At 52.0% G+C, this 66,937-nt stretch overlaps 5 protein-coding genes across 7 annotated transcripts in view; 2 read left to right on the top strand and 3 right to left on the bottom strand.

Annotated features, from left to right (window-relative positions):
- Positions 1-1,574: 1,574 nt before the first annotated feature.
- Positions 1,575-5,399, bottom strand: Grb7 (growth factor receptor bound protein 7). The gene is made up of 14 exons (XM_076871362.2): positions 5,248-5,399; positions 5,017-5,167; positions 4,709-4,865; positions 4,464-4,585; positions 4,294-4,371; positions 3,940-4,077; positions 3,480-3,590; positions 3,166-3,264; positions 2,823-2,903; positions 2,607-2,723; positions 2,376-2,436; positions 2,147-2,234; positions 1,938-2,031; positions 1,575-1,721 (listed from the first exon to the last, which is right to left on the bottom strand). Exons 1-14 carry the CDS (start codon positions 5,397-5,399, stop codon positions 1,575-1,577), a joined length of 1,596 nt encoding a protein of 531 aa, XP_076727477.1.
- A 9,608-nt stretch (positions 5,400-15,007) lies between these two features.
- On the top strand, positions 15,008-16,405 carry Mien1 (migration and invasion enhancer 1). The gene is made up of 4 exons (XM_076870555.1): positions 15,008-15,139; positions 15,252-15,349; positions 15,799-15,875; positions 15,958-16,405. Exons 1-4 carry the CDS (start codon positions 15,051-15,053, stop codon positions 16,039-16,041), a joined length of 348 nt encoding a protein of 115 aa, XP_076726670.1. The 5' UTR covers positions 15,008-15,050; the 3' UTR covers positions 16,042-16,405.
- A 452-nt stretch (positions 16,406-16,857) lies between these two features.
- Positions 16,858-39,212, bottom strand: Erbb2 (erb-b2 receptor tyrosine kinase 2). 2 transcript variants are annotated; one of them, XM_076871554.2, is made up of 27 exons: positions 38,885-39,212; positions 32,541-32,692; positions 31,513-31,726; positions 30,477-30,611; positions 30,122-30,190; positions 29,828-29,943; positions 29,547-29,688; positions 28,609-28,728; positions 28,197-28,323; positions 26,252-26,325; positions 26,070-26,160; positions 25,668-25,867; positions 25,318-25,450; positions 25,146-25,236; positions 24,328-24,488; positions 22,610-22,657; positions 21,281-21,419; positions 21,079-21,201; positions 20,796-20,894; positions 20,347-20,532; positions 20,066-20,221; positions 19,873-19,948; positions 19,438-19,584; positions 18,932-19,029; positions 18,589-18,777; positions 18,086-18,338; positions 16,858-17,944 (listed from the first exon to the last, which is right to left on the bottom strand). In XM_076871554.2, exons 1-27 carry the CDS (start codon positions 38,955-38,957, stop codon positions 17,589-17,591), a joined length of 3,768 nt encoding a protein of 1,255 aa, XP_076727669.2. In that variant the 5' UTR covers positions 38,958-39,212; the 3' UTR covers positions 16,858-17,588. The 2 variants fall into 2 exon arrangements, with proteins under 2 accessions (XP_076727669.2, XP_076727670.2); XM_076871555.2 differs by lacking the exons at positions 32,541-32,692; positions 38,885-39,212 and adding an exon at positions 31,889-31,908.
- Positions 39,213-49,177: 9,965 nt separating this feature from the next.
- On the top strand, positions 49,178-66,314 carry Pgap3 (post-GPI attachment to proteins phospholipase 3). 2 transcript variants are annotated; one of them, XM_076870580.2, is made up of 8 exons: positions 49,178-49,366; positions 50,560-50,657; positions 51,675-51,827; positions 60,749-60,811; positions 61,338-61,399; positions 61,738-61,874; positions 62,117-62,321; positions 62,500-66,313. In XM_076870580.2, the coding sequence occupies exons 1-8, from the start codon at positions 49,186-49,188 to the stop codon at positions 62,561-62,563; spliced, it is 963 nt and encodes a 320-aa protein (XP_076726695.2). In that variant the 5' UTR covers positions 49,178-49,185; the 3' UTR covers positions 62,564-66,313. The 2 variants fall into 2 exon arrangements, with proteins under 2 accessions (XP_076726695.2, XP_076726696.1); XM_076870581.2 differs by lacking the exon at positions 51,675-51,827 and having other exon boundaries at positions 62,500-66,314.
- Positions 64,730-66,937, bottom strand: part of Pnmt (phenylethanolamine N-methyltransferase) — a 3,233-nt gene continuing 1,025 nt past the window's right edge. Inside the window, exons 2-4 of the mRNA XM_076870582.2 lie at positions 66,505-66,704; positions 65,348-65,555; positions 64,730-65,244 (exon numbers count right to left, since the gene is read on the bottom strand). Coding sequence (XP_076726697.2) covers positions 64,797-65,244; positions 65,348-65,555; positions 66,505-66,700 — 852 coding nt within the window. The 5' untranslated portion in view covers positions 66,701-66,704 and the 3' untranslated portion in view covers positions 64,730-64,796. The remainder of the gene's footprint in view (positions 65,245-65,347; positions 65,556-66,504; positions 66,705-66,937) is intronic.

Here is a 66,937-nt window from a genome sequence, read left to right on the forward strand (position 1 = left end):
TTGGAATCTAGAGATTCCCCATCTTTGCTTTTTCTTGTAATCTTCTTGTTATTGTTGAAGAAAAACTTAGGTTATCTGCTTTGTGGAGTGTCCCAATCCAGATTTTGGTAATTGTATCCCCATGTGTCATTTCACATGTTCCTCTGGTCCTTGTATTTCTTGTAAACTAGTAATGGATCCAAGAAATCAGATTCAGATTTGATTTTGTGGCAGAAAGAATGCCTGCTTGGATGCCTGTAATCCCAGTGGCTTGGGAGGCTGAGGCAGGAGGATCTCGAGTTCAAAGCCAGCCTCAGCAAAAGTGAGGTGCTAAACAACTCAGTGAGACCCTGTCTCTAAATAAAAGACAAAATAGGGCTGGGGATGTGGCTCAGGGGTCGAGTGCCCCTGAGTTCAATCCCTAGCACCCCCCCAAAAAAAATGCCTGTATGGGGCTCCCTTGCCCTGAAGGAGGGTGTGGCTGAGATTTGAGCAGCAGTTTCAGGTGTTGCCAGTCGGATGTGCTTATTATGAAGTTCCCATCAGTTGAGAGCTCCAGCCATAAAACCCTTGCACAAACACATAGACTGGCTGCACAGCTGGCAGGGTTACATTTTGAAACATCACTCTGGGTGTTGAAGGATGGGTTGGAGAAGGGAGCCAGACTCCCTTCTGAGGGCTGAGGGCCATAGGACTGCTTTCTGGAGGGGGTGGAACTGTAGGGACAGAAAGCAGATCTGGGGTAGGTTGGGGGTGGGGGAGTCATTGGCAGCAGAGAGGAGGGAAGTCATGGAGCTGTTGTCCAGGCCCAGGTGCTGCACGTTCAGCTGTCAGGACTCGCTGTCCTCCCAGCCCAAGACAAGGGTGCTGTGGACCCATTTCCAGCTCCCAGGCCCTGTGAGGGTCACCTCTAGTTCTACACTCTGTCAAGGTATCTAGCCTGCATGATAGTCCTCCCTTGTCATCCATTCACTCACTTAACTAGCAATTATTGGGCACCCAGTGTATGCCAGGCTCCATGCTCGGCACAGAGACTTTCAGAGAATCACATGGACCCCTGCCCCCGCCTTCCCTTGAGAAACATCCAGACAGGCCAGGGCGTGGCCTCTGCCCACCTGACACCTTCACCAAGGCCATCACGGGCATGCTTCTTCTGGTCCCTTCCCGACACCAACTAGCCAGGTCTTGCCAGACAGAACTCATGGGTGTATCAAAAAATAATCTTTATTGTCACTGGTAGAAAACACGGAGGACTGACTGGCCTCTCAGTCTGTATAAAGTGCAGGGCATGAGACCAGCTGGGCTCTCCCCATTTCTCTCAGAATGCCCTGCCCTGGAGCAGTGCCCCAGGAGCTCCACAAATGGGAGAGGGCCACCAAGGGCCTCCCCTTGGGGAGAGGGGTGGAGGGTGTATGAGGTGGGGGCATCTTCTGCCTGAGGGAGGTAAAGAAACCAGGAAGCCGGAGTGGGGAAGCCCCTGGATTGTCCATCATCCCGCCCCACCTTCTGCACCCTCCGAGTCCACTTGATGGAGGGGTGGCAGGTATGGCGGGCCGCCTGATGCTGGGCGGTACAGGCTTGGGCTCGTGTGGCCGTCAGAAGGCTACACGGGTGCAGCAGAGGCGCAGCAGGCATGGTAGGATGCCGCGGTTCAGCTGGTGGAACTCCACGAGCTGCAGCAGATCTGTGAAGCGGGTCTGGCCATCGTCCATGCTGAAGTAGAGGCAGCCCTCGTCCTCGCTCTGGGAACAGCACAGAGGCAAAAGCTCAGGGAGGGCACAAGGCTTGAGGAGCTGCCTGTGTCCTGGGCCAGACAGTTGAGGCCCCAGTTTTTTTGTGCAGGGAAAAAGGAGGCACCCTGGGGGCTGGGAACTTCCTACGGGAAGCTGATGAGGACAGGTTGCTGGGAGTCCTGTGTTCCCCACTGCAGGAATCCAGGGACAAGGGGGGCTCCTCACCGGCAGGATGAGATAGTGCTTGACTTTCTTCAGGTGGCACAAGGACAGGACAAAGCCCTGTGGGTTTCGCTGACTCTCCCGGACCAGGAACAGGCTGCCAGAAATAGAGCAGCATCACTGAGGACCCGTGGTTGCTGCCTTGCCCAGGGTCTGTAATCCCAGGGTCTGTGATCCCTAGATCTGTCGCCCCACCCAACCCTGCCCCTTACCCATCCACCAGGCCCTGCTGCCCAATGAGCCGCTGGCTCTCCTCACGGGAAATGCGTCCATGGAACCAAGGCTGGGTGCGGTGGATGGCTGGAGCGGGGGGAAGCAGACAGGCTGTCACTCAAGGAAGGGGATCCCCATTCTACCAGGAATGCTCAGAGAAGCTGAGGCGGCACCCCTCCCCTTCCTTGAGTGACAGCCTGTCTGCTGTCACTCAAGGTCATCACCCACCTGCACTGAGGCTTGTGCCTGAGCATGGGGTGGGCAGGCTGAGGCGGTGGTTTGTCTTCTTCTGCAGTAGAGGGGACATGGGGAGTCAGGGCATGGTTGAGAGTGCAACCTGGCACCCCCCATCTGGGGGATCTCCCTGAGTCCCTCTCTTCTTCCTTCTTACTCCATTGAAACCCCTGTGGAGAAGGGTCCCCTTCTCCACAAACATGCAGATGCATGCAGGCCCCTCACCCTCCAGGCCTGGGCCTCCTCCAGGGCTGCACTCAGAGCTTCTCGGGGGTTCTCGATGACTCGCCCAGCATGGCCGGAGAAGTCCATAGCCACCAGGGTATTATCCGAGACACTCCTCTGGAGATGGAACGGGATGGGGAGGAGATGGGTCAGAACAACTGCCCCAGACCAAGACCTGGGTGCCCACCCCCACCCAGTGCCCCTGGGTATACTCACCAAGGGCGGGGAACCCAAATAGGATGGACGCAGGTGGCGAGACTGGGCCTGCTGATAATTCTTATACAGCTGCACCCCATACTAAGGGCAGGGACAGAAAGAGGGCAGAGGTCAGGGGGGCCTGAGAGCTGGCTGTGACACCTCCCAGACGGGGACTCCTCAGGAGCAGGGCTGTTTCTGCTCTTGGCTAGAAGCCTCCTAAAGCCAGACTCCAGTTCTGAAAGACCAAGGTGGTCATGCCCTCTCCTCATTCAGGAGACTTCCAGAGGGCAGCACTAGGACTCCTTCCTCATACTAGGGACCCCTCAGGCAGGACCAGCCCCCTACAGTCCCAGGGTCTCACCTTGAAGAGACGGAAGGCAGACAGCCAGCAGGTACGGCTCTGCTCATCCTCACTGCAGAAGATGCGAAGCCCCTTGTGGCCATTCCGAAGCTTGTTGGGCTGTGGGGAGAGAAAATAGACTGGTCCCATATCCGCTTTTGGAACTAGATATCTGTCCTCAGATGTCCCATGGAGACTCAAGGAGTCTCCAGCAGTGTAGGTTATAAGGAGAAGTGTGTGGGTACCCAAGATTGAGCTTAGAGGCCCCAGGTAGGGTCCTGGTGCCTAAGCAGCTCCTGCCCTGTCACACCCCAGGTCCAGGCCAGGATCATCACCTTGACACAGAAGCCAAAGTCCGTGGGCATCCCGTAGAGTTTTCGGCCCTGGGTCACCACATAGACGTTGGACTCATTCACATCTGCCACATATTGTAGGTGCCTTGGATCCTGAGCATGAATTAAGCAGAACTTGGTACAGGCAGATCCCATCTCCCTACTACTGTCCCCAAGCCAGGTGAGATTTTAGGATCAGAGAGGGGCAGGGAAGTACCCGAGATCCCACTAGCAAATAGAAGACAAAGCCTGACTTGAACTCAGGTTCCCCTGCCTTTTCTACTGTCACCTCCTGGGGTAAGTCAGCTGAGCAAGGGGCAGGGCGGGAGGCCATGAACAAGAGGCAGCCAGCTTGGAAGGGAAGGAGAAGCAGCTGAGGATCCAAGGCCTGGAGGAGGAGGGTCAGGAGTTCCAACAGGGAGTGAGTAGTGAGGGGCTGGGACTGGCACCCGCATGGCCTCACCTTGGAGGTGCCCTTGGTGGAGTAATAGAGGCCAGACCGGCGCAGGAAGCAGAAGAAGCGTTTCCACAGCTTTCGACCTGAGCCCCTCAGCTGCAGGAAGCCCTGGATCTCGGGGAAGCTGCCGGCATTCAGGAAGTTCTGAGGAGAGACCACAGGGTGAGGGCTTCCCTCTCCTTCCCTGCCCTGGGGCCTTGTAGGAAGGGGCTCTGTCTGCAGGGATCCTCCCACTTAGTCGATGAGAAAGTGACACACAGGTAAGGACAGTGACTTGTCCACAGTCAGGTAAAGGGGAGAGAAACATTGGGCGATTTGGGGGGAGTTGGGAATACGTGGCAAAGTCGGGGGTCCCCTCACCTGGATGAGGTCTTCATGGGATGCACCGGTGTGGGCATCGAGACAGCTGGAGACCATCTTTTCTGGGAACAGGGAGTGCTGGGGGAGAGAGGGAGCAAGAATCAGGGCCCAAGGGCCCAGGTTGAGGATCGGGGTATTCCAGCGCCCAGAGTCCCCTCGCACACACTCACTGGGGGGCTCTTGAACAGTTCGTACTTGGCGAAGTTCTTCCGGAAGATGAAGCGGCTGTCTCCACCGACGGGCCAGGTCGCCTGCACTTCTACCACAGACTCGTGGTCCTCCAGACCCCGCTCTGGGGTCAAGGGCAAAAGGTAGGGGTTAGTGGAGATTAACCGAGCCGCCCAGGGGAGCCAGGCCGGGCCCCAGATGTGAGGCACTGTAGCCCAGCTTGTGGGCTCCCTGCACCCCGACTCACCCAGGGCTAGACAGGGGTGGCACTCCACCAGCCCCCAGTGCTCGTCGCTGAGGGCATGCGCTCGCTGCACCAGCATTTCACACACGTGGCGAGCCGTGGCGCCTGCCGCCACCTCCACCGAGCGGCAGGCCCCGTCCTCACTGTACACCTTCACCACCTGCACCCCAGGAACCGCAGATGACTTGAGGCAGGGGCACAGGGCGGGACCCCTGACCAAGATGCCCCCGCTCCACCAAAGAGATGCTAAATCCACCCCGGGTCCAGGGCACCCCCCAGGCCTGCCTTGCCTTGCCTTTCTCAGAACTCACGTGAGGGCAGCTAGCATCTCGTGGTAGCAGTCCCCTTGCACTGGAGGGCCCCCCGAGAATGGGGGTCTTTGAGGGAGGACTGCAGAGCTCAGGGAAGGGGTTCGGGATGGAGGGGAGAGAGGTTGCCTGCCGCTCCTCCTCTGGGAGTCTCCTGCACCAAGTGCGGGAAGGGAAGCCTCAGGTGCTGATGTTCCCCCAGGCCCTCCCCAGCCCCATCTCGCCCCACTGTACCTGCTGGTCGGGATGGGCAGAGGCTGGGACCTCTTCACCTCCCCAGACAGAGGGGCGTCCTGGGGCGGGGGAGTTCCAGGAGGGGTGCCAGGGGTTGGGCACAGGTCTTCTGGGGAGCTACTGAGCTGAGGTGGGGAGAGATCCAGCTCCATGACATCTAAGGGAGGTGGACTGATTCCAGCTGCTCACAAGCCTTGTCCTGGGGAGAGGGGCCAAGAGAACTCAGGCCTGGGGACCTCACAGAGCTGGCAGTTGCCCTCTGAGCTGCCATTGCTCCCCCTCAGAGATGGATAGAATGAACCCGATTTATTAAAGGAGGCCCTGAGGCCCTGAGAAGGAAGCATTCATGCCCCCGAGGACAGGTGTTTGGACTCCAAATCCAGTGCTCTTCCAGCCAGAGTCACTCAGTAGAAGAGCTAAGAGGGTCCCACTTGTTACACGCCTGGTAACAGCGACCAACTCCACAACCCACACTGTCAACTCTCAGAGTCAGGGCAAAGGCCACCCCTCTACCTCCAAGTGTGGGACACTCACTGTGCAGGGCTCTGCCCCGGGTTTTTCCAGCACTTCCCCTGCCAGACCCAGTTGCCAAGCCTGTTGTGGCAACATCAAGTGATGAGTGATCCACAGAAAGGAAGAAGGAGGTGGAGAAAGATAGGAACCAGGAGGGCTCAGCAGTGGTGGGAGGGGAAGATCTAGTTGGGGGCCCTTGCCCCAGTAGCCCCTAAGCCTAGTGTGCCCTCCACAGACCCCTCAATGGGACCAACTCTTTCCTGAATCCCCAATGCTAGAGCCACCTCCTCTGAGAAGTCCTCCTGGATTTTCCACATTCAGACTCAATGGCTCCCTCTCAGCACTGTGCTGGGGCCTTGGCAACAACTACTATGCACCTGTCTTATCCACCACTGGTCTGAGGGCATCCAGCATTGCCCCTCCCAGGCCGAGCCAGAGTCTTATCCATGTTTTAGCACCCACAGGTGTTAAGGACACCCAGGATAAGTAAGGACAGGAAGGGAAGGGCAAAGATGCCCCTAGGGGTAGAGGCAGTACTGCCCCACCTCTCCAACAGAAACCAACAGACCCCTTGGGCTGAATAGAGACCTGACCCAGCAGAAAGCACCAGCCCCAGCCCCCTGCTTGCTCTCCAGACACTGGGCCAGTACCATGATGCTTTGGGGGGCACCCAGGATTGCCACCTCAATAGGGCAGGCACCTGACCCTTTAGTGAGGGCAAGAGGGACGTTGGGGGACAGGTGAGTCAGGGTGGGGCGGGACAGCACTGCTGGAGGCTCTACATTCAACCTTGACTCATCCACACAACTTCCTGGCTTAAGAGAAACACAAACAACCCAGCCCCCCCCCCACACACACACACACACAATCTACAGGTAGCCTGGGAGGATGGGGGAGGCCCTGGGAAAGAACAGGATGGGGAGAAGAAGGATGCCGGCCTGAGGCTCCTCTGACGTCACCTCCTCCTCCCCACCCTTGGCCTACCTCCAGTCCAGGTGGGACTGCAGCAATCAGCCCACCTCCAGGTCCCAAGCCACCACCCAGTCACAAGCCCACTTGCCCAGAAAGGAGAGAGGAAATGCCCGGCCTGGATTCCTGAAGCCTGTCTGGAATGGAGCTCATCTCTCATGTGTAGCCCTCTACCTCCACCCCCAGGGGCACCCAGAGTTTCCTACCCTGGGTCTAGGGCCCCCGAAAGTTTCTCATCTCACAGCTGGCACACCCATAGGACTTAGGAGGTCATATCTGGCCCAGGGGCTTTTCCGCATCATCCTGGGAATGAGATTCCTCCTAACATCTGGGGGGTTACCACAGGAGCAGGAGTGGAAAGTCAAAATATCCAAGAGGACAGACTGGCAGATGGGCGAAAGGTCCTCAAAGAGCCTGGAAGAGTTGGTGAGTTATGGGTCCTACCAGGACCAGGAAGGGTAAGAAACACCAACCATCCAGGTCACCAGAGCACCAACACTGGGGGTCCCACCCCCATCCCTCTAACCTCTCATTTAAAGGACTAGAGGAGGTGCTGCCGGGCTGCCCCTTCCCCAAAGCAGGACCAACAGTGAGGAAGGGGTAGATACATGGTGGGGCAGGGCGACCTCCAGTCCTACAGACCCTCCCAAGGCTGGGGAGAAGTGGGACAGTCCTGATCAAAGAGATGAGGTGTGGGCTGGGGCTGGCTCAGGGGCAGAGCGCTTGCCTACCACCTGTGAGGCACTGGGTTCGATCCTCAGCACCACAAAAAAATTAAAAATAAAGGTATTGTTTCCATCTACTATAACAAATATTAAAAGGAGGAGGGGAGAGATGAGATGGGAGAAGGAGGCCCCTTCCCAAGACTTTCTAACTGGGGCCTCAGCAAAGCTTGTTGGAGAGTCCGGTCCCCAAAATCGATTTGTCCTGTCAACACTGCAACTCCAAAGCAGGGCTGCCCCTACAGCCTCTCCTGCCCCAGCGGCTCCAGCCCCACCCTCCGCCCTACCCTCCCTACCTCCCGTGTTTACTTCCTGAATCCTGCCCCACCTGGCTGGCCCCAAGGGCGGGTGTCCAGGTCCAGTGTTTAGGGCAAACAGAAAACAAGGCCACTGGGTTGTAGCTCGGTGGCAGAGCGCTGGCCTAGCATGTGTGAGGCACTGGGTTCCATTCTCAGCATCAATTAAAACTAAATAAATAAAATAAAAATACTGTGTCCATGTACAACTGAAAACATTAAAAAGAGAGAAAGAAAGAAAGAAAGAAAGAAAGAGAGAAAGAAAGAAAGAAAGAGAGAGAGAGAGAGAGAGAAAGAAAACAAGGCCACCTTCCAGGCTTCCCAGGGTGGAGACAGGGGCTGGTGGGCCGAGGCTGGGGCCAAGTGGCAGGAGGTCCGGGTCAGGCCTAGCCCAGCAGGCCATCCCTTAGGGATTTACTTGGGGGCGGGGCTTAACCTGGGGGAGGGGGATGCGGGGCCCTGGTAAGGAGGTGGGAAACCCCTAGGTGACCCAGAGTTGAGGGCGAGCCCAGGACACTGAGGCCCCGCCCACTGACTCTCAGGGAAAAAAAAAAAACACCCAATGAAAAGGGAGGGGGGCAGCTCTTTTAAAGTTTAATTTGGGACGAACGCAAGTCCCCTGGGGAGTTAATCATTATTTTGCCTTCAGGGAGGTCCCCCGCCTCCAACACGCACACAGCAGGATATCTGCGGGAAAAGGTAAAGCAGAGTCCAGGCCTGGCAGACCCAGAGGGCATTCCTGGAGGACAGAGGGATTGGGGGGAACTTCCACCTAGTCCACAGGTGCATTCTCTGTCCCCAACCTGCCAGAGAGAATCAGACCCCAACCTGGGTCTTTCCCCAGTCTCATCAAACAAGACCACCTGCCCCCAACACAGACACCCTCCACAGGCCCCACTGCACTGTAAACCCCCCAGCATCCACCGCTTCATTCTGAAGCCAGGAGGGACCCCTGGGCCCGGCCCCACGTTCCATCAAAGCCGCACGCTGTGTTCCCGACCAGGGAACACAGTGAGCAGAGATGGAACTCCAGTACTTCGGAAAATCCCTCTTCTTTACTAATCCTTCCAAATTCGAAGGTGCCCCCCACTCCACCCGCGGAAGCATCTTAGTAGAGACTTGGGGATACACAAATTGAGGTAAATTGGGGGTGAGCAAGGGCATGAGGGCGACCTCGGTACCGGGACCCCTTTCTAGCTCCTTCTCGGTAAGCGGGGAAGGGCTAGATTCAGAGGGAAAGCAAGCCTCCTGGAGGAGCCACTCTGAGATCTCACATCCCATCCGCATCAATTGGCTTGTGTGTGTATTTGGCGGGGAGGGAAGGAGGGAATGCGGAGGGCGGGAAATGAAAATGGGGGGTTGGGGACGGATGGGAGATGGGAGGAAAAGAGAAACTGGGAGGCCGCGGGGTAACACAGCAGGTGACAGAGTCTTCCTATGCTGAGCCCAGACCTGCCCTGCATCCCACCACCAAGATGAAGTGCCCACCTTGGTCCTTACCTGGACCCTGGGCGTCGGAACACCTGGCTGGAGCCACCGGTTTGGGGAGGGAGACGTCAGGCCCTTAACTACCTGTCCTTCTCCCTTGCCCCCGCCCCTGGCCTGACATCACCAAGCGGGGAAAGAGAGGGGGAGAGCCAGGCGGCCGTCTGTCCACCCACCTGGGCAGCCAGCCAGCTCGGAATGAAACGGGCACAGCCTGGGGCCCTGGTGTTGCTGGGGAGCTGGGGGAGGGGGTTAGGAGCAGGCTGTCCCGAGACAGATCTCGATCCGCTTACCTGAACGAGCCCCCACAGCAGCAGCAGGACACCAGGTCAAAGTCTGACTCTGTCTAGGGACCCCAGGGACCTGAGTTTGATTTCAAAACCACTCCGGCTTCTCTGCAGGTGCCAGGAGAGGGTCCCGACCCTGGACGTGGAAGTCGGGAGGAGGCGGGAGCTCGGCGCGTCCAGATTCCAGGCCCAGGGAAACTAAAATTATCCTGGGCAGGTGGGGGCGGGGCCGGGGAGGCGCCGGGAGGAGGAAGCCGAAGAGGAGGGGCGGAGACTCCCGACGCGGTGCCGACTGGAGTTGTTTTTGCCCTTCCTAGCCCGGCAGCAGGTGCCAGGGGAGGGTGCAGGTACCTGGGGAGAGGCGGGGAAGACGGTCGAACAAGACAGCCTGGAGAGCGAAGTTCAAGAGACGTGTCTACCTGGGAGAAAGGTTTTGGGGACTGGAAGATAAGGGGCAACGGCCCCGCTCACTCTTCCTCACGCCCCTTCCCCATACTGGTCAGTTCACTGGCCTTGCTAGGGAGCCCATCAGCAGCTGTGGGGAGGACAAAGGGCATTCTGAGAAAGAGAAACCAGCCAGAGGGGTGTCCCGCAACCGGTCCTGCCCCTTGACCTCCAGCTAGCTTGGCCACCCAGGCTGCACCCTGGCTCCTTAGAGGTACCCAGAGTATGCCCTCCCTCTGAACAAAGTCCAGGTCTCATCTTTTATTTGTTTATTTTTTTTAATCCAAAGGGTCAGGCAGGGTCACACAGCGGGAGGGGCCACGGTGATCTGTAGAAAGCTCTGGCCCCAGCACGCAGGCAACTTCTGTGAGAGTAATACTCTTCTTCGCTTTCTCATTCAGCCTTGGACAAACACAGGGGAGAGGGACTGGGAAGCCACTGTCCACAGCAGGGGCCACCTGCCAGCTCCGTGTTGGTTACAGTTGAGAAAACAAACAATCCATGGTGATAAGAGGTCTGCCCTGGGGGAGCATGGAGGAGTGGCTTCAGCCTGCTTTCTTCAAACTGAGTTTTCCTTGAAAAACCAGTCTGAGTGGTACACTAAATGGGGTGAGGGAGCCGCAAGGGCACCTGGACCAAGGAGCAGCTTGGAAAAAAGGTAGACAATTCACTCACTCATGTAATCCGCTGTTTAAGTACCTACCATATGTCAGCCTCATGCTTGGTTCAGAGGATACAGAGGTGAGCAAAGAAAACAGACCCCACCCTTAGCCTCCTGCAACCCAGTTTGGAAGACCTTTAATAATCAAGAAATCAAACAAATAAGAAATGACTGGTGACCACTATTCTGGGAGAGTGACTCACATAGGGACTTAGGGAGAACCTCTTTGTGGAAATGACAATTGAGCAGAGAAGAAGGGCCAAAGTCTCTGGCAGGAGGGGACACAGCATGCAAAAGCAGAGAGGGAGGTGGTCAGGAGAGAAGGGAAAGAGGCCACACAAGGAAGCTGAGCAGGGGTGGAGAAAGCAGCTGTGCTTCTGAAAGGGTAGCCTGAGACCACTGGCCTCCATGTCTCCAGGCTTCTGTGAAAAACAGATCACTGGGCCTCTCCAGCTACTAAATCTCAATCTCTGGGGCAGAGTCCCAGGAATGTGTGGCATTGACAAGCCCTCAGGTGGCTGTTCTGCAAACCAGGTCTGAGAGCTATCTGTCCTGTTTGTCCGGATTGGCAAGAGTGGTGGGCAGAAGCCAGACCCTGCAGGTTCCATCTGGGCCTGAGTAGAGGACAAAGCAATGGTCAGGTTTACTTACATTTTGAAAAGATGGCTCTGGGTGTTGAAGGATGGGTTGGGAAGGCAGCCAGACTCAGAGGGCTGAGAGCTATAGGACGGCACTTCTGTGGCTTTCTGGAGGAGATAGAACTGTAAGGACAGAAAGCAGATCTGGGATTAGGGAGGAGGGAAAGGTGTTGGTAGTTGGTGACACAGGGACTTATGCGAGGTCACTGAGCTATGATGATGGAAGCACAATTATGTGTGTTTGTCACAGAAAGATCCACTAAAAGGATGTAAAATTCATATCTGAATTTTTCAAAAAAATTTTTAGTTGTAGTTGTCAAAACCTTTATTTTTATGTGGTGTTGAGGATTAAACCCAGGGACTCAGTGCTAGGTGAGCCCTCTACCGCTGAGCCACAACCCCAGCCCCTGAATTTTTTAAATAAAAAAAAAAAAAAAAAACAGACTGGGGATATAGCTCAGTTGGTAGAGTGCTTGCCTAGCATTCACAAGGCCCTGGGTTCAATTCCCAGCACCACCAAAAAAAAAAAAAGAAAAAAAAAAAAGAATAGATTTGCAAATGTTCCTTGGCTTATAATGGGGTTATATCTCTATAAACCAAACATAAACTGAAAATATCTTGAGTTAAAAATTCATTTAATACACCTACCCTACCAAGCATGAATTCAGTTTCTACTGAATCCTTATAACATTCACAACATTGTAAAGTTGAAAAATCGTAAAGCAAATTGTGGCAAGTCAGGAATCTTCTGCATAGATTAATGGAACAGAACTGACAGTTCACATATAAACTCTTACAATTCCAGTCAATAAATTTTTGTTTGTTTTATTCTTCTTCTTCTTATTATTATTATTTTGGTACTGAGGATTAAACTTAGGGGCACTTTACCACTAACTCATATCCCCAGCCCTTTTTACTTTTTCTTTTTTTTTTTTTTAATATTTATTTTTTAGCTGTAGGTGGACACAATAACTTTATTTTACTTTTTTTATGTGGTGCTGAGGATCGATCGACCCAGTGCCTCACGCATGCCAGGCAAGTGCGCTACCACTTGATCCATATCCCCAGCCCCCCTTTTTACTTTTCTTTTCTTTCTTTTTTTTTTTTTTTTTTTTTTTTTTTTTTGAGACAGGGTCTCACTAAATTGCTGAGGATCTTGCTAAGTCACTAAGACTATTCTCAAACTAGCAGTCCTCCTACTTTAGCCTCCCGTGTCACTGGGATTACAGGCGCGTGCCACAATCCGTGCCTGGCCAATAGATATTTGGCAAAGGTGCCAAGACAATTTGATAGGGGAAGAGATAGTCTTTGGGGGAGGAAAATGATGGGGCTGGAACCCACGGCCTGCGGGTGCTAGGTAACTGCTCCGTCACTGAGCTACCCTGCTCCAGCCCCTATCCTTTTTTTTTTTTTTTTTTTTTTTTTTTTAACTTTTCTTTTTTGAGACAGAGTCTTGCTGTATTGCCCAGGCTAATCTTGAACTCAAGGTATCCTCCTGCCTTAGTTTCCTCAGTGGTTGGGACTATAGGCACATGCCACTGCACCTGGCTATAAAAGAGTCTTTTCAATAAATAATGCTGTGGCAATTGAATAACCATATGCCAAGAGATGAATTAGATATTTACCTCACCTGTACGCAAATGTTAACTCTAAATATACTATATACCTAAATGTAAGAGCTGAAGCATGACGCCATTTTATGTAGATAAAATGAGAACTTGTCTCAAAAAAGGGAGGGTGAGCATGTAGCCCAAGGTTGAGTACCCCTCTGTCCAATCCCCCAGTTCCAAAAAAAAGAAAATATTGCACTTTTAAAAAACATCATTAAAAAGAAAGAAAGAAAAAAACATCATGTGGGGTATAAAGGGTTGGGGTGTAGCTCAGTTGTACAGTGCTTGTGTAGCGTGAGGCTCTGAGTTTGATCCCCACCATAAGAATGAGATAGGGAAGCTAGCTAGTCAAAGACTTGGAGAAACTACCAGAAAATCATGTTATCTCATTAAAGACTTATCAAGAATATATAAAGAAACTGGTGTGGTGGTGCACACCTGCAATCCCAGCAGCTAGGGAGGCTGAGGCAGGAGGATCACAAATTCAAGATCAGCCTCAGAAACTTAGTGAGGTCCTACACAACTTCGTGAGACCTGGTTTCAAAATAAAAATTAAAAAGGACTGTGGACGTGGCTCAGTGGCTAAGGGCCCCTGGGTTCATTTCCTGGTACCCCCATATATATATTTTCAATCCCTGGTAAGATATATATATATATATGATATATATGTGTATATATAAAAATATATATATATATTACATGTCAATAATAAAGAGATAAGTAACTCAATTAAAAATGGGCAAAATATCTGCATAGATATTTCTTCAAGTAATATATATGCATGGTTAATATCTGCACGAAAAGATTAGAAATGCAACTTAAAACCACAGTAATGTACCACCTCTCATTCACTAAAATAGTCAAAGAGATAGACAAGTATTGATGAGGATATATAGAAAAAAATCTTTGTATATTGTATTGGTGGTGGTAATGTAAAGTGGTACAGCCACTTTGAAAAACAGTTTGGCAATTTCTTAAAAACTTAAACATAAGCTTAACCATAGAATCCAGTAATTCTACTCCTAGGAAATGAAATAAAATGAAAATACACATCCATACAAACACACCTGCATGATATTTATAGGAGCATTATTCAAAACAGACTAGAAACCCAAATGTCCATCAACTGGGAAATAAATAAAATGTACTTTATTCATGGAATGGAATACTACTCAGCAGTGGAAAAGGACCTACTGCATGTAGGATGATGATCCTTGATAAATATTTTACAGCGTGAAAGAAGCCAGAAGCAAAAGACCACATATTGTATGATTAGCTTCGTAAGAAATATCCAGGAAAGGGAAGTTTATAAAGTTAGAAAGCAGATTAGTGGTTGCCTATGACTGCAGTAGGGAACTGAAATGATGGCAAACAAGCAGAGGGGACCTTATTAGGCTGATGGAAATATTTTGTAACTGAACTGTGGCAATAGTTGCACAACCATACAAATCACTGAATTGTTTAAAAAGCGCGGCGGGGGGGCCAATTTAAAGGGACACTGAAGTGGGTGACTTGCTAGGATACTATCATGATGCTCCAGAGAGGGAAGAGGCAGCCAGGACTTAGGCAGCCTACGCTTCTCAGGTTGCAAAATGGAAAAGATGATGCCAATCCTCTAGTGAGGAGACGGGATGAAACAGGGGATGTGCAGGAACTGGGTGCAAGTGATGGAGACATAGACCCAGAAGCTGGCACCTTCCCGCTCTCGAAGTGAAGGAAAGAGGTAGTCGCAAAATATTGGAAAAAGAACGGCGTTAGTGCTTCAAAGTCCAAAGAACTTGAGCGTGTGACCATGGGGCGTTTTAAAATGCCAGCAGCAGACCAGCGAAAAATGGCAACTACTACAAACCATCAGTCACTCCATCCCCATCCCCAGAATGCTTGCCCTTTTATAAACTGGAAAGCGCTTTGCAGTCTAAATTCATCAGATTAATCAGGGCCACGAAGTCCGGCGGACCCTAGGTGCGGGGCAAGACCCCCACTCGAGGGCCCAGCCCCAGCCTGGGAACTCCAGTTCTGCGCGCCGCAGTACAGACCCAGTACGTAGCACTAGCCGCAGCCCGCCAAGGGCGCCCAGACGCAAAGCGCGGTCCCGCCACGCCCCGCGGCCACGCCCCGTCACGTGCTCGCGGCATCGCGTCACACCCGGAAGCAGCGGCCGGAGCAGAGCCGGCAGCGATGAGCGGGGATTCGGGGCAAGTGTCCGTAGCGCCCCCTCCTGGGGAGGTCGAACCGGGCAGTGGGGTCCGCATCGTGGTGGAATACTGGTGAGCAGTCCGGCTGGAAGGACCCCGCTCTGTCCCCGAGGCCGGACGGAGGTGGGTCCATGGGAAGCCCCTCCCCCGAAACCCCAGTCCACCCTGTGTCTCTTCTCCCCAGTGAACCCTGCGGCTTCGAAGCGACGTATCTCGAGCTGGCGAGTGCTGTGAAGGAGGAGTATCCAGGCATTGAGATTGAGTCGCGTTTGGGGGGGACAGGTGAGGTCCGAAGAACACCTGCTGAGTCAGTCTGTGTTCTAAAGCCCAGCTCTCCTACTTTCTAGCTCTGACATTGGCTGCTTTATATGAAGTGCCCAGCAGTGTTTTGCACATCGTAAAAATGTCCAACCACCATGCGCCCGCTTGCATAGGTGAGGGGGCCACGGATGAGGCCTATGAGGAGTAACCTGTTAGACTGCAATAGTGTGGTTTTGGAGTGTAGGGAGCCCTTCATTAAGTGGTGAAAGGACACACAGTTGAGGCCTCCTCTAGGTTCCATTGAGTTGACACCCAGTTGAGGATTGGATTAAGGAGCTACAAATGTCTCTGATGGGGCTGATGGGGGAACATGAAGGAGCCTGTGAGGAGTCTAAGGAATGTGGAGGGTCTCCCCTGACTTTTTGCCTGTTCTCAGCATACCATTCATTCATGCCTTTATTTCGTACCAGGAGCCTTTGAGATTGAGATCAATGGACAGCTGGTGTTCTCCAAATTGGAGAATGGGGGCTTTCCTTATGAGAAAGATGTGAGTATTTGCAGTCTTGGGAGGACCCTGGGGCATCCTGCTCCATAAGTGCATCGTCCTATTCCACATCTCTACTCTCTAGCTCATTGAGGCCATCCGAAGAGCCAGTAATGGAGAACCCTTAGAAAAGATCACCAACAGTCGTCCTCCATGCATCATCCTGTGACTGCACAGTTCTGGGTTCCTGCTGTGTTCTGGGATCCAGACCTTGGTTTCCTTAGGTCCTACTGGGAACAACCCCTGCCTCTTTCCCCTCACTTAGCTCCTGGTAGCTAAGAGGCCCTGGCCTCCACTTTGCCCCTTTGGGCAACAGAAGGGAATAGAAACTTCTGTGGTCTTGGGTGTAAGAAAGGGATGCTCTCTGTGGATATTTCACATCCACCCTAATACCTGCTTCTCAGAATCAGTGCCCACAAAAGCCCAGTCTCCTCCCCAACTTGGCAATTCCTGTCAGATGCCACAGTAGATCTAATTTATTCCCCAAGCCCTGGGCAGTGTCAGCAGTTGGCAATAAAGAGGTACTATGAACACTTGTGCCAACTAGTGTGTGTTTATGTATCCATTCTAGGGTTAGGGGTGGGGGGCAAAGGTCAGCCTGGCCTTGATACTACCTGATGGGTGGGCTTTTGCTGAACAACTGCTTCTTGGTTCAATAAACCCCTTTTTTAGCCAACGCAAAGAAAAAGAGCCACACAATAGACACTCCCACTTCTTTCCCCTTCCTACCCCCAACTCCCCTTCCCCACAGGGAGGAAATGACCTTAGTCTGGTAGATAGCCTTTGGAATGAGTTTGTTCAAACAAGAATTATCTGGTTGTCAAAGGGCTCTTGGATGAGTTTCCTAACTTCCCAATTCCCCCCAACCCAAACCCAAGCCATTCAAGCTTAGGGAAGATTCTTCCCACTCACTCTTGAAAGAGAGTTGCCTGTAAGGTGAACAATAGAGTTGAGCATAGAGTCACCCCCAGACATAGGCTGGGGCTCAGCTCTTTTCCAAAATCTATTTGCAAATGAAATGGAGAAGAGACATCTTTCCCCAAAACCCAGGGACACCCCCCTCCCCTTTCCACACAACACCCACTCTCCCTCTGGGTCCTTAATTCATCTTTAAAAAACAAGTAAAAACAAGGGCTGGGGTATAACTCGGTGGTAGAGTGCTTGCCTAGCATGTGCCAGGACCTGTGTTCGATTCTTGGTACTGAATGGGGGGAAAAACAAGTAAAAACATAACAAAAAAGCACTCTGTACAAGGATTGGTCTGGACGCTAGTACGGCTCCTTCCTCCTGGAGCATAGCACTAGGTCTCAGGGACAGTCTCCCAATGTCTTGTTCTCAAGAGACTCCCTTGGGGCCTCTTCCCTCCTAGGCCCAGCTTCTCTCTTGCTCTTGATTCTTCAGTAGGAAAGATCTGGAAGAAGAGGGCCAGGCTGGGTCACAGCCTCTGGTGAGGAGACTGTGGCCTTGATATCCATTGGACCCTAAAGTCTGGTGGGGCAGGGCTCCAAAATCCCCAGTGCTGCCTCCATGTCCAACCAGGCTGGGTCCCTCTCAGCTGCCTGGGGAATTCAAACAGGAAGGAAGGTTCCTTAGGACACATTCCTGGCATGGCAGTTTCCTCTACACATGGTCAGAGGGTTTCATGACGACGTGGCCCAAGTCAGGCCTTCCCACTCCCTGAGAGCACAGCAGGGCCTCAGCAGACTTGGCCCTGGCTCACACTGGCACATCCAGGCCCAGGTACTCCGGGTTCTCTGCTGTTGGGGTCCCTTCAAAGGTGCCAGGCGGAGATCCCCGCTCTGATGAGTCCTGGTCCCAGTAATAGAGGTTGTCAAAGGCTGGGCTGAAGGCAGGAGGAGGATGGGGCTGAGGGGCAGCACCTCCTCTGGGTGCCAAGTACTCAGGGTTCTCCACAGTACCCCCAAAGGCAAAAACGTCTTTGACAACCCCATTTTTCCCAGGGGAGAGAGTCTTGGGTCTTTCCAGAGTGGCACCAGCAGGGCAGACAGGAGGCAGAGGACCCTCTAAGGGTGAGGGGGGCTGTGGCCGAACCTCTGGCTGGTTCACATATTCTGAAAGGGCAAGAGAAGAGGACTTGTTAAAGAAAGGAACCAGGTATCCCAGCCACTATCACTGTCCCCCCAGCCAGCCCTGCCTGAGGGTCTCCAGTTCCCCCGCCTCCATATCTCTGAGCTTGAGCTTGGATTCCATACCAGGCTGGGGGCTGCAGGTCAAGGGAGCAACGTAGCCATCAGTCTCGGGGGGCAGGGGTACTGTGGGGTCCTCACTGTACCGCTGTAGAGGGTTGGGGTCGTGTGTGGGGAGGCTCTGCAGTCCCTTGGCTGCCCCTATTCCCAGGTCACCATCAAACACATCAGAGCCAGCCCCTTCTGAGGGGGCCAGAGGAGACCTTGGGGGGTCTTCTTCAGAGGGCTCCAGCCCCAGTGTCGGCTCACCACCACCACTCTGGGGACAAGAGAGAAAGTTACGATGGGGTTCACTCCTGGGCCTGGGAGGGAGACTCTATGGGAGGTGACAGTATCACAGGAGAAATGACAGTCATGATAGAAAGAAGGGGATGGGATGCAGCAAGAATCCTCCTTAGGGACAATAAGGTCTCCATGAGAGGTGAAGGTCGGGAAACACTAGAGAAAAAGACCCTGGTCCATTGGGGTGGGAGAGGTAAACAGTCACCAGTGGGACCAAGGGCACTGACCCTGGTGGATGAGCTTCGGTGCCTGCGGTGAGCTGTGCCCCCGGCACCTGGGGCAGGGTCTGGGCAGAAGAAGCCCTGTTGGGGTACCAGATACTCCTCAGCATCCACCAAGTCCCCCATGTCATCATCCTCCAGCAGCGAGCGGTAGAAGGTGCTGTCCAAGGGGCTGGCTGGACCCAAGTCCTCATTCTAGGGAAGAAGGAGAGAGGGTGCAGCTCCTCACCAACCCAGAGCATGGCCTCCCAGGAAAGCCCGGCGCCCAGGCCTCCTGTGCCTTTCTTCCCCTCTGTGGGAAGAAGGGAGCTCTTCGTCAGAGTTAGGGAGAGGCAGGAACACCCAGTACCTGGATGACAACAAAGCGCTGGGGATCCCTGGCCATGCGGGAGAATTCAGCCACCAGCTCCCGGAATCTTGGCCGACATTCGGAGTCGATCATCCAACCTGGGGTGTGAGGGAGCTCAGCATGCAGCCTCCCCCCACCCCACATGGCTCCTCATCCAGCCCTCCCTAGCTGCATCTCCTCTCCCACCCCCGCTCCACTCTGACCTAGACGACTCCCAAAGAAGCCCAAAGCCCCTCACATGGTAGAGAAGCAGAACCTTGGGGCATTTCTACTGGTTTCCTTCCCTTTTAGTTTTGTATATGTCTTTGGCTAGCTCTTCCTTTATAGCACTCAGAACTTCCACTGTGAATAGGATACCAGATGGTTTTGAGTCTCCGTCAAGTACACCAGGGCCCCTAGGTCCATTCACATGCTGCTTTTGGTCCCCCTCCAAGCCCCTTGTTGGTCCCCTCCACCCAGGACTTCCCACCCTTCCTCCATGCAGCCAGCACAGCCCCACTACACACATTTGACCATGATCATGTAGACATCAATGGTGCAGATGGGAGGCTGGGGCAGCCGTTCCCCTTTCTCCAGCAGGTCAGGGATCTCCCGGGCTGGGATCCCATCATAGGGTTTGGCCCCAAAAGTCATCAGCTCCCACACAGTGACACCTAGGACAGAGACAGGCATCAGGAGGAGGGGATCAGAGGGAGCTTTAGTGTAAGGAGCCCAGAGGCTCTGCCCAGGAGCCTGGTTTCATGGCAAGGAGAGTGGGACAGGATGCCAACAGACAGGGTCTACCCAGTCTTTCCACAAATTGGATGGGCACAGACCCTGCAGGGTGGGGCACAGGCAGCTCTTCTCCCTCCCTCCTCAAACTGTGTCTCATCCTTCCACCAGCCTCCCCTCACCCCACCATGGCTCCTCATCCACCCCTTTCTGCTGTTCCCACAGCACACCGTAGCTCCACACATCACTCTGATGGGTGAACCGCCGACGAAGAATGGACTCCAACGCCATCCACTTGATGGGCACCTGAGAGAGCGGAAGAGGAAGTCCTTCAGCTGGGTGTGGGGGAGGTAGCCCTTCTCGGAGTTTTGGGGGTGGGGCAGATCCCATTCTTCCCTGCCTTGCTCTGCTCCCTCCTCTGACCTTGCCCCCGTCGGCATGGTACTCTGTCTCATCAATGTCCAACAGCCGAGCCAACCCAAAATCTGTAATCTTCACATGGTTGGGACTCTTGACCAGCACATTCCGGGCAGCTAGGTCCCTATGCACGAGCCGCACATCCTCCAGGTAGCTCATCCCCTGGAAGGGTGGATCTTGGGGTCAGGCCTCACCCTGGCCACACTGCCAGGATGCTTCCCAGCCTAGCTCTGTGGAGAGAAGGGTTGCTTCCAAGGGGCCCGCCGAGCCCGGCTCCAAGTGCATACCTTGGCAATCTGCACACACCAGTTCAGCAGGTCCTGGGAGCCCAGGCGACCACGGTGTTCTCGGACGTGGTCCAAGAGGCAGCCATAGGGCATAAGCTGTGTCACCAGTTGTACCGTGGATGTCAGGCAGATACCCAGGAGTCGGGACACATAGGGGGAGCCCACACCAGCCATCACATACGCTTCCTGGGAGGAAGGGCACACTGAGAGGGCACAAACCCCCAGCCACCATCTTTCCCTCTCAAAGGGTGAGGGTATAGCTAGGGACCCTCACACCTTGCCCTACCCCACTCCGTCCATCACAAACCACAGCTGGGGTCTACAGACTGGGGTTAGTCAGGCTTTAGAGATCCCACCCACTCCAATCCCAGTGAAGAGGGAATGACCCTCCAGCCCTACAGCCAGGAGGTCCCTCACAGATTCTCGCAGGACAGAGTGGAGGGGCTTACATCCAAGATTTCCTTGTTGGCTTTGGGGGATGTGTTTTCCCTCAACACTTTGATGGCCACAGGGATTTTCACATTCTCCCCATCAGGGATCCAGATGCCCTATGCAGCAAGAGGAGAGTGTAAGTGAGGACTGTGGTCCCTGTGCTCTGAATACCTTCCCCACCCTTGGCCCACCCCACCTTGGCTGTCACCCCCACTCCATATCAGAACTCCTGACCACACCCCTCCAAGCACTGCCCCATTCTCCAGATCCACACACCCAGACCCTGGCTGGGCCCCTGACCTTGTAGACTGTGCCAAAAGCTCCGGATCCAAGAACTTTCACCTTCCTTAGCTCTGTCTCTTTCAGGATTCGCATCTGAGCCTGGTTGGGCATCGCTCCACTGGGTGTCAGCGGCTCCACCAGCTGGGTGAGGGGTGGTGGGTCAGTGCTGGGACTGGGCTGCAGACCCCAGGCTGGCTGGGAGGTCCTCGGCCTGCCTCACCTCGGTTTCCTGCAGCAGCCTTCGCATCGTGTATTTCCGAATCTTCTGTCGCCTTCGCTTGATTAGGATCCCAAAGACCAGTCCCATGACCACGAACAGCAGAATGCCCACCACAGCAGCAATGATGGATGTCACAGGGCTGGGGACAGAAGCCAAGGTCAGGGGTTGGGGGGCCAGTATGGGGCGGGGGCTTGAAGGGACCCCATAAAAAGACATAAAGTTCTCTGGCATTTGGAAAGGGTGACCCACAGGCTCTGACCCTGTCTTTCCTACTGTATAACCCGTCTTGGCTCCCTGTTGCCTCCATAATAAAGTCCAAACCCCTGTGAACACTTGCAGCCCCAGACATCCCCATCTCTTATCCCCTGTGCTCTTGTCCTTGGTTCTAACTCAGGGCTCTAAAACTTCATGGCAGAAAACTCACCAAGGAACTTATTAATATTCATAATTCTGGAGTCCCACCCCCAGAGATTCTGATTGTTGCATAGGGTGGGGCCAGGAATGTGTACCCAGTGATCCTAGTGTTCTAGCCAATTTTTTCACCTCAGGTTATAATTTTCCACACCCCCCCAGCATTTACACATGCTGTTCCTACTGCCAGGATCACCATTTCATCTGTTGAGACTCAGCTCATCCTGGGTAGAGAAAGATGGGTGTTTACCTGACATTCTTGTCTCCCCCTCCCCCGTCACCCAGCACAGGGCCTGACACATGGCAAACCTCTAATGAATGTTTGCATCTTGGACAAATGATTGCCTAAGACATACTTCAGTCTGTTTTTCTTCTTTCCACTGTCCAGACAATCAAGTCCTGTGGCTTGGTGGACAAGGCGCCTGCCCTCCAGATCTGGCCCTACCATGACTGCACTCAGCAGCCTACCACACCAGAACCTTCAATCAACCCTAGATTTCCCTGACACCTCTTCCCCAGGCTTTCCACCCAAATGCAAGGGAAATGCCTGCCCCTCTTTCAAGGTCTGGCTCAAATGCCACCTCCTCCTCCGAGACTCCCACTGCCCCCAGTTACGAATTTGCTAATTCCTCCTCAATCTACGTTGAATTCCAGGGAGTTGAACTTGGCCCGTGTCCCTCAAAAGATATCAAGCTACTCCAGGGTGGAAGGTATATATAATATACTGGGTATATTAGCCCCCTTTCCCTGCAACACACCACCCCTAGCATCCCGACCAGGTCCTCCATCCACTTATTGAAAGAAGGCTCAACAGTGTAAGAATGCGATGGAAAGGAACATGTCAGGTGATCCCTCTCTGCAGCAGTGACCTCCCCACCCCCGGGGACAACACGGGTACCTCCTGGGGACCAGGCCCACCTGGCTCTCTGCTCAGCTGGGCAGCCCTTGTCATCCAGGTCCACGCAGCTGCAGGAAAGAGAGTCCCATCAACAACTCAGGGAACCAGCCTCCTGGGATGGGTGTGGCTGGCTATTATCCCCTTTTTGACAAAGGCAGAAACTGGGCTCAAGGTCACCAGTGCTCTTTCTATCACCCCACAAGGTGATTCCTTCTCCAGATTGGGAACACACATCCTGGCTCCCCTGCACCTCCCTGTGATGCATAGGAGTGGGGAGCAACCAGAGGAGCATTGAGCCTGAAAGCTCAACTATTCCTTCTATGAAAGAATCTCAGGGTAAACTGCACAACTTCTGAGACTAAACTGGCAATGCCTATTAAATAACAAGGAGAATTAATTCAGTGGTAAAAGCACACACGTGCTTAGCATGCACAAAGCCCTGGGTTCAATCCCCAACACCAACCAATCAATCAGCAGTGCCACCTGTCAGTATGCACCCTAAAAATGCCAATAGCAGCGTGCTAGGGGGTATGCACAGGATGTTCCTCCACACATGGAGCTGAATTGCAATAAGCTATTGAAAAAAAAAAAAAAAGAATAAGTAAGCTAAAAATAAGGACAGGGTTAAATTATGTCCATGCTAGAGTGTGAGTTGCTTTAAAAAAGAAGATAAATCTATTTGAACTCATAAGAAAGGATGCATGAAATAAGGAAGAAAGCAAAATTCAGAATAATATGCAGAGTGTGGTTCCATTTACATTAGGAAATTCACACAAGGGGCTGGGGTTGTGGCTCAGCGGTAGAGCGCTCGCCTTGCACATTCGAGGCCCTGAGTTTGATCCTCAGCACCACATAAAAATAAATAAATAAAATAAAGGTATGAAAAAATTTAGAAAAAAATGTGTAATGCTTTAAAAAATGCACACAAAATGACCATTTTGAATTTACACAAACAGCGATCCTTTTTTCTTTCTTTCTTTTTTTTTCTTTTGGTGTTGGGGATAGAGCTACACACCCCAGCCCCACAAAGAACAATTTTACATGATTCAATCAAAGAATGTTGAAAAAGTCTGGAAGGACACACAGAAGTCAATCCAGTGGTTCCCCCCAGGGAGAGGAGCTGGCTGGAGAGTGAAAGTGCATGTTTAGAACACAGGAAAACATTGCAAGATGCTATTTAAAAAAAAAAAAAAAATTGAAAATAATAGTATGGTCTATGATCCCAATTTGAAAAAGAAACGTGTTAGACTATACACAGATAAACAGGCTGGAGGTGTAGCTCAGAGGTAGAATACATACTTAGCATGCATGGAGCCCTGGATTGGAGCCCCAGTATGGGAGGAAAAAAAAAGATGGGGGGAAATATTCCAAATTATTATAATTTCATTTATTTATTTATTTTTGTATGTATGTATGTATGTACAGGAATTTAACCCAGGGGTGCTTAACCACTGTGCCACATCACCAGCCCTTTTTATTTTTTATTTTGAGACAGGGTCTCCCTAAGTTGCTTAGGGCCTTGCTAAGTTGCTGAAGCTGGCTTTGAACTTGCCATCCTCCTGCCTCAGCCTCCTGAGTTTCTGGGATTACAAGCATGCACCACCATGTGCAAGCTCCAAATTAGTAACAGAGGATAGATCTGCTAGCAACCTTCATTAATGTCTCATGTTTAAGTCTGAGTGAGTGAAGGCCCCTGCAGTGAAAGCCCTCCTTTCCGCAGAAAAGGCCCCAGACTCACGAGTGAGTGCAGTTGATTGGGCAGGGCTGGCACGTGCCCTCCTCATCCGGGAACTTCCAGATGGGCATGTAGGAGACATCAGCTTTAACACCACTGGGGCAGCGAGCCACACAGGAGGGAGGGTCCTTGTAGTGGGCACAGGCCACACACTGGTCAGCCTTCTGGATGGGGAGAAAAGGTTTGTGGGCAGCAGGATCAGTCCCATAGGTCCCCTTTATGGCCACTCAGCAGTACTTGTCTCCCTACTCTTCACTCAGTCTTGTGGCCCCTCCTTCAAAGCTTGATCCCAGTTTCAGCAGAGAAACTGAAGGTGCCCAGGGAGGGCCATGAGTTATCCAAGGTGTAAAGCGAGCGACGATGATCACTGTTATGTAGAAAGCCTCTTCAGTGCCTAGGTGCTGTGCCAAACACTATTTAATTTTGCTCTCATCACACCCCCACCAGGTAGGTACCATTACAACAATCACTTTATAAATGAGAAAAGCAAGGTTGGAAGCAGGGCCTGGATTCGAATCCAGGGAATCTGATGCCAGAGCACACAGGTCTAATCTCCTTAGCAAAACCACATCCAAGAACACAGGCCTCCTTGGCACCTTGTCACCATCTGAAAGGTCCTAAGCTCACAGTCTGAAGGGGCAGCCCCAGCCTGGCAGTCCCCACATTCCAGCTTCCCTGACCTTTGGCCCTCCTGCCGTCCAGGTCTGAGTCCTGGGCACTCTCCAGGGAGATTTTACTAGACAACACACCCTGAGGCTTCTCCCCAATCTGCCACGTTCCTCCCATACCCCTTCCCAGCTCTAAGCCAACCAGCACCTCACCGATCCAAAGCAGGTCTCTGAGCCATTCTGGGGCTGACACTCGGGGTGGCATGGTAGACAGTGCCTGTCACTCTCATACTCCCTGGGGAGCCTGAGAGAAGGGATGAGTGATGAGTGGGTCTGAGAGAAACCTGTGCGTCCCTCCAGCTTCCCCCTCCTTCACCCCGCATACCCCTGCAGGACTCGGCATTCCTCCACGCACTCTTGGCCCCGAAGGAACTGGCTGCAGTTGACACACTGGGTGGGCCCTGGCCCCCAGCAGTGCCCATTGGCACACAGTGGGTAGCAGGACAGGCCCTCACCCGCTGCAGTGAGGAGAAAGGAGTCAGAGGGGACTGTGGATGTGACTCTGGGCTAAAGGGGTGGGGACAGGTGCTGGGCAATGCAAGAAGAGTCCTAAGAGTCCAGAAACAGAGGAAAGGGGAGGGCATGATGCCAAGGCAGCGTGGCAGAACCCAGTGAGAAGCTCAGGCAAGAGGTCAAGCCAGCCAGGAGCCCCCAGTGCTGGGCTCCCAGTCTCACCACACTCATCCTCCGGCCGGTTGCCACTGTGGAGCAGGGCCTGGTGGGGGTTCCGGAAGAGCTGGTCCCAGGGCACCGTGTGCACAAAGCAGAGGCGGGTGTTGCGGTGAATGAGGGCCAGCCCGCTGCCCAGCTCCCTCAGTGAACGCAGTCCCAGCCAGCTGATGCCCAGCCCTTGCAGGGTCAATGAGTAGGCGCCACTATGGGAGGAGGGGCACTCAGATGCAGGGGCACCTGACCCCCACCCCTTCCAGGTCAGCAAGGGCTGCCCGTGCCCTCCGCCTGCCTCCAGCACACCCTGCGAACTCCTGTGAAAGGCTACTGCAGTGTCCCTGGGGAACAGGGGGCCCCCCACACTCAGAGCTTCTCACAGAGGGCCCTCCCCACTCTCCCAATGCTCACTCATGCAGAACTCGTCCCCGGATGACTCGCAGGTTCTGGAAAACACTGAGGTCAGGCAGACTGTCTGGCCACGCTGAGATGTACAGGTAACCTGCAGGCAGAGGGTGAGGCTAGAGGTGGGGGGACAGGGAGAGAGCCCCCCACAACCCCCAGGGAGCAGGATGCAGACATCCAGAGCCCACCTGTGATCTCCTCCAGGGTCTCAAACACTTTGAGCTGCTCAGGTTGTAGAGCGGCCGTGCTGGAGGCAGGATCCCTGGAAGGATCAGGAGGAAATCAGCAGGACCAGGAAGCAGGGGGCATGAACCCAGAGAGGGTCCAGCCACCCCACTCTCTACCGCCCACCAACAACTTTGCTTAACCCCTTTGCCCACTGAACCCAGCTGTTCCCATTCTGGGCATCAAAGCCCAGCCCCTAGTTTGGCAGCACCTATCAAAACAATATTTGTATCTTTTTGATCTAAAAATCTTACTTCTAGGAATGTGGCCCAGAGAGATACTGGCCTCTGTTGTCAGAGGTGGATACAAGGCAGAACTGTTTGAATGAGCAAAAACTGAAAATGACCTAAGTGTCCATCAATGAAGAGGGGTGCGGTTAAATAAACCCTCATATCCGCAGACTACAAAAACCTGGGAGTGTTTAGCATCCGCAGGCACTGTTCTGAGTGTAACCAATTCTAACTCAGACTTTATAACCACCTTATGATGTCGGGACTATCATTGACCCCATTGTGCTGATGAGGAAACTAAGGCACAGCAACAAGACTAATAAGTGCCAGATTAAGAAGTGGTAGAGCCTGGTTTCAAACCAATCAGCCTCCCAAGTCCGGGCTCTCAGCTGCCTGTCTTTGCTGCCACCTGCTCCGTAGTTGTTAAAAGAAGCAAAGCAGGCAGTACGAAGCAAACTGAGCAGTTCTCCAAAGCAAAGGCACACGGTTGCTCACAACATGCTCCCATTTAAATAATCCACCCTCCCAGCTCAGCCACGAAAACTGTTTCTCTGTATGTCTGTCTACAAAGATACAAGTGCTCAGATGAACACAACTGATAGTGGTTCTCTCTGGGATGGGGAATAGAAGTAAAGGAAACTTTGGAAGGGTATTTTCTTCTTTTTGAATATTATTTTTAATTAAAGTATAATTTACATACAATAACATGCAGATTTTTAGTGTACTGTGTGATGACTGTTGGCAATTGCATTCACCCATGTATCTATCACAATCGATATTCAGTACATTTCCACCTCCTCAGAAATAGCCCTAGTGAGCGGGCTGGGGCTCTGGCTCAGTGGTAGCACACTTGCCTAGCATGTGTGAGGCACTGGGTTCGATTCTCAGCACCACATATAAATAAATAAAATTTAAAAAAGAAATAGTCCTAGTGTCCCTCTCCAGGCCTCTGCCCTGGGGCAACCACTGATCTTCTCAACAGAGTGGTTCCCCCGACCCCCACCCCAGATACGGGGGATTGAACCCAGGGGTGCTTTACCACTGAGCCACATCATTAGCCCCCTTTTGAGACAGGATCTTGCTAAGTTGCTGAGGGTCTTGCTAAGTAGCCGAAACTGGCCTTGAACTTGAGCTCCTCATGGCCTCAGCCTCCCAAGCTGCTGGGATTACAGGCATGTGTCATCTCAGCTCACCACAGTGGTTTTATCTGTCCATAAAGAGAATCATACAGTGTGGAGCCTATGTGATTCTGGCCTCTTCTGCTTAACATGTTTTTTGAGATCCACTCACGCTGTGGGTACAGGAGGTTCATTTCTTTTTCCTTTGTGCAGGACTGCACGGTATGGCTGTATCACTGTTGGTTTATTCATCCATCTACTGACATTCATTTGGATCATTTCCAATTTGAGGCTATTATGGATAAAGCTGCTATAAACTTGAGGAATTATACTTACCTGGACGACTTGATCTCCATACAAACCCTGTTCATGGATAACATGTCCCTGGCAAAAATACCCCTCCACCTCCCAGCTCCTACTGGTCCCCCAGCCGTCTCCTTTGCCTTCCTGGCTCCCCACCTCTGTCTCCCTCCATTCCCCAGAGAGGCTGCTGCTACAGCTGGGTGCTCGGGATGAGGTATCTGCCCTGACACTGCCTAGGCCATTGTGCCCACCCTTACCCATCAAAGCTCTCTGGCAAAAATGCCAGGCTCCCAAAGATCTTCTTGCAGCCAGCAAACTCCTGGATATTGGCACTGGTCACTGCCCTCGCCGCCCGCAGGTGCTCCATGCCCAGACCATAGCACACTGCAGGAGTAGGAGGCAGGTGGTGAAGGGGCTGGGTCATTTCCACGTGGAGCACAAGGGTCCTGACTGCAGTCCACACCTGGGCCCCCAGATCCTTTCCCCACACAGGCAGGAGGCACGGGGAAACTTGGGGGACTGATATAGGCAGGGCCAGGAGCAGAGTCAGTGGGGAAAAAGGACCAGGTCCCAGAAGGGCCCAAGGAATAGTAGAACAGAGTGGGCTGGACCAGGCTGGGATGCACAGGGACAGGAATTACAGCTGGTCTGGGAGCAGGGGTTGGGTACCTCGAGCACAGGGCTTGCTGCATTTCTCACACCGCTGGGTCCCGTCCTCCCCTGTTACTTCTTGGTTGTTCAGAGGGCAGACCAGGGTGCAGGATCCCACATCCGTAGAGAGGTAGTTGTCTGCAGAGATCAGAAACATGTATCCATGTGCCCTATTCCTTTCATGAGCAGTGTCACTGTGCCCAGGTACAAGAAGAGTACTATCAACCAATACTTAAATGCCCTTACTATATGTCTGAGCACTTGACATTCATTTACTCTTATAACAACTGTATGTGATCAGCAGTTTTATTTTCATTTTTGCCAAAAAGGAAACCAAAACACAGAATTATGTAAATTATTCAAGGTCATTGTGCTAGTAAGCAGAAGAGCCAGGATTGGAGCCCAAATGGTCTGGCTCCACACCTTGTCCTCTCACCCACCAAAAGGAAGTGCAGCCTGGACCTAAAGGCCCACTACAGTCTCCCACAAGATGAGGAAAGAGATTCCCCAGCTTCAAGCCCAATCCCTAAATGTCCATCAGTGAACAGAGGTGCTATTAAATAAAACCATGATCTTTGCAGACCATAAAATAAAAACTGACCTTTAGGAATGCTTAAACTAGCTTTTAGGCAGTGTTCTAAATGCTTGACAAATACTAACTCACTCAACCCTTATGAGGTTGGGACTATTATTGCCCCATTTTACAGATGAGGAAACTAAGGCCCAGTGAGGCCACAGGCCTTGTAAGCCGGAGGGCCAGATTTCAAACCCAGCAGTCTGGCTCCCAAGTCTGGCTCTCAGCTGCCTGTCTTTGCTGCCTCCTCCTCCATAGTTGTTAAAAGAACCAGATGACCAGCCCTCCAAAGCAAGGGCACACGGTACTCAGAATCCATTCCCATTTACATACACCATCCTCCAGCCAAATGATTGAACCATGCTTTTCTCCCAGCACTCACAGGGACAGGTGGTCACACAGCTGGCGCCAAAGGTATAACGGCCCTCAGGGTTAGGCATGGACTCAAAGGTGTCTGTGTTGTAAGTGACCAGGGCTGGGCAGTGCAGCTCACAGATGCCACTATGGTTGAAGTGGAGGCAAGCCTGATGGGGACAAGCAGCAGGCTGTCACTGAGCAGATTCCCCCAGTGTGCCAGGGGCAACTGGGCGTAGAAGGCAAAGTGCCCACCCTCTTGCATCTTAGTGAGGAGGCACGATGGGCACCAAGCAGGAAGGCACATACCAGGCAGTCTGAATGCTTGGGGCCCGTGCAGCCGGCAGCACACTGCTCATGGCAGCAGTCGGTGGGCAGCGTGCCCTTGCAGCGGGCACAGCCACTGGCACAAATGGTGCGTGTCACTGTTGGGCAAAGGACAGGATGAGGGCCATGCAGTGGCCCAGACACCAATCCTCACCAGCATCACCTTCTGGGGAGACTTCCTGTTCCAGGGAAGTCACCAGGGACCTGTTATCCCACCTCTCCCATGTCACCGGTTTTCCCACCCCGCCCCAGACGCTAGGCCTCCCCAAGACTCACGGCTCTGACAGTCCTGGGAACCTTCTCCCCAGCAGTGATTGGCTTTACAGGCTGGAGAACAAGGTTGGCCTAGGAGAGAACCAGAGAGAGGTAGCGGGAGATGGAGTGCAGTGAGAGGGTGGAGAGACACAGCCACAGAGACAAGAGGCGGGATGTGCCATGTGGGAAACCCAGAGGGAGAGGAAGAGACAGAGACAAAGAGACACAGGAACAGCAGGAGGGCCCGAGAAGGGGGAAATGGGGAGGTCAAGGCAGGGGTGTGGCTGTAGATCAGGAGTTTGGGGTTGGGTGGGCTGTCAGAGAAGAGGCCACAGGTAGGGAAGGACACAGGCAAGGAGGGAGGGACATGACTTACAGGCCCGTGAGCGGTTGGTGTCTATCACCGTAAGTGCCAGCTGGTTGTTCTTGTGGAAGATGTCCTTCCACAAAATCGTGTCCTGGTAGCAGAGCTGGGGGTTCCGCTGGATCAAGACCCCTCCCTTCAGGATCTCTGTGGGGTAGGCAATAATCAGTGGACCATATTCTCATGGGTCACCTCTGTCCTCCCTTGGGGCCTCCTGCCTTGTGAAGGGCACAGGCCTCTTAAACAACCCCCTGGCTCCCCGCCCCCAACACAAACAACCTGAGACCAGGCGACCAGGTGGGAGTGAGCAGATGGGTGGAGTCCAGATGTTCCCATGGGTATGAGCGCTCTCCTTTCCTTTCCCCTCACCCTTGCACACCGCTTGGCAGTAAAAAAGGGGTCTGAGGGTGCAGCTCAATGGTAGAACAACAACTCAGCACATGCAAGATCCTGGGTTTGATCCCCAGCACCACAAAAAAAATAAGAGGCTGGAACCCAGATTAACCAATAACTTGCTGTATAACCCTGAGAAAGTCATTTATTCTCTGTAAGCCTCAGTTTACTCATCTGTAAAATGAGACTAACAATGATGGATTAGTAGCAGGATTCACAAGATTACTGTATCCCGCATGAAAAACCTGGCATTCAGAGGTTGGGACACTGTCACCTCCAGGGCCATCACCTAGAATTCCATAAATTGTTGACTGCATACTTGTACTGAGTCAAGTGGGGGCAAAAACCCAGGCTGCATTCTAACGATTAAATTGCGCATGCTGGTACAAGCTGCTGCGACTTACTAGAAAGAAAGGAAATCTGTCTGTCTGTTGTTTTGTGCGTGTGGTGCGGGAATGGAACCGGAACCTCGAAGTTCTAGACAAGCGCTCTGCCACGAAGCCACACCCTCTTTCCAATCTTCACAGGGCTCCTTCCCAGCCTCTGCCTGCCTCCACCCAGAGGGGACACTACTTGTAATTCACACAGACCCTCTTGTGGCTGGCAGTGGCCCTGCTCCCCAAAACCAAGAGACTTCAATGATGGCGAGGGCTACCTGTGAGGCTTCGAAGCTGCAGTTCCCGCAGCCCTCCAGGAAAAGCCCCCGGAGCAGGGGTGGCACTGTCCAGAGGGTCTCCATTGTCTAACACCGCCAAGGCATAGCTGTCCTCGAAGAGTTGGGTGCCTCGTACAATCCGCAGTCTCTGCAGAGGGACTCGCCTCACTTGGTTGTGAGCAATAAGCATGTAGCCCTGCACCTCCTGGATGTCCTGGGAGGGAACAGGGCAGGGCGGGGGTTGAGGTGGCCCAGCCCTGGACCACTATAAACCCCTGGGACCCCTGGGGCTGCTCCGGGATCTTTGGCAAGGTCCCCAGCCATTGAACAGGTCTGCTCCCTCAGGCAGGAAATGGAGATGGAGGCCGCTCCTCACCTGGCCAGATTCTTGGATGATCTAGAAAGATAATGCTGGGGGTGGGGGCGCTTTGTAAGCAGTGAGCAAGGTCTGCACACTTGCTCTGCATCTCAGTATCTTCTTCTATAAAAGGGAAGGCCTAGATAAGTGATGTCTGCCATCTAGTGCACATGCAGCCTGGCTCCCCTGCAGGACCCGTGGACACAGCGGGCTGGTCTCCTTTCCTGCTCATAACCTTTCCACAGACATTTCTCTGTGACCTTCACAATGGGTCCCCTGGGATGCCTATTGGTCCCAATATACAGATAGGGAAATTGAGACCTAGTGAAGCTAAGGAGTCTAGACCACATTCACATCCCTGGTCAGTGACAGAACGGGACCTGGGACGCATATTTCTACCAACCCTTTCCACCACTCTAGGCAAGAGAGGGACAACAACGGTTGGAAGGACAGCTGGAGGGGGAAGTGATCATGCTGGCAAGATGTCACAAAATTTAGCAGAAACAGAATTGCATCCCACTCAGAGATGTCCATGGCCAGTCCCATTACAGAGGGAGTCAACCAGTTTTGCAGTTTTCCAGTAGAAAGGATCCCCTCTTCTACCACCCACCAATAAGCAGAAGGCTCAGCCCCACCGGGTGGGCCTGGTAGGTCTGCCCATAGGCCTCACCTGCAGGAAGGAGAGGCTGGCATTAGCGGGCAAGTAGGTCAGTTCCAAGTTACCCTGCACCACCTGACAACCCTGGTAGAGGTGGCGGAGCATGTCGAGGTGGGTCTCAGGACTGGCGGGGAGCCGCAGCTTCATGTCTGTGCCCGTGCACACTGGTGGGAGAGAGGAGGTGGGTCAGGACTCTGCCCAGTGACTTCTGACCTGGCCACCTCCTCCACACCCACTCCGTGGAGTCAGGCCAGCTCTGACAGGAAGAAAGCATGGTTGACGGGCCCCCTCCTCCCACCTCCTTGCACCTACAGGATCCGCAGCAGAAGAAAGCTTTCGTGTTGGGGAAGAATAGGGAAATTTGGGACGATGGTCCTTCTGGCTGGGCCACCCTGAGCATCCAGAGGGGCCCCAGTGTGTCAGCCCTGTAGGGCTTGCTGCCAATACAGGGTGTCAGCTGGCAAAGAAAGCTTCCCTTTGTCCCAAAGGCACAACTCAGGGCCAAGGGGTAAAAATCCCCCAAGAAGTGACGATGAATCATGGACCCTCAGGATACCCCCTGCCCTTCTCCAAGCCATTCCAACACACCCACATGCCCACCTCCTGGCAAGGGGTACTGGCCCCCACAATGCCACCCAGCAAGTGGGGAAGGAGAGTAAACTGGAGTCATAGATGGAGCACTGGGCACCCAGGGCCCTGGTCATCACTGCAGGGACCTCTGGAATTCCCCCATGCAGAGGAAGAAAGTCTCAGAGCCCAGCTAAGGGATCCAGCTGCAGATCATGGGCCAGAGTGAAGCATGTTCCACAGCCTCCTACGCCAGCACCCTCACCCTTGGCACCTCCTCAGGGCAAAGCTCCAGAACCAGTTGGCACAACCTATGCCACGAAACTTCTGCCACAAGGGCACTACGTCAGCCCTGTGTACCTGCCCGGCACCAACCGTCCGCCAAGGGGCATCGGGATGAACTGCCACACCTCACCCACCTGCATCTCAGCCTCGTGTCCTTGAGATCAGAAGCATCTACCAAGCCCAGGTGTGCTAGAAGTGTAAATCAGCCTATGAGGGGGCTCTGGGCAGCAGTTAGGACCAGGCCTGCCAGCAGGGGGGGAGATTAAAGTGCCCAGTTCAACTTGTTTTTCTGCTCTGGTGAGAAGATGAATCACCTGGTGCGTCTTGCCCAGGAGGCTGGGGAGCAGGAGGGGGAGGGCACCCTTGGACACACAGGCCCACAGGTGCCTGATGCCCAGAATTCCTGGCAATTGCTGCTCTACCTCCCAGGGACTCGTGCAGATTCAAAGGACAGCACAATAACCAGCTACAGGTGCTGACGCCAGGGGACCTGCTCTCCCAGCGACTTGGAGCCTAAGGTCAAATGCTAGGTGGTGAAAAGATACCCACCTGCCTCCAGAGAGCTGGGTGAGGTTGGAGGGCAAGTCCCCGCGTTTCCCACCTGTGCCAACGGCCACAGACTGGTGGCCTCTCAGTAACACCCAGAGTGGTCCCTACTGGCACGGCTCCCAGGCAGATAGAAAAGGAAACAAAGAGGAAGGAGGGGGAGGGCCCCAAAATAGAGCTCCAGGGTCCACCTCCCAGATGAGGAGAGAGACTGTCAGGCCTCCCCACTCCACGCCACACCCACTTATTCCCACTCCCCTTCCTCAGGCCCTCCCCCCACTAGGCTCCCAAGAGAAACAGGAGCTGGGGGTGGCAGGCCAGGCCCAAAATAACGCACTGCTGCCAGGACCTCCCCCGGCCTAGCGGCTTCAGCTGCTTTATAGGCGCAGCTGTCTCTAGGCCCAGACCCCAGGCCCTGGCCAAGCTGGGGACAGGGACCCACCCGCTGCAACAGTTCACCCCTGTGGTTCTCTGCAGCCTCCAAGGGATACCAGCTGTGGGAGCCAAGCAACAGGAAAACAACAGTGACAACCACCACAGGCAACTGAGCTGAGCTCCTACTGTGTGCTCTGCAGAAACTCGGTGGAGCCTCCTCATCCTCCAGAGACTGGGGCTAGCACCTCTATTTTGCCAAGAAGAAAACAGGTGGACAGGGATTACATCCTCCCAAGGTCAGGTCATAAAGCTTGTGAGTGACAGAGGTAGGATTCGAACTCAGGTCTGTCTGCCTTAGACCCTGCCGTTAAGCCTAACTGCACACACAAATAATGCACCACACCCCACACAAACGTAAACACACACCAACTCTCCCGATGCTACCAATCAACACACTCGGGCAACAACCAGGGCAGGGTGGCTGGGCTGGGCAGCAGGTCAGAAAGAATGGGAGCCCCGCCCCACCAGGCAGTTTGTTTACCTGATTTGTGGCTGATTTGAGTAAGACTTAAAAAGCGTTTGCAGACAGGTGGTAAAATTGGTACCCTTGAGACCTATACACAGGGAGTTGGAGGTTGACACGCCCACCAAGCCCCCTCCTGAGCCATGAGGAGAGGTCAAAAAGGCTTCCTGGACACCTTCCACCTGACTCTTCACCTCCCAACCAGTATCCCCAGCCCCAGTCCTCACCAAGGTCCCCATAGCCATTCTGCCTTCATTGATTTTCTTGGGGGCCAGATGGTCCTAAATCCACACAGGGTGCTCTTTGTCCCTAGGGCATCTGCCTCTCAGGAGCCCCATCCTCCAACTTTCTGGGGCAAAGACTGAGGCAGAACCAGTCCAAAGTCAGGGCAGGGCCCATAAGTGAGCGCTACCAAATGAATCAATGAATATGTCCAGAGTGGGCAAAGCAAAAGGGACCACTGAGGTCACAGTATTCATCCCTCTGCCTGGATACAGTCCATGTCCCTTCTGCTGGACTTTGGTGGTCAGAGCTTGGCCCCAGCCCTAGTTCTCCAGTGAATTCTCCCCATGGCCATCAGCCCCAGCTGCTTCTCTTGCTTACAGCACAAAAGTCAAAGCGTCCTTCCATCTCCATCAACACTACCAGGAAACTATGGGCGTTGCCAAAGCTCCTCTCTCCCCAGCCCTCAAGGCCAGAGCCCACTCAAGTGTCTCCAGGACTCACCTGCCACACACACCTAGAGTATAGGGCATGGTATCAGGCTAAGGCCTGGGCTCAGGGTCTTTGGAGCAAAAACCCTAGCTAGACCATTCATTGTGTGACCTTGAGCACATCTCTAGACCTCCAGGGCAGAAGCCAAATCAGTCATCTCTACGCCCAGCAGTGCCTCGATTTAGTTGCCACTCAGTGAATATTTACGGACCTAAACTTGGCCCTAACAACTCTTACTCCCTCAGAGAAGGTCCATGAGATTAAAAGAGAGGATAAATCCAGAAACAGTCTGTAAACATGACAAGGCTTTGTAAACAGAACTGGGGCAACACAAACATTAGCTATAACAATTCTCCCACTCCTCGTGAGAGCACACATGCCCTGCCCCTACTTGGGCTCTCTTCCCAGGGCTGGGGATAATGGGTGACCTAGCAAAAGATGGAAGTGTCACTCCAGATGGGTTTCCCACAGGTAGAGGCAGGGAGGGGTTCTCTTTCTAGCTCACTCCATCACCTAGGGCAGGCACACCTACCAGGGACCTTGTAACAGCTTCCCAGCCCAGCCTCACACTGGCCCCTCATACTTCCACTCTAGCTGCCTCCCTTGCCCACAGGCATGTCTGTGCCCCCTGGCCTCTGCCCTCTACGGACCTCCATCCCTGGCCAGAATGGGAGGGCTCAAGAGGAAAGCAGGCATGGGCCACACAGGAAGAGAGAGGACTCCTCAGTCAGGAGGGACCCTCAGGCCATCTCAGTCCACCATCTACAGCCGGGATAAGTGGGTGGGAAGGCCACGCTTCTGAGTAACATGGTAGCACTCTTGTCCCATGCGCTGCCTGGCTGCCCCAAGACTTTGCTCAAACCATTCCTGTTGAGTGAAATAAGACTTTAACCAAATCCCAGTGTCTCCTCATGAGAGTCCAAAAATGCCCTGGACATTATTGGATAGCTGGAGAGCCTTGGATAAGTCTCTTCATTTCTCTGAACTCCACTTTTCTCATCTGTGCACCTACTTCACCAAATGTTGTAGAGATCACATGAAAACACCTCTGGATTACATCTGGCTTATAGGAAGCACACTGTACCTTTTTTAAAAGGCAAAAAGAGGCAAGAGAGGGTCATACAATACAGCAGGATATGGGTAATCCCAAATCAAAAGAAGAAGTGCTTTCTACTTGACTTAGGAATGTGATATATTTTATCTTTTCATATTTTATCTTCTCTTTTCAGCTGTTTTTCCCTGAATTTTAAAAAATAAGTACTTTCCCTACATATAGTAAAAAGAAGAAACATAGAACTGTTAGAAGAACCATACTGGAATTAAGATATAAATGAGCTCTACAAGAGTAAAAAGATGTTTTGGCTGCAATTTCCAAAACTTTGACCTCAAAGAAAGATCTCAGCAAAATCCCAAACTTCTGGGCCTTTTCTGTCACTCTGGCCCTAACTTCCAGCCCTGGGATATATCTGGGTGCTCCACCTGCACATCACACTCTGTCTCTGTGCATTTTGAGGGGTGAAGACAGGAGGAGGCCACAGCGAAGAGAACCCAGCCCTCAGATCCCACCTCTGCAGCACCAGGCCACTCCCCGCCAGCTCCACTCCCAGGCTAAGGTGAGGAGGGCACAGCCAGGCTGGCCTCACCCTTCAGAAGATCAGAGGTGAAGATGCTGCCTGGGAAACAGGGAGGGGAAGGATGGGCTCCCTGGAGAGGAGCCTTCTTCCTAGGCAAGGAGGTGAAGGGCCATCTCCCGCCCCGTTGTTTACAGCAGATCTGGCCCAGCACCTTGAGGGAGTTCCTGGAGAGGGCAGAGTTCAGCTTGTGTCCCCAAGTCAGCAGGGAGGCTGCTGTTTGGCAACACAAAGCCACACACACACAAACAATCACACCACACAACTCAGTGTAGACACGCAGAGCAGCCTCAAACACACAATGACACGGCCACTGGGCAACATGAAGCTTGATGACACCCACCCCCTCCCCAGATTCTCTGATCTACGGAGACTACCCATTGCTCCCAGAACACCCTCTTTTTTTTCCCTTTCCCATGACCCAGTGATTCAGTGAGTGGTGTCCCCCAGTGTTCCAGGTGGATTAATATTGTGATCTAGAATGTCTGATTACCCTGCTTGGAGTCCAGTCTGGGCCCCACCACTTACTGGTTGCTACTTAACCTCTTTCAGTCCAGGTTTTCACCTGAAAAATGGGATACTAACAGGATTTCTACTCTAAGTTTGTTCCCAGGACTAAAGAAGGGAATGCACGCAAAACACCATGCATGATGCCTGGCAGAGTCAGCTTTTATCATTACTGGTACAGATGGATGGATGGGTCAGGAGACACACTGCAGGGATCACCCCTACACTTGCAGTATGAAGGAAGAGGCAGCGGCACAACCCAGCCCTCTATTCACTCCCATCTGGCCTTATTTCTTTTAACTTCCCTTCCCTCAACCACCCAGGAATCCCTTCCTTAAACCTCTCCCACTCTAACTAAGCTAGAAACCAGGAAACCCCCACCACCACCCTCCTTTGCCCACACTCTCCAAAAGTCCCAAAGCACCGCAGTCCCAAAGCTGGCCCTAAGAAAATTTGTTCAAAACTCAGTGATAAGGCGTTTGCCTAACATGCTGGAGGTCCTGGGTACCATCCCCAGCACCAAAAAAAAAAAAAAAAAGTTGTTCAAAACAAATGCCTGCCCCTCCCCCCAACCCAGACCCCAACATGAGGCGACTCTGCAGCCTACCGGCCACCCCTCCTCCTCCCCGCTTGGCAGGACAGGTTCCTTTCCCCACTGCCCCCCTCCTCCCGACCCTGCCTGAAGCTTGAGTAACTAAACCCAATCGGCTGAAGGGGGGCGGGGAGGGGGAGGGGCAGGGCAGAGGGGACCCCCGAGGAATCCAGCCCAGTCCAGTCCCGAGGCGAGGCTGCCAACTGGAAAAGCTTTTGAGAAAGCGTCCGGGGGCTCCGAAGGGGGAACACACGCACGCATGCACACACACACACACACACACACACTCCCTCCCTCCCTCCCTCCCTCTCTCTCTCTCTCACGCACACACACTCCCCACGCAAAAACCCTCTGGAGGAAAACTTTCTGAACAATCTCAGAGAACTTTCCTGACAAGCTCCCGGCGCTCGCGTCCCTACAATGGGCTGTCCGGCGCCGCTTCAGCGTGATCGACCCCCGCCCCACCTTCTCCGCCCCCTCTCGGCCGCGGGCCCCTAGGCTCCGAGTGCCCGCACGGTCGCACAGTCGCCGGGCGGCTCTGCCCGCCTCGGCTGTCGGCGAGGACTCTGGCTGCAGGGCCGGTGGCCGGTCCGTCCCCTCCCCACACCAGACCCACCTTGGGTGCCCGCGGCTCCGGGGGGCAGGAGGGCGAGGAGGAGCCCCCAGCGGCACCAGGCCGCCAACTCCATGGTGCTCACTGCGGCTCCGGCCCCATGGCTCGGGCTGCACCGGGCTGCGGGTGCGGGGTGCGGCGGGGGCAAGGGCCGGGCGCGCGGCCCGGAAAGGCGGCCTGGGCTGGGGCGCGAGGCTGCTCGCGGGGCTCTCCGGCTCTAGGGTCCCGGTAGAGGGGAATCTCAGCTCCACAACTTCATGCTGTACTTCCTCAAGCTGCCCTCCTCCTCCACCTCCTTCGCCGCCAGTGATTGGGAGCAGCGCGCTCCCGGCTCGCCCCCCCACCCCTCCAACTGCATTCCAACAAGTCTGGGAGTGGCAACTCCCAGCTTCACTTTCTCCCTCTCGGCGCAGGCCTGGGTGCGTCCCTCCCAGCGCCCGGTCGCCTGGGTTGCCTGCAGTTCTCACCCATTTCCGTGCAGAAGCCCTAAAAGCAGACGAGGGTGATCATCGTCCTCCCGTGGAGTCTGGGTCAAATTCTCCAGGCTGCCATCCTTGACCCTTTGAAACCTCAGGTTTTTATCTTAAACATTCCTGGGGAGTTTGCATCCTACTCCATCACATGCCTATTTGTTTTAATATCAAATAGTGGTTTCTCCACTATATTCTCAAGTAAAATCGACAGTCAAGGAGGGCATGTGTTGTGTCTAACTGTGTCTTCCAGGACTCCCTGAGATAGCTTCTCAAATCTTTTGGATATCTCCAGTCAAAAAAGCATGATATTGAAGGGGTCTACAAATCTGGGAGGAGACGGTCAGATTGGAGAGGCTTCTATCTCAATCCTTCCAAGAACAACTTTCCGGTTTCTTTATGGGGGCACTAAGCACCCAATTCGTTCAAAGTTTCTTCTCAGCTCCTTACCTTTTATTAGCTTGTTAATTCCACTTTGAGTCCCTGACCCTTTTCCTAAAACCTGGTGGTAGGGAGGGGATGGAGAGAAGGCCTATTTTTGTTGAAAATTCCAACATATTGCATGGGACATGTTTATACTAACAAATTAGTCATTGTTTATCTGAAATTCAAATTTCACTGGACATCCTTACTTTTATTTGCTAAATCTGGCAATGCTAGTTGGAATGCTGTAGCCAAGAACACACCTGTACTGGTCAAGAAGGGATTATAGAGCCAGGCTCAGTGGGGCATGCCTGTAATCCCAGCAGCTCAGGAGACTGAGGCAGAAGTTCAAAGTCAGCCCCAGTAAAAGCAAGTTACTTAGGGCCTTGCTAAGTTGCTGAGGCTGGCTTTGAACTTGAGATTCTCCTGCCTCAGCCTCCTGAGCTGCTGGGATTACAGCTGGGCATCATCACACCCAGCCTTACTGAGCACAGTTCTCTGTAGGCTCTTCCACAGTAGGGGAGTTGTTCCACAGAACAGGGGGTTCTGCTATCCAGATGACCTGGGTTCAAGTCTTGACTACATTACTTGGCAGCTGTGTGACCTGGGCAAGTTACTGAGCTTCTCTGGTTCTCGGTTTGATTATCTATAAAATAGAATCTGGCATACTGTGCTAGGGGTTAAAGGTGATAATGCTGCTGAAGCACTCAGCACAGAAGTTGGCACACAATAATTGCTCAATATATGATCCCAAATGTAATTATATACTATGGCAAATCCAGGTTTTGTGGGGGCCTGAAGTTTATAGAATTTGAGGGACTCTATTTAAGAAAAAGAATACAAAGTTAGACACATATACAAAAGAGGGCCCAAAGTTTACGCTTTCTTACCAATTTAGACTATCAAGTGGAGTCTTTTTTTCTTTTTTTTTTTTTTTTTTAAGAAACAGAATGAGGGCTGGGGGTGTGGCTCAGGAGATAGCGCGCTCGCCTGGCCTGCGTGCAGTCAGGGTTCGATCCTCAGCACCACATACAAACAAAGATGTTGTGTCCGCCAATAAATAAATATTAAAAAAAAAAAAAAAGAAAAAGAAAAAGAAACAGAATGAGAGGCTAGGGATGTGGCTCAAGCAGTAACGCACTCGCCTGGCATGCGCGGGGCGCTGGGTTTGATCCTCAGCACCACATAAAAATAAAGATCTTGTGTCCACCGAAAAATAAAAAATAAATATTAAAAAAAAAGAAACAGAATTAGGTATGGAGTTATAGGTCAGTGGTGGATCATTTGTCTAGAATGTGCAAGATCCTGGATTTGGTCTCCAACACTGCAAAAAGAAAAACAAGAAAAGAAAAAAAGAAAGGAATAGAAAAGATCCAAACATACCACCTGTCCTAAGAGTCAGGTGTAGTTTTGTTGCTGTTGTTTTTAATGTGGTGATGGGGATTGAACCCATGGCCTCATGCATGCTAGGCAAGTGCTTTATCACTGAGTTATCTCCCCCCTTCAGGTGTAGTTTTGTATGTTTGTTCTGTGTGATGATATATTTATTCCCTGGATTATTGTCAAGAACATTCAAGAAATACTTCTGTACCTGTGGGATAGCCATCAATATCCCTATTCTCTCTTGGGGGTAGTTGTAGGGTTAGGATGAGGACTGGGGAAACTGGGCCTCAAAGAGTTAAGCTATTTGTCCAGAACATCTTCAGGCCAACAAGAGAAGTTAAGAATCCATCAAAACCCAGCCCTTGCCCTTACCCCATTGTTCAACCCAGGTCCTAGTCCACAGGTCTCCAGGACCTGCAACTTCTAATCTTTTTTGGGGGGAGAGGATACAGTGACCTGGTTCCCATATTCACTTGCTGGCCATACCCTGGAGGGTTTGTGCCTAGGCAAGTGTACCTATGGCTTTAGAGAAAATATCCAACGCTAGGGTCAAAATTAGAGGTGTCTCTTCCCCCCCAGACCCCATCCCTCCCATGTCCTCTGGTTAGGAAGGGCTCATCCAGATGGGAAAGCTGTTGTGGATGCTGTCCTTTACTGGCCCTTACTTTGTGCCACTCTGTCCTAGAGCCACATCATTCATTTCACTGAATCTGTGAAGTTCCAGAGGAGGCAGGTATCTTCCTTTCCCACTTGGCAGAAGAGGAACCCTAAGATTCCAAAAGGCAAAGGAACTTTACCAGGCAGAACTGGGAACTGAGCCACGGAAGCTTTGGTTTCCACTCATTATCCTCATGATCCAAGAATCAAGGGTATCATGAGCCCACCCTCTCCCCAGGCCCTTGTAAGGAAGTCAGAGGTGGCCCCTCCAAAAAGCCATCAGGGACCCTTCATCAACAAACATCTCTTCTCCTCCCTCCCTTCACTCCCTGCCCCACGCCGAGGAGAGATCTCAGATCCCAAGAGAGATCCCAGGAGAGATCCCAGATCCCAGGAAGAACCAGCGCGGGCTGACTACGCTCCATCCCAGTGGGCTGAGGGAGGGCGGGGCCGAGGCCGGGGCGGGGCGGGAGGGGCGGGGCTGGGGTCAGAACTCACGCCCCGGGGAGGAGGCTCGGGAGGAGGCTCGGGAGGGCCGGTCCGCGCGGAGAGAAAGAGCGCATTCAGAAGCCCGGGAGGAAGAGGGAAAAACCTTGTCTGGTGTTTGACAAGAGAAGAGGAAGGGGGGCAGGGTGGGCGCTACTGATTTGATTCTTTCCTCAACGGTCCTTCCAGCCAGGCCTGGCAGGAGAGCCAAGGAAAGAGGATGTCTGAGGGACAAAGACCGAGGGGGGAGCCTCGGGGAGAAAAGGGGGATTGTTGGAACCGCAGAGTTGTGTGAGGAGAGCCCAGCGAGAGGCCTGGGAGGCTGGGAGACTGGGCTACAGAGGGAGGGGTGGCCGCGGGACAGGGGCCCTCAAGCCCAGGCTTAGAGGGCAGATGCATGAGCTTCGCCACAGGTACCAAGACTGCGGGCAGTGGAGGTGGCCACTGAACGGAAGAGGCAGCAAGGGGCTCTGGTTTATGGAGGTGACCTCTAAGGGTTACCAGGGTCTGAAACCAGCAGCCTGTAAAATGTCAGTCAATCATTCACCAGCCTCTGAGGCTGGGGGGAACAGGAGACCTGTGTGTGTGTGTGTGTGTGTGTGTGTGTGTGTGTGTGTGTGTGTGTTTAGAGTCTTTTCCCCTCTGCATACCTCGCCAGCCAGCCTGGGGTCAGAGGACTACAAACAAAAAGAAAAAGGGAGGCGATGGTCCAGTCCAGGGTCCGAGGTCCAGTCCATAAACTGGGGCCTACCCCACAGACCTTGAGACTGGGGGTGTGTGTGTACGGATTAGTTACTTGGAAGGAATTCCCCAGAATAGGCATAAGGCTTCCCTGGGACCAAAAGGGAGTAATTCAGAAGTTTATGATCAGAACAATGGTCCAAGCTGGGCTTGGTGGCACATGCCTGTAATCCCAGCTACTTGAGGCTGAGGCAGGATTATGGCAAGTTTGAGGCCAGTCTCACCACATTTAGCAAGACTGTGTTCCCTAACCATGGCCCTCACACTGAAGCATTTCAAAGATGCAGGCCATTAGTGAGAAGTGATATTTCCCTAATGAGTTGTGGGTGGTACCTAGAGTACTTTTTCGCCCAGACCGTCTCAAACTCATGGGTCTCAAACTCATGGGCTTAAGAAATCTTCCTGCTTCGGTTGTTTTGAGGAAAGGTTTCCGTTTCCCAGATTGGTCTCAAACTCATGAACACAAAGCAATCCTCTTGCCTCCTGAGTAAAAGAGGCTTGACATTACAATTCAAAGTAGCCTTCCCTCCCTCCCTCCCCAGGCCCTCCCCTCCCTGCTGTCACTATCCCATTAGCCATTGCTACTGCTCACAGCTTCTAGTTAATGTTTTAGGATTTGGTGTGGGGGTAGTGACCCCTTCAACCTCCATGCTTATCCCTTGACTCATTGAGCCATCCCTTTCTGGATTCCAGATTCCTTGTTTCATGAGCTCTGAGTCTTCTCACTCCACTGCTCCACTAGGCCCTTCAGGACCACAAGCTCACCTTTCCTGTTGCTAGAGGTATAGACCACTGGGGTATGAATGAGGACACTCTTGTCTCTGGCTTTTGGTTTTTTTTTTAATTTAATTTTTATTTTTTTTAATATTTATTTTTTAGTTCTCGGCGGACACAACATCTTTGTTTGTATGTGGTGCTGAGGATCGAATCCAGGCCCCACGCATGCCAGGCGAGCGCGCTACCGCTTGAGCCACATCCCCAGCCCTGGCTTTTGGTTTTAGAAAGACAAGACTAAGAAACTTTCAGAAGCATACAGCTATGGCAATCACAAGATCCTGATTTGGGGGACAATTCCAGTTTCAGATGATTTCACTCACTAAACGCACCTTGTTGATCCTTCTGTTTCCTTGCCCTTTATATCCAATCATTCCTGGAGATCTACCGACTCTCTTCCAATACACTGATGCTTTTTCTACATCTACCACTGGCTAGTCTAAGCCAAATAAATATATTAAACCTAAATCAGATCATGTAATTCCCCCTAGGGTGAAATACTCCTCAAATGGCCTTTCATTGCCTGCAATGAATCTATGGGATCAGACAGAGCCTGGTCTCTGGCTGCTGCTTCAACCTCACAGCATTACAGCTACCTAGGCTTCTTTTCTCTTTTTCAAAGATGCCAAGCTTGTTCCTGCCTTAGGGCCTTTGCACTGACTGTTCCCTCAACCTAGAGGTAACTGCCCCCAGGCTTGGCAGGGCTGGTTCTTTCTGGTCATTCGGGTTTCAGCTCAAAAGATCTTCTATGGTCATGCAATTCAAAGTAGTCTTTCCCTCCCTCCCCAGGCCCTCCTCTCCCTGCTGTCACTATCCCATTAGCCATCATATGTCACCCAATACTTGTCCATCCATGAAACTTATTTTTACACCTTTTCTTTTCTTTCTTTTATTCCCCTAGTACTGGGGATAGAACCCAGAGTCTCACACATTCTAAGCAGGCACTCTACCTCTGAGCTACATCCCAAGCTCTCTCTTTCTTTCTTTTTGTAGTTATCTATTTATTGGTACTGGGGATTGAATCCCAGGGCACTGAACTACTGAGCCACATACCCAGCCTTTTTTGTATTTTATTTATATACAAGGTCTCTCTGAGTTGTTTAGGGCCTCGCTAAGTTGCCTCAGTCTCCTGAGCTGCTGAGATTACAAGCATGCACCACTGTACCTAGCTCTTTATTTTTTAACTGAAGATATATGCAGATCACTGATACAAAATTTTAATAATTTGAGGATAAAAAGTGTCTTTCATCTCCCTGTTACCCAGACACACAGCTCTATTTCTGCCCAAAGACAATAATTATTTCTACTTTTTTATATATCTTTCTAGATATATTCCCTAAAATAACAAGCATATATTCTTTTATGATGAGTAATGTGTGTATGTGTGCATATATATAGATAGATAGATAGATATAGTTCTGCACCTTTTTGTGCTTATTAAAAATACTGCCAGCCAAGCACAATGGTGCATATCTGTAATCCTAGCATCTCTGGAGGTTGAGGCAGGAGGATCACAGTTCAAGGTCAGCCTTAGCAACTTAGCAAGGCCCTCAAAAACTTAGTGAGACCTTTTCTCAAAATAAAAAATTAAAAGGGCTGGGGATGGAACTCAGTGGTAAATCACCCTCAGGTTCAATCCCGTGTGTGTGTGTGTGTGTGTGTGTGTGTGTGTGTGTAGAGAGAGAGAGAGAGAGAGAGAAGATTTTTCCATGCCAGTACATTTCTATTGATTTCTATTCAGCATTAATTGAAAGAAATTCATTCCCTATCAATGGGCATTTCATTATTATTATTTTTGTTATTCCAAAATGACAAGTGATGCCACAACTAGCTTTGTACTTACAGCATTTGCACTTGTGTAGGTATACCTGGGAGTGAAATTGCTGGGTTACAGAATGTTCATATTTTCCAGTCTGATAGTGCCAAATTATCCTACTGAGTGGTCGTACAATGTGGTCTTCCCTTAGCAATGGCAAGATCTTGGTCTTTTGTCTGATACTTGTTTGTGTCCCTCCTCTATGAGAATGAACAGTGCCTTATTGATCATTCTGTCTCCAGAGTGTTGCACATTACAAACCTTAATAAATATTTGATGAATAAGGAACCCTCATGGCAAATAATCACCAGTGTTTGCTCTAAGGACATGATCAGCTTGCCATTGAGCCCTTACCATACTATGTGACTTGCTTTGTCTGTACCTGGAACCATTTCTTTTATTTTCTTTGTACCAGGGATTGAACCACTGAGCTACATCCCCAGCTCTTTTATTTATTTATTTATTTATTTATTTTTGAGACAGGGTCTCACTAGGTTGTTTACAGCCTCACTGAGTTACTGAGTTTGGCTTTGAACCTGCAATCCTCCTGCCTCAGCCTCTGGAGCTGCTGGGATTACAGGCATGTATCGCCTCGCCTGGCTTCTAATTGATTTTCATTCATGGTTCATGATTGGAGCAGCCTCCATTCTACAACACAGAATGAAGGCTTCTACTGGGCAATAGCGGGGAGAGTTGGTTTTTAAGGCAGGAACAAGGGAACAGAACAATAGGGGAAAAGTTAATTGGTTTTTTGTTTGTTTATTTTGGTACTGGGGATTGAACTCAGGAGCACTAGACCATTGAGCCACATCCCCAGCCCTATTTTGTATTTTATTTAGAGACAGGGTCTCACTGAGTTGCTCTGCGCCTTGCTGTTGCTGAGGCTGGCTTTGAACTCTCAATTCTCCTGCCTCAGCCTCCTGAGCTGCTGGGCTTACAGGTATGTGCCACCATCCCTGGCATCAGATGACTTTTTTGACTGTGTGTTGGAAATTGAATCCAGCTAGGGCTTCAAGTGAGCTAGGCAAGTATTTTACACTGAGCTATAGCCCCAGTTCATATCAGGTTACTTCTTTTGTAAGGATTAAAGCAGCGGGGAATTCCTCATTACACTCACTTAGAAATCTTCTGTTCTCCAGAACAGCTGATCTGTTTTGTGATCTAGCTACTTCTCTAATGATTATGTGGCATTTAGCACAAGTAACTCCATTTTGATCTCTTCTGCTGGGCCCCAGTGCAGGGGCTCAGTCCAAACAATGGCCTCCCACAATTTTGTTTAACAACCCTAACTCCCAACAGGACAACAGTACAGATGTCTTTAAGAGGATTGTGTTCTCTGTCAAGCACATACGCATATAGGTACTCAGGGGCCTATGAAGCACTTGGATCCTGAACAAATTTTCATTGTTAGTTCAAAATATGCTACGAAAATTAATATTTATCAAATGTATATAAATGTAGCAGTATTTAAGTTATTAACAGTAACTCAACTATAATTTTTATTTAATATGGGATATTGCCACATTTCAATATATTTAATATAATATAGGATGAGACTTTCAAATTTGGAACCTGAAGAGCTGGGATGTAGCTCAGTTGTAGAGAACCTGCCTAGAAAGTGCAAGGTCCTGCGTTTGAAAAAAAAAAAAAAAAAAAAGTTGAAACTTAAAAGTTTTGAAAGAGTCATGTCTGTGCATACAAGTTTTCTCAAAGGAAGAATACTTATTTGATAAGACTTCATCCTCTTTGATCCCAAATGTCCTCATCTTTAAATGAGGATCTTCATAAAAATATTCATCCCAACACTGTGAAGACAAAATGAAAAAAAAATTGTTATGAAAGGGCTAATAGGTCAAATGCAAAGAAGTATTGGCACTTGATTGTTTCCAATCAGCTAATGAAGGACTGAGCAATTGTTTTATTCATTTCAGCTTCCCAGTTAGTATCAACTAGGTGCTTAGCTCCAGGGCACATTATTCAAGTCATATTAACTTGAAAAAGTGCCATCCACAGAAAATAAAACGTGAATTGTGTGTCCTGGCTTTACTTAGTGGCATAGTGCTAGAGCTAAGGACTCAGGATATGTTTGCTAGGTGACTGAATGAATGGAGGCAGATGTTAACTTCTTGCTTATTCTACTACCTCCCCAATCCTAACTCCCTCTCTAGGATACAAAGGAACAATCTGATAAGGAGTCAAAGAATGGGGGAGGAGAAAAGGCAATCATTAGCTACCTGACTTCAATGCTTCAATGAGATTTGCTTGAGTGAGTGGGTGCTGGTGGTCGTTGAGGGAGGTATGAGGAGTTACCAAAGCAAGCATCCTGTTTCCAATGGTCCCCCTTAACTTTTTCCTCAAATATTACAGTTTTTCTATCAGTGTGTAAGCATGCTGGTGATTTAGCAGCTCCAGATTTAAGTAACCAGTGTTATGTTGTTCATTCATTAAAAGAAGAAAGTGCAATAAGCTTCTGAAGTCTAGTTTTATGCTAGTGCTGGAGGTAGAGTAGTAAGCAAAACAGGAGAGGCAGATGGGCAGGTGGCACACACCTGAAATCCCAGCGGCTGGAGAGGCTGAAGTAGGAGCATCGCGAATTCAAAGCCAGCCTCAGCAAAAGCGAGGTGCTAAGCAATACAGTGGAATCCTGTCTCCAAATACAAAATAGAGCTGGGGATGTGGTTCCGTGGTTGAGAGAGTGGTTCAATTCCCCATGCCCAAAACAAAAAACAAAAACAAAACAAAAAAAAAAAAAAAAAAAAAAAAAAAAACAGGAGAAATACCCTATTCCTCCCTTGTGGGCAAAACAGACCATTGTATCACCCTCCAGGTGTTAACAATCACCCTAGGAGTTGGTGTTTGAATTACAATGGAAGGGTAAGCAAGAGTGAGAGAGTGATACAAATAAAACAAAGACAGACTTGAGAAACATGGCCCTTTGAAGAGGATCTGAAGCAAAAAAATGAAGACCAGAGGGCAGGAGCCAGATTATGCAAGTCTTGTGAAGTTTGTATTTTATTATCCTGAGGCAGTTATGGGAAACTAGTAAAGAACTCTAAGAAGGAAACTGATGTGATCAAATTTGAGTTTTAGAAATGGATCTCGGATTGGAGGATGCAAAAGTAGACAAGGAAACGCTTTGAGGGCCTACTGCAGCTGTCTCAAGGACAAATGATAACGTCTTTAACCAAGGTGGTGCCAGAAGAGATGGAGAGAAGTAAGTAAACAGTGCCAGGTACATTTGGGAACTGAAATCCAACAGGGCTGGTGATAGAATTAGCCCTATTCCAAACAAAAAGAGCCCCTAGAGGAGAAAAAAAAAATCACTCCTGAACCCACCAGGAGTCCCCTTTCCCTTAACTCTCGATTCAATATATGCAGATAGCTATGGGACGAGGGGCGGGGCAGGCGCCCACAAAAATCCGGGAACCTTCATTTAAAGTAGGCGGACATCAGCGTAGAGTACAACGGAGATGACAGGTACTTCCGGTTACTCCGGAAGTGAAGGCGTCACAGGCTTTTAAGTTCCTCCCTCGGAGGCCAGCCAGAGTGACAGTATGGCCGGCCGCGCGGCGCGGCTGGTGCTACTAGCCGGAGCAGCCGCGCTAGCAAGCGGCTCTCAGGGCGACCGCGAGCCGGTGTACCGCGACTGCGTGCTTCGGTGCGAGGAGCGGAACTGCTCGGGGGGCGCACTGAGGCACTTCCGCTCCCGCCAGCCAATCTACATGAGTCTGGCAGGTAAGCCCAACCCACCATAATCCCCGCCCACTTGACTGTGGCCCCGCCCATTACACCCTAGTTGTTCTGCGATCTTTGACTCTTAGTTTCTCCTCCCGGTCTCTTATAAGTGTGGTTGGCTTCAGGGTTATGGGGGTCTCATCAGCTGTCTGACTTTCCCACAAGCTTTTACTTTATGTTTACTAAGTCAGACCCGTTATTTATTAAATACTAACTGCATACAAGGCCCTGGAATGACACAGTAATCAGACCAAAGTCTTTTAATCTTTGGAGCTTTCAGTCCTTGGGGACATGAAGTCCTAAAGGAACTTTAAATTAAGCAATAGATGTATTTGGGAGAGGAAGGAAGGAATTCTGGCTCTGAGGGGGTGGGGAAGGGATCACCTGGGAATATTTTGGGGAAGAGGGTCTTCCAGATGTTTACATTAAAATTTACACCCATGACTGTATTGGGCAAGGAACCAACAAACTGAGCACCTACCATGTGACAGATGTCACAATAGGTCAGTTAACTTTCACCACAACTCTTTGAAGTAGTTTCTCTAATCCTAGATGTGGAAGTTAAATACCCAGCCTGAGGTCATATGGGTGGTAAATAGTTTCCAGTTCTCACTTATTTGACCACAAGCCCTTTTCTACCCCTTTCTATTCTAGACAGAGGGAATAGAGAAAGTGAGTGTCCTGAGAAGACTTGGGCACTCCCAGCAGCTTGGATTACCCAGGGAGCAAGGAGCATGAAAAGGAGTAGTGGCAGTAAAGATGGAAAGGTGGTTTAGGACCTCAGGTCAGGGTGAAGGATTTGGGTTTATTTTCATAGCAGGGACAAGACAGCAAGGACTCCTCCCTGGTAAATAAAAGTAAATCCCTTGTTGAGGTAGGTCAGACATAAACCCAATTCTCCATAGATAAGGCCATCAGATGCCAAGATCTCCATCTTGGACAAAAGGAGATGAAATATCTCTATTTACTCACTGCATACCCAACCCTAGATTACAGTTACATATATACACATCCCTGGCCCTTGTGTCCACTATCTCTCTTCTCTCCAAGTGGGAAGCTATAATTTTGGAATTTCTTCTGGTTCTCTCCAACCTACAGGCCCTCTTGGCCTGTATTTGTGCTTGGACTCCATTCACACCTCCTCTACACCTCCCTGGGCTGGAGAGTACACAAACCAAATTTGTCTGTTTCAGGTTGGACTTGTCATGACGACTGTAAGTATGAATGTATGTGGGTCACTGTTGACATGTACCTCCAGGATGGTCACAGAGTGCCTCAGTTCCATGGCAAGGTGAGTTGGAGGGTCAGGGAAGGATATGGCAATTATATGGTGGGAGTAAGATGCCTTGAAGTTGGCCAACACTGTCTAAGCTATTTGAGGTATGGGTGACAGATATATATTTAAGGCAGGTACCTCTTCTTCTCAGAATCTGTTTTCATAGCATCTGATGGGATCAATGTGTCTTGCTTCTGAATATTGAGTAACAAGATCTGAGAAGCTTTGGAGCCTCCAACTTCTTGAGGTGCCCATCTTGCTTCAGGGACAAATTCCTTGCCCCACTATGACATGTTTCTCCAATACATATCTGGATCAATAGTAATATCCCTCAGATTGCCCAGTGATGCAATTTTTTTCTGGTGTCTTTTGATCCAGTATTATCTCATTCTAACTTGTTGAGGTTAACAGAAATTATTCTCCCCAATTTGCCACAGAGTAAGATGATACTCAGAGCACTGGGTCAGTACAGAGGAGGGATTGGGACCTTTTTCTGGATAGTAGGTCTGTACTGTTTCCGCTATGCCATAAGTCATCCCACTGGTATCCCCAGAGATGGGGCTGACAGAGTTGTGCATGTTGTCCAGGATAGGGGATCCTATCCTTAGCCAGGAACTGGAGAGAAGAATTGACCTGGAGAGAATCAGAGGCTTTGACTAAAATTCAGAACTAAGACCTATAGATGCAGCAAGTCAAGAAAAGATTGATTGAAACTAGGTACAGTAGCACTTATCTATAATCCCAGTGACTCAGGAGGCTGAATCAGGAGAATTGCACATACAAGGCTAGCCTCAGCAACTCAGTGAGAACCTGTCTCCAAAGTACCACTGAGGTTGTGCTCTGTGGTAAAGTGCCCATGGGTTCAATCCAGAGTACCACAAAGGAAAAAGAAAAAGACTGGGGATATAGATCAGTAGTAGAGCACATGTCTAGAATGCATGAGGTCCTGGATTCCATCCCCAGAGCCCTCCCCCAAGTTAAAAAGATTGGGTTGCCTGTCCCTCAGGTCCCCTCCATCTGCTCCTTTTTCAGTGGCCTTTCTCCCGGTTCCTGTTCTTCCAAGAGCCAGCTTCTGCCCTGGCCTCTTTCCTCAATGGCTTGGCCAGTCTGATGATGCTCTGCCGCTACCGCACTTCCGTGCCAGCCTGCTCTCCTATGTACCACACCTGTGTGGCCTTCGCCTGGGTAAGTAACCTGGCGGGATGCCTGCTGCACACTTCATCTAGGAACGAGGAACTCTGAGATTCCCACTGACACCTGACAGGGCTTCCGTCCAGCCAGCTTCTCCTCTGTTTCCAGGGCTGAAATTGCAGCTATGGGTGCGGGGGGAGTGTCAGCCCTAGTAAGAAAGATGGGAAGGTGCTGAGTCAAGCTTTACCTTTTTAGAACAGTCTAGAAGGCTGTTTGGAAAGGAAGGAAGAAAGAAACATTTTTCTTGTCCTCAGAAGAAGCCACTAAAAGACCCAGTAGGGCAGTTTATGAGCACAGAAGAGAGACGGGCAGCAGGGAGAAGGCTGGGACCATGGGCTTTGCAGAGGTCCACTCTGGGGAGCTTGGAGTGATCCCAGTTCCAGCCCAGGCCTATAGGCAGTAGCAGCTATAGCACTCTTTCTGGAGCTTACCCTGGTCTTAGTATATCCCAGGGTGTGTACCATCCAAATACAGAAGGGCTCTCAGCCTCATGGTGAGGCTACTCTTTGAAGAACCAGTATCCAGGGCCTAGAACTGTGTGAAAAAAATGGACTGAAGCACAGATGTGAACTGTGACAACCTTGGGGTGGGGTCAAAAGTAAGATATTGCAGTGATTGTCTCTAGATCAGAGCCTCCCTGCTAGACCTTAAGGAAAAAGTTCTCACCTTCATGCCATCAAAGCCACCACTCATTCACATATTTAGCATGTACTATGTATGTGCCAGGCACTTTGTTGGGTGCTGGGGATCCAAAAGTGTATTTAAAAAGTTAGGTTCCTGCCCTATGGTGCTAATCACACAATCATACAATTGAATTTAAAAGTACAGCGATGAAAAGGTGCAGTTGAAGCTGGGCACAGTGGTGCATGTCTAGAAACCCAGCTACCAGGGAAGCTGAGGCAGGAGCATCAAAAGTTCAAGGCCTACTGGGCAATTTAGCAAGACCTTGTCTCAAAACTAAAAGTAAGCTGAGTACAGTGACGCATACCTGTAATCCCAGCAGCTTGGGAGGCTGAGGCAGGAGTTTCGCGAGTTCAAAGCCAGCCTCAGCAATTTATCGAGGCACTAAGCAACTCAGTGAGACCCTGTCTCTTAATAAAATACAAAATAGACCTGGGGATATGGCTCAGTGGTTGAGTACCCCTGAGTTCAATCCTCGGTACCGCCACCCCCAAGAAAAAGAGCTGTAGGGTATGTGAAAGGGGCAGGACCAGCACAGAGCAGTCAGAAGGCTTCCCTGAGGAAGGGAATGGGAGGAAAGATGGGAATGAATGAAAGTTACTAGGTAAATTTGAGCAGAAGAGGGCTGGGGGTGTTGCTCAGTGGGAGAGCACTTGCCTAGCATGTGTGAGGCACTAGGTTTGATCCTCAGCACCACATAAAAATAAATAAATAAAATAAAGGACTATCAACAGCTACAATTTTTTTTGGGGGGGGGTACTGGGGATTGAACTCAGTGGCACCCAACTATGGAGCCACATCCCCAGCCCTATATTGTATTTTATTTAGGGACAGGGTCTCACTGAGTTCCTTAGTGGCTTTGCTCTCGCTGAGGCTGGCTTTGAACTAATGATCCTCCTGCCTCAGTTTCCCCAGCCAATTGGAAATACACATGTGTCTATTGCACCCGGCAAAAGAATATTTTTAAAAAATTTGAACAGAAGACAGAATGTGCATAGATAAGAGAGAATGAGGATCAATGCAGGGCCTGAAAGACCAGAAGACCTAATGTTCAAGCAGTCAGGAGGCATCTGGTATAAGACAGATGTGCTAATGGTATGCAGGTGGGCAGTGGCCAAGCCAGCCCCTGGAGAGCCTAACACTTTAGATCTCAACTCTCAAAGTGTCAGGAAGCTCCAAGGGATTTTCTTTCATTCATTCATTCATTCATTCATTCAATTTTTGTGTTGGAGATTGAACTAAAGAGTTTACCACTGAGATATATCTCCAGCCCTTTTTATTTTTGTTTTTATTTTGAGCCAACGTCTCCCCAAATTGCTGAAGCTGACCTCACACTTGTGATCCTCCTGCCTCAGCCTCCGAAGTCTCTGGGATTGCAGATATGCTCCACCATGCTTGGCTTGCTAAGGGATTTTGAGTGAGGGTGGGGAGAGAAATGATCTCAGAGTAGCTTTGTCCTTTGGAAACCTTGTTTTGTCTACTGTGTGGAGGACAGATTGGAGGGTGAGGTGGATGCTGGGGGCCAGTGGGATCATTAGCACATGCCTGACCACTGGACTAGAGGGGTGTTCTGGTCTTAGGCATTAAGGAGAAGTACATTTTAGCTATGTTTTGGAGGAGACATTAAAACTTTTTTGTGGGGGGTACCAGGGATTGAACTCAGGGGCACTCGACCACTGAGCCACATCCCCAGTCCTATTTTATATTTTATTAGAGACAGGGTCTCACTGAGTTGCTTAGCGCCTCGCTAAATTGCTGAGGCTGGCTTTGAACTAGCGATCCTCCTGCCTTTGCCTCCCCAGCCACTGGGATTTCAGGCATGCACCACCATGGCTGGCTAAGACTTTTTTTTTTTTTTTTTGTAGTTATAGTTAGACACAATACCTTTACTTTATTTATTTATATGTGGTGCTGAGGATCCAACCCAGGACCTTGCACGTTTGAGGCGAGCATCTACCACTGAGCCATAACCCCAGCCCTGGCTAAGACTTTTTAAAATTTTATTTAACAAACACATATATAGCTCTTACATATATAAGGCACCATTCTAACCATTTTATAAATATTAACCTTGTTCATCCCATAACAGAATCAAAAGGTGTAGATGATATTCTTATCCCCAGTTTACAGATGAGGGAAGCGAGGGCTGCAGAGGGCAAGGAGCCAGCACTGGGTCATGAGCCAGGCTTCTTCTCCAGAGTCCACACTCTCAGCTTCTTGGCTGTGGATAAGCCTGGCAGGGCTTAGACACAAACACGTGGTGGGAGAAGATAGGATGCAGGCATTCCCAGCATTCCTAGCTAGGGGCTCGGGAATGACACATGGGACCTACGAGGAAGCTTGGGTTGGTCAGCTTGGCTGCAGTGTGGTTGAGGGAAGAGGAACAGAGGGAGGGAGTTGAGGTTGACCCTCTGCTTTAGTGACTGAAGCTGCTGAGTGTGGGTGAGGCCACAAAGGGGAATGAGATAGTGAGAAGAGAAGGTGTCTAGGGTGGAAACCTGAGGAGCCCAAAACTCGATGGCTGGATAGAGGAGGATGAACCAGCAAATGGAGACAGGGGTGGCCAGAGGAGAGGCAGAAAACTTGGAGATTATGGGCTTGGGGAGCCCCAGGACAGGTCAAGAAGGAAAGAGTAGTGTGTTCTCCTGAATAATGCTGGACAGACAGGTGAGAACTGAGGGTGCCCTGGGTCTGGTGGCTTGAGGACCTGAGGATAGTGTGGTCATGCTGAAAAGTCCAGGCTGAGCCCAAGACCTGGGAGATGGGCACACAGGAGGCTGTTAAACTTCTGGGAGATCCTGGGCCTCCCTAATACTTCCTTTTCAACAAATATTAATAACAATCATTAAGAATCGTAGAACCCAAGCCCTGTTCCATAAACACTTCACACACATCTCCTCCTGTGATCCTGGTAGTGCACACTTGAGCTCTGAGTAACTCTCAGAGGTGGGAAAGTTATGCCTGAGTGAGAGCTACCAAGTTAATGGCAATGAGTTGCCTCCAGCACTGTCTGACTCCAGGGCCTGAGGGCTCAGCACCTCTCCTTGGCTGCCTGCATGTCCTGTAAGGAATGTTGGTTGAGCACTGGTCAACGTGGGCAGAGGTAGGAATTCGCACTTGTGGGGCTGAAGCCCCTGAGGTACAGATCCAGCCAGCCCTAGTGGCAGGACACAGGCTGAACCCAGGAGCCAGAGAGATCCCATCCTCTGGTTGGTGCCAGGGAAATCCAGGGAGGGGGTGAGGTGTCATTGGGAATTTGCAAGCCTGGTAGGCCTTAGACACAGACACACTGGTGGAGAGGAGATAGGATTCAGGCATTTCCAGCATTCCTAGCTAGGGGCTCAGGAATGACACATGGGATCTACAAGGCAAGCTTGGATTGGTCAGCTTAGCTTCAGTGTGGCCGTGAGAAGAGGAACAGAGGGAGATGAAATGGAGCAGAGAGGGCCAAATGCCAGGTGCGGGTAGAGCTTCTGCTTTAGGCAGGGGCTTGGCACACATGGTTTTGGGCATGGGTGAGAGAGAGCCACCACTTCCTGTGTAGGCCTGTCACAGGGAAGGGAATTTGGTCTTGGCAAGGAGAGTAGGAAAGTGAGGAGGTTACACCTGTCCCCTTTCCCTTGGGATTCTTCAGGGACACTGCTTGTCTGGGCTCACTGCCTGTATCTCCCCTTTGCCTCCTTCTCTCTTGGAGAACGTGGGACAGCTGTGCCTGAACACTCTGAGCAGTGCTCAAAGCCTGCACGATAGGGCCTCAGGTCTGAGGGATCCTCAGAAGGTCCCAACCCTTGCCTGCCTAAAATGTGCCAGAAACCACTAGTCATGTCACAACTCTGGTCTTGATCTCCTTGTTTCTTGGGTCTTTTGTCTCAGTGGTGTCAGCAGCTCAGCTTCCATCTTAGCAAGGGGTCACCCCTCCCAAGGATACCCTGCAGTCCATTGTGACCAAGGACACTTAGAAAAGGACCCCAGGGACGTTGAGGTGGGAGAGGGTACCCTACAGAATATGGGATTCTGAGTTTGGGGTCCTTCTCATGCCACCCCCAGGCCCTCAAGGGGCACATCCTCAGAGCCTGTACCGCTTTGATGATCTAGTTGGATTTTACATTTGATCTTGAGCCTGTGTGTGTTTCTGTAGGAGGGAGGGATCCCAAGCCATTCAGAGGGTGTGACAATGGACTTTGTTCTTGGCTGGGTCTTCTGGAGTGAGTGGGGCCCCTGATTTCTGTTGGCTGCAGGTGGGAAGGCCCCTCACCCACTCCAGGTTAGTCTTGCAGGAGGGGTGTCTCAGGCTTTTTCTCTGGGAGACCAGGAAACTCTTGTGCCAAAGCTGTATCAGGCAGCCCCTGGGCTGGGGCTGTAGCTCAGTGGCACAGAGCTTGCCTACTACGTGTGAAGCCCTGGGTTCGATCCCCAGCAACACAAAAAATAAATAAATAAATAAATAAATAAATAAAAGGCATTATGTCCATCTACAACTAAAAAAATAAATATTTTTAAAAACGTAAGGCAGCCACTGCATTCCCCTGTAGGCTTGGGCTTGGGCTGGGCAGCAGCCAGGCAGTGCTGAGGAGCCCACCGAAGCTCTGTACACTGTGGCCCTTGGACTTCATGGAGCAGGGGACCCTGGCTCTTTTCCAAAATTAGAAGGGTAAACCAATTTTTCATCCCTTCATCTAATGGGGAAAAGCCCTCTCGTACAAGAGTGAAACGAAGAATGGCAGGGAATCCAGTCTGTCTCTGTAGTATGATTTGTGGAGGTGGGCACTGATTGTATCATCCCTGTTGAGGAAACTATGAGAAAAGATAGGCTGAGGATATAGCAGAAGACTTCAGGAAGGACTTCCTGACCATCAGATAAGTCAGTGGAACAGAAAATCAAGGAATTCTTTGGAAAAAGCCTCTATCTCTCAGGAGTGAGCTGGGACAGGCTTGTCTTGCCTGAGGCATGGAGCGAGACACTGTGGCCTCGGTGGTGGGGGCAGTAGGCATCATATTTAACATTCTACCTCCCCCACTTCTGAGACACAGAGCTATTTAAAGACTCACTTGTCCCCACCGCTACGTTGTCAATGACAGCCCCTAGCACTGGGGCTTAGCACTGGGGTCGAATTCCTGACAGATCTGGCTCACTTGGCATCCAACCAGTTTCACGGCTGTGATATTTTTGTCTCAATTTTCTTATTTTCCAACAGACTGAAACAGCCTCCTGCTCCCCCACCAGCTTTTCCTGTCCCCCTCATCCCCACCCACACTGGCTCCCTGCCCCTGGCTGCCTCCTTTTCTCAGTGTTTGCACAGAGTTCTTAGTGCCTTGGGCCCAGCCATCACCCTCCTGGCCAGTTACACTGTCTGCCCCCTCCCATCCTACGAGGGCTTGGCCGAGAAGCCTGGGAGTAGTGGTATATTTGTATCTTGGGACTGTCCCTTCCTTCCACATCCATCTGTCCCCTTTGCTTGTGTCTTGATTACAAACTCTGAAGAGAAACAGGATCTGTTAGGTCCATACTGGTGGGATTGTGGCTCAGGAGCAGGGAGCAAGGGGCTCTTCTCACAGCTGAGGCATCTACAGTCTGGGATCCAGGGGCCTTCTTCTGCCCCATAGTCTAACCTTGAACCTTGTGACCCTTGGGGAAAGGAGAATGGGGATGCATGGTGGGGGTCTGCCTGTATGTGATGCAGGACATGGACGTTTATGGAATCCCCACCGTAGGCCAGCAGTGATAGTAGTGGCTCTTTCTGGAGTGGCTACTCCGTGCCAGACCTTTGTGACATCGTCCTCACAGCCCTCCTGTGGAGGAAGTGCTGTTTCTAACCCCATTTCCTAGGTGAACAAATAGCTGAAGCTCAGTTACTTGTCCAAAAACACATAGGTAAGCTGGGCAGGGCCGCACACACCTGTCCTCCCACCTCCTAGGGAAGCTGAAGCAGGAGGATCGCTTGAGCCCAGGAGTTCGAGGCCAGTCTGGGCAACATAGTGAGTCCCTATCCCAAAAAACAAAATCCAACAAAACACAGTTGTTTAGGGACTGGAGCAGTACTTGAGCTCAGGGTCTGTCTCATTGTAAAGACTCTGTACTTTTCTGTCTCCGGCCTGCACCTGTGGGGGTGGGCTAGCAGCAGGAGAGACCAGTTTCTCAGCCTAGACCACCTTAGCCTGGTGGGAGATTGAGAGGCAGACTTGTTCTCGGTGGCCTTTGGGCTATGGGAGAGCTGTGAGAGTTCCATGCTGGCCCACCGGTAAAGAAAATAGCAACTAAGGCTTTAAACCCCATCCTGGACACCATGCTGCATGCTGTGTTTGTACAGGTGCTCACTCAATCCTGATCTACACTGATATTATTCCCATTTTACAGATAAGACAACTGAGGCACAGCAAGGCTAAATAACTTGCCTAAGGACACACAGGAAATGCAGAGCCAGGATTTGAGCCCTGGCAGTCTGGCTCTAGGGGCTGCATTGTTAATGACACAACTTCCCAAGTCTGAGGGAAGGGTCAGAAGAGGAGCCCCATATGGGACACTCCCAGGGGAAAAGGGCCATCTCAGGGGTGCAGAGTCCAAGCTTCAGGTGGGTCTCTGTAAGTGGAAGGCACCCTGGGGAGGCAGGTGGACAAGGAACCCAGCAGCCCTGCCCTGTGTGGAGCTGAAGCTTGGCCAATGCACTTCCACCCCTGCTTTCAGTGTTCCAACCGCCACTTAGCTCAGTCCTCTTGTCACCTCCCCCTTCCTGTTGTGGGTGACAAGGAGGCCTGGCTGGCTGCCAGTCCTTGCTGTCTTCCCCTCCTCCTCCTCCTCCCCACACTGGTTCCAGGGACACTGTCCTTTCTAAGGATGTCCCTGTGCCTGGTCTGTGTGACTGCCAGGGCCTTGTGTCCAGCCCAGGGCCTGCTCCTCTCCCCACGTTGACCATACACCCCACAGACTCTGGGGGAGTGTCCAAAGAAGCCACCAGGGGTAGACTCACTTCCTAGCTCCAGACTGTGCCTCCATGTTGTCCCTGGGGAAGGGGCAGCAACAGGGAGGAGCCTCAAGGCTGGTGGAAGGGGCAGAATGGCCTTCCCTCAGGGCAGGAAGGCACTGAGGACCACTCAGGCCAGCTGGTGACAGGTCCCAGGGGAGATCTTGGGCCTCGGGGGAGAGGAGTGGGAGTTGCCTTGGGCCTCTGCAGCCTGGCAGCATGAGGGTGCCTAACTGGCTTTGCCACTGAGCCCTGCCCTGCCTCCACCCTGGGTCCCCCCACCCCGCTCCGCTCCCCAGGCCTGTCAGGCCCCACAGAGAGGCTTCTTCCCTTGCTCCCTCTGCCCTCCGCCTGGCCAGTTGTCCTGGCACCTAAGTGCGCAGCCTTTTCCATGTCCGGCAGGCCGGGCCCACCCTGGACACCCCTCCCCAGCTCCGGGGCAGGCCAGGCCTGGCCCCTGCTCTTTCTTCCTGGGACTGTCTGTCCCTGGCTTCCCTGCTGCTATTTGTAGCTTCTCCTCAGCCCACCCCTCCCCGAAGAAAGTGCCAGCACCACCTCCCAGAAGACCTGGGGCTCATTTACAGGATGATTCTTACTCTCTCAATGCATTTAATTTCCAGGAAGAAGGCCTCAGATATTCCCCTGGACCCTGCCCACTGCAGCCCCTTCATTCCTGCCCTGCTCCGCCCAGGTCTTAAGAGCAGCTCTGGTCTGGCAAGTCAGGCCGGCCCAGCCAGGAGGAAGCTGGGCTAGGCTGCCACTGGAGTCCTGGTCCTAGGACTGGGCCCAGTGGGATCTGCTGGGTCTCCCTGCCTGGCTTGCTTTTGGGGCACGCCCCAAGCTGGCTCAAGCCTTTTCCACCCCACCCACCTCATTCCCGCCCCCAGAGGCTGAGGTCACCAGCTCCCCTGGGCCCGGGTGGGGCTGTCATCACCTGGCAGTTGGGGGAGGAGGTGAGGCCCTGGGGCCTGTTGTCCTAGTGATTGAGTAACCAAGGATCTTGGCTCTGCCAGAACTGGTTCCCAGGCCAGGCTAGAACATGCGGAGGCTGCAGCCCCCCAACCCCTCCTCCATGGCCTTAGGGGCTGGGGATGATGGGGAGTTGACCTGAGGGGACTGGGCTGGGCCTGGATGGGGGACACAAGTTTGTTTTTCCAGGGGCATGGGAAAGCACATTTCTTGCCCCCAAAGCCCCTTCCTAAAGATGAGGTGGAGAGGGACCCTGGGGTCTCCCCAACCTTGGGGCAACATGTTCATTGGCCCTTCCGTCCTCAGGTGTCCCTCAATGCTTGGTTCTGGTCCACAGTCTTCCACACCAGGGACACCGACCTCACAGAGGTGAGAGCCCCCATTTCCCTCTCCTGCATGGGACTGTTCCCGAGAGCCCGGGGGGGGGGGGGTGGCAGAGCAGGGCTCGAGAGTGCAGCTGCCCTCGGTTGGGCATTCTAGTAACACACTCGAGCTTCCCAGTCTGGCGAGGTAGGTCTGATGGTTAACTCTAACCATGAGGCAGCTGAGCCTTGGGACGCGAAATCATTTGCTCAGGGCCACCTGGTGAGTGAGGGGCTGCAGTCAGGATAGAGCGCACAGCTAACAGACTCCAGGCACTGGGCATCGATGGTAGGTTCTCCTGTCCCACAGCCTGGCCGAGCCCGCTGCTGAGCAGCACACTGTAGGCTGTGAGCACAAGGGTCAGTCTGTCACCTCCGCAGTGAAACAGCAATAGGCAGAAGGAGCGGGAGAAGAGACCCCTCTGACTGCAAGGTCAGGCCCCGTCCCCTCCCTGCCTCCACCCGCAGTGGCTCATCTGGGCCACAAAGCTGTTCAATCTCCAGCGGCACTCATGGGCTCCCCTTGTCCTCAGAAAATGGACTACTTCTGTGCCTCCACTGTCATCCTCCACTCAGTCTACTTGTGCTGCGTCAGGTATGCCTGTATTGGTGGCTGCAGGGACAGACTCAGGACCGGGGTCAAAAAGGGGGTTGCTGCCCCAGGGCTGCCTCTTTGGTCTCCCACACATCCCTGCTGTCCTAGATGGGGGTTCTGCAGAGGACTGGGTGCCCTGGCTCCTCACAGGGAGCTGCAGCACTTGGCCAAGGCCCCTGGGTGGGGTGGGTGGAGTTCTGCCCCAGCGGCCTGTTTTGGTGGGGGAAAGGGCAGTAGCTTTAGTGAACTCACTGATGTTGGGGGAGGAGAACTTCAGGGAGGGCTGCTCTGGTGACGGGCCACCTGCCACCACCTGAGCAGCTCTGGATGGTGGGCAGGACCGTGGGTTTGCAGTACCCAGCCGTGGCCAGAGCCTTCCGGGCCTTCCTGCTGCTGCTGCTGACCACACATGTCTCCTACTTGAGCCTCGTGCACTTTGACTATGGCTACAACCTGGCGGCTAACGTGGCTTTTGGTGAGACAGAACTGAGGCGTTGGGTTGGGCCATCTGCAAAACTTTGGGGTGGGCATAGTGGGTGGCCCTTCTAAGAGAAGGTTCTGGAAAGAGACTTGCAGGGAGGAAGAGGGAGAATTTGAAGTGGGAGAGAGGGGAGGCTGGGAGGAGTGTCTGAGGATGTTCCCAGGGTCAGAGAGCACGGGAGGGGTGGCCTGAGGGAGAGGCTCAGAGAGTGAGCCTGTCCTGCCCTTGGCACCCAGGTCTGGTGAATGTGGTGTGGTGGCTGACCTGGTGCCTACGGAACCACCGGAGACTGCCGCATGTGCGCAAGTGCGTGGTGGTGGTCTTGCTGCTGCAGGGGCTGTCCCTGCTGGAGCTGCTTGACTTCCCACCCTTCTTCTGGGTCCTGGACGCCCATGCCATCTGGCACATCAGCACCATTCCTGTTCACATCCTCTTTTTCAGGTTGGTGCCATCCCTTGCCCGGTGTTTGCCTTCCTTGTGCCCAGTCCCTTGACAGGTCCTAGAAGAGACTGGGGACCCCATGTACCCTCTCACCCCTTCCCGCTTGCCTGCGCTCACCCCCCTTGCCCAGGGAGCTTTAGAGCTGGGTTCTTTAGTGGGCTCCTCCCTTGGCCCGCAGCTTCCTGGAAGACGACAGCCTGTACCTACTGAAGGAATCAGAAGCCAAGTTCAAGCTGGCCTGAAGACACTTGGAGTTGTCTGGTCCTTTCCTACTGGCTTCTCCTTCCCCCTCCCACCTTCAGATGATTTGTTTTCTCCTTTTAGTTTCTTGAACTTGGACATGAGGAGTGTGGGCCCAGAATCATGTAGCTGCCCACCCTTTGCTGGCCCTCACAGGGCTTGGAGCCTGCCCTAGGGATGGCCTCACACCTAACATCTGGGGTCACAGAATGGGCAGCCCCTCTGGTTCCTGGAGCTGAACTGGGATAGAACTGTGTTCTGAGTTCCACTGAGAGGAAGGCCCTTAGGAATCCAGTGGGGTCCCCTTCTATTATTGGCACCCTGCTTTGGGGCACCACTAGGTGGTGCTAGAGGCCTGCTCTTTGGCTACCCGGTTTTAAGGCCAGTCTTAAATTCCAGGAGGGATGCAGAGGGACTAACCTGCTGGGATTGGGACTGGGGAGGGGTTTCACCCTGACTTTTGCCCCAGCCAGGCTCCCAGGAGACCTCACCAACACCCTCTGAGCCAGGACACCAGAGGGCCCAGGACAAGAATCTGATGCTGTTCTGGTTGGGAGCTTATGTGTGAATGTATAGGAGAGCATGGGCAGGCCAAGTACAGAGGTGACTGGGTAGCGAGCATGGCTCTGCGTGTGTGTAAGAGACAGCATGCCTGTGCACAAGCTACTGTAGTTTAGAGTGTTTGTGCCTGTTCAAGGGCAGCTAGGTATGTGTGGGTTTGGGGAATATGCATAGATTGAGTGTGAGTGTGCTTGTGGGTGTGTCTGAGATGAGTGCAAATGCGAGTGAATGTGCCATGCAGTGCTGGGAATTGGGAGCAGGATGGGAATCAAGTCACCATCACCAATCACCAGCTCTGCCCAAGACCTCAGCCAGGATGTGTACATGCTCTGAGTGGAGTCTGGGGGTCCAGGCTGGCTGTATGCCTGCCTATCCAGTGCCCCCTTTGCCATTTCCCTCCAAACCTCATAGGGCCCCCTCATAATTTAAGATCAGTACTAGCTCCTGGGGACAGAGTGAAGAAGAAAAATGGGGATCCTGGGCCTTCTTCAGTCTCCCTGTCTCCTCACCTAGCACGTTTGGCCTTTCCTCCCCAGTTCCCTGCTCTAGCTCTTTGCCACAGCTTGGACTTTGGTGTGTGGGTGGGGGGGTTGCACCGTGAATTCTAGGGACAAGGGAAGAGAACTGTAGCCGAGTCTGGTTTCTGCCATGCCCAGAGGCACTCACTATTCCAGGGTGACCCCAGGGAAGGCAGGAACCACACTATGCTTGTGTCCTGATAAAGGTGACCCCTAGCAACTGCCAGCAGCCCTGGCACTCCCTTGCTCCACAAGGATAGGGTTTGTGGCTTCAGAAACTTTCCATCCTGAAGGCAGTCTGCAATTGAAGCCAGAATACTTTTTTTGCTCTGTCTCTGCTCCCTAGCATAGGGAGCTATGCTAAGACTCTAACCTCAGGAACTTAGGTGGCCCATGTGAGGTTCTTTTGATACTAAAATCTATTTTAAGGCAGAATGGTAGTGAGGATGATGCTTAATAAACTAGTTCCCCTCACCCTCCCTTTTTCAGTTCATTTGTGTGCATAGGGTAGGCTGGAAGGAAGGAAGAGCTGGCTGGAGGCAGTAGACAGAGGTGGGATCTCTATCTAGGCATTGGGGGTGGGAATGGTAGGGACCAGATGCAGAGCTGGGCAGGGTTCAAGTCCAGCCTGGGGGAGGGAGCTGGCACTGTTTTTTTCTTTCTCACGTCCCAGGCCGGGATTGTAATAGTCCTCATACACACCCAGCACCCTGGCAATCTTGTCTCCCTGCTTTTCAGCTTTGGGTCTGCAGGCTCCACTACTGCTTGTTACTTAACCTCTCTGAGCTTCACCTGGAAATAGGCTAAGTCAGGGTCCACCACTGAGTGCAATGACTGAGTGACATGACAGATACAAGAGCCTGGCATACAACAGATACCAAATGAGCTCCCCTGAGCTAGGCCTTCCTTAGTTTAGGAAGAATGAGTAGTGCAGAAAGCTACCTTCATGGAAACTTCTGGAAAAGAAGGAAGGCTAGGGTTGATGCCTCCCACACCCCTATACTCAGAAGAGAACTCTGCACCCTTGTTGCTTCCCAAGAAAGTCACAGATGGTACTGACACTTGACTGCATGGAATGATTTCTTTATTAGGTGCCACATAAGTAATAAGGGAATCTGGTAGGTGAAGACCACAGGGCATTGGGCACACTGGATGTTCACACCTCCACCCCCACCTTCTTCTGGGCCCAGGCAAAGAAGATGCCCTTGACATCATCCACGCCTGTCCGGAGGTGGGTAGGCATGATGTAGGTGCGAAGGTCCCGTACCTCATAGCCACTGAGCACCAGCGCCTCCCTCACCTCCTCCTCACGCACAGGCACCACTGCCAGCCTGGCCTTCCCAGCCAGGTACCATGACTCCTCTAGGGCCCCAATGAGGAGGAGGTGTCCCCCAGGCCTGAGCAGAGTGGTGATGTGGTCCAGGGCCCGCTGAAAGCTGGGAAGGTCTGGACTCACAGCTTCCAGGCAGAAGGCAGAGACTAGGGCATCAGCAGGCAGAGGCGCCAGGCTGGCAATGCCCAAGGGCTGGGGTTGGTGCACATCAATGGGCAGGACCCGCTTCACTCTGGCTCGTAGCTGGCGCTCCTTCTCCTGCCAGGACTCACTGTGCAGGGGGCACAAGCAAGGCTCAGGACTGCCCCGTTCAGTCTCTGCTGCTCCCCTCCAGCCACTCCATGGGAAGGCCTGCCCCCACCTCCAGCCCTTACCCCTTTCCCTCAATGAGGCAGACATGCTGGCTGTACACGCTCCAGTTGAAAGCCCCTGGCTCCTCACGCAGCCAGAGCCCCAGCTCTTGGCGGTTGACCTCCAGGAAATCTGTCATGGTAATGTCTTCAAAGTGGGCACAGGCACTGAGCAGCTGGTATATGGTAGGTCCTGAACCAATATCAATGAGGGTGCGGCCAGCCACCTCACCTGGGAGGGCAGTAGAGGAAAAGGGTCTTGTGCCAGGTCTGCCCAGGCACCGTAAGGCAGGCACCCTCTGCCTTAGACAACCCTGTCTCACCTGCTTCTCCCTCCCTCTCCTGAGCTCTTTCACCTGGATAAGAGGGTCTCTCTGAAAGACGCATTGCCTCTGCAGTTAGACTGAACAGGGCTGTCCTGGGTCCAAGCACTCACTGATTTACCTTGGAAAAGGAACTTGGCTTCTTTGAGACTCAGGTTCCACATCTAGAAACCTACATCCTCAGTGAGGATTACCAGGGACAATCCTGAGACAGGAGGCTTTTCTCTCCATCTTCAATGACTTCTTCCTCCTTTTTTTTCTTATCAGTACCAGGGATTGAACCCAGGGGTGCTTAACCACTGAGCAACATCCCAGGCCTTTTTTACAAAAATATTTAGAGACAGGGTTTTCTAAATTGCTGAGGCTGACTTTGAACTTGCCATCCTCTTGCCTCAGCCTCCAGGCACTGGAATTACAGACCTGCACCAGGCATTTTCTCCATTTTTTTCCTCCTCTGTATCTGCCTTCATCTCAGTCTCTCCTACATTCCCCAACTGACTCTGAATTCAGAGCATTTTCACCCACCCCACACCTTCTCTTTCCACCTCTCTTTTCTCTGGTAGCGCTGCTCTTTCTCTTCTCTCTGCACTTGTTAAAAAATTAAAATAAAGGACGGGTTCTCACTGTGTCGTCTAGTACTCCTTGGCTTAAGGGTTTCTCTGCCTCAGAATCCCCAGTAATTGGGACACAGGCAGGGCCACCGCGCATTAGGCCCTCTTTCCCTTGCACCTATTATTTATCTCAGTGTCTTGGTCCCTATTTGGTTGGTTCCCTTCCTCCCTCTCTCCCCTTTCCCTTTCTTGATGACAGGTCCCCAGGACTCCAGTGTCCCGGGTGCCTCAGTGTCCTGGCACTCACCCGTGGCGAAGGTTTGCGCCAAGCAGCGCAGCTTCCAAGGCCCGACGCCGTCCGGGCTACTCAGGTCCCCTCGAGGGGGAGTATAGTTGTTGCGCAGGTAGGCTCCGGGCTCGAAGCGCTGGTAGGCCGAGGCGACCGCAGCCCGGCCGGGATCCCAGTCTGTACCTGCTGTGTGGCTCCGGTCTGCTTGGCTCATACTGCTGGTTTGAAGTACCCAAAGTTTGAATTATGCCCCTTTCCCCAGTCCCCACTGCCCGCCTTGTCCCCCGTTGGTCTGGCGGCCCCTTTATCTACCCCCGGACCCCCGCCCGACCCCTCCACTGCGGGGGCGGGGGCTGAGCGATGAGCCGCCCCGGGCCATGCGCGCCCGGTGGTGGCCACCCCATCCATCTCAGTTAGTGTCGAAGCAGCAGACACGCCGGTGGTGTGGGGG

This window comes from Callospermophilus lateralis, chromosome 11 (genome assembly GCF_048772815.1).
Source record: "Callospermophilus lateralis isolate mCalLat2 chromosome 11, mCalLat2.hap1, whole genome shotgun sequence".
In the NCBI taxonomy this organism is placed as follows: Eukaryota; Metazoa; Chordata; class Mammalia; order Rodentia; family Sciuridae; genus Callospermophilus; species Callospermophilus lateralis.

Excerpts from the sequence above, each read along its gene's own strand:
- Erbb2 (XM_076871554.2), bottom strand. The coding sequence starts at position 38,957 with ATGGAGTTGGCGGCCTGGTGCCGCTGGGGGCTCCTCCTCGCCCTCCTG. Across the intron at positions 25,237-25,317 it reads GAATGCCGAGTCCTGCAGGG|GCTCCCCAGGGAGTATGAGA; the intron begins GTATGCGGGGTG and ends CCCTTCTCTCAG. Across the intron at positions 19,030-19,437 it reads CTACATGATCATGGTCAAAT|GTTGGATGATCGACTCCGAA; the intron begins GTGTGTAGTGGG and ends CTCACACCCCAG.
- Mien1 (XM_076870555.1), top strand. The coding sequence starts at position 15,051 with ATGAGCGGGGATTCGGGGCAAGTGTCCGTAGCGCCCCCTCCTGGGGAG. Across the intron at positions 15,140-15,251 it reads CGCATCGTGGTGGAATACTG|TGAACCCTGCGGCTTCGAAG; the intron begins GTGAGCAGTCCG and ends TCTTCTCCCCAG. Across the intron at positions 15,350-15,798 it reads GTCGCGTTTGGGGGGGACAG|GAGCCTTTGAGATTGAGATC; the intron begins GTGAGGTCCGAA and ends ATTTCGTACCAG.
- Pgap3 (XM_076870580.2), top strand. The coding sequence starts at position 49,186 with ATGGCCGGCCGCGCGGCGCGGCTGGTGCTACTAGCCGGAGCAGCCGCG. Across the intron at positions 51,828-60,748 it reads CCTGTGTGGCCTTCGCCTGG|GTGTCCCTCAATGCTTGGTT; the intron begins GTAAGTAACCTG and ends TTCCGTCCTCAG. Across the intron at positions 61,400-61,737 it reads GTCTACTTGTGCTGCGTCAG|GACCGTGGGTTTGCAGTACC; the intron begins GTATGCCTGTAT and ends GATGGTGGGCAG.
- Grb7 (XM_076871362.2), bottom strand. The coding sequence starts at position 5,399 with ATGGAGCTGGATCTCTCCCCACCTCAGCTCAGTAGCTCCCCAGAAGAC. Across the intron at positions 3,591-3,939 it reads CCACCAAGGGCACCTCCAAG|GATCCAAGGCACCTACAATA; the intron begins GTGAGGCCATGC and ends ATTCATGCTCAG. Across the intron at positions 3,265-3,479 it reads ACTTTGGCTTCTGTGTCAAG|CCCAACAAGCTTCGGAATGG; the intron begins GTGATGATCCTG and ends CTCTCCCCACAG.